At 44.4% G+C, this 72,089-nt stretch overlaps 1 protein-coding gene, 1 non-coding gene and 1 pseudogene across 2 annotated transcripts; all 3 read left to right on the top strand.

The window, feature by feature from the left end:
- Positions 1–16,486: 16,486 nt before the first annotated feature.
- On the top strand, positions 16,487–30,571 carry LOC109779360 (glutamate dehydrogenase 1, mitochondrial-like; annotated as a pseudogene).
- Positions 30,572–32,799: 2,228 nt separating this feature from the next.
- LOC109779359 (serine/threonine-protein phosphatase 7 long form homolog) lies at positions 32,800–34,817 on the top strand. Its single transcript, XM_073506480.1, has 4 exons — positions 32,800–32,877; positions 32,957–33,809; positions 33,889–34,016; positions 34,506–34,817. The coding sequence occupies exons 1-4, from the start codon at positions 32,800–32,802 to the stop codon at positions 34,815–34,817; spliced, it is 1,371 nt and encodes a 456-aa protein (XP_073362581.1).
- A 23,052-nt stretch (positions 34,818–57,869) lies between these two features.
- On the top strand, positions 57,870–57,942 carry TRNAR-ACG (transfer RNA arginine (anticodon ACG)). Its single transcript has one exon. It is a non-coding gene; the product is annotated as a tRNA-Arg (tRNA).
- Positions 57,943–72,089: the final 14,147 nt, after the last annotated feature.

Here is a 72,089-nt window from a genome sequence, read left to right as displayed (position 1 = left end):
GCTCCCCAAGAAGCCACTAGGGCCACCGTATTCTCCTCACGCCCTCACACAATGCGAGATGTCGTGATTCCACTATTGGTGCCCTTGAAGGCGGCAACCAGACCTTTACAAACAAGGTTGGGGTTCTCTCCACAACTTAATTGGAGGCTCCCAACGAAACCCTGGAGCTTCACCACAATGGAATGTGGCTCCGAAGTGACCTATTCCGTCTAGGGCGCCCAAGCACCCGAGAGTAACAAAATCCACACAAGAAAGTATGGGGGAATCAAATATCCTTTGGTGGAAGTGTAGATCTGGGTCTCCTCCTTCAATCCCTAGCAAATCAACGAGTTTGAGTGGCTAGAGAGAGAGAGAGATTGGGCAAGAGAGCTTTAATGGCAGTAATGGAGGAGAGAGAGAGGCAAGAGGTAGGTGGGAGGTAGGAGAAGCACCTCCTTAAATAGGCCCCCCCAAGATCCAACTGTTATGTGCGGAAACGCATAGGACCGGTACTTCCGGTGGCGCACCCGGTAGTACCGGTTTATCGGAACAGACCGGAACTACCACACAACCACCACTCAACTACTGGGCCACATACAGAAAGTAAACCCCTCAGGCCGGTAGTTGGAGCGGAGGTTGGACCGGAACTACCGCTGGGCCAGCAGCTCCTGGGCGGTGGGGTCCGAGGCGGTACTACCGCCCTGAACAGCGGTAGTACCGGTTAATCAAGACAAACCAGAACTACCGTTCCACCACCGATCTACCACCGTACCCGGTACAGAAGGGAGTCACCCCTGAGCGGTACTAGGAGCGGTGGTAGGACCGGAACTACCGGCCAGCGGTACAACCGCTCAAGGAAGCGGTACAACCGCCATGAGCAGAACTGCACTGAACAGAGGATGGGGAACCTCTCTCTCCTCGAACGGAGGGTATATGGTGGGTGCAGAGAATGTGTACGTGAAGGATTCACCCAATACCTTCCGATGTGGATTCCCTCTTAATAGTACGGATATCCTACGACCAAAGGAAATAAAAACGTCGGAAACTCCGTCTTCGATCTTTTCCGCATAGAGGGAAAACCTAACCGTCTTGCGCCACACAATGTGTACCTGAGAAAACTATGGCGCATGATTAGTCCACACGTGTGTTGTCATCATCACCAAAACCCTAAGGCAAAATATGCCCTTACAGTAATGTAATTTTTCAATCCTATAGGATTCAAGAGGACACAACATTACAACCCTATTATTTTCTTTCAGATCCCCTGTCTTATGAATCCCACAGATCAAAGTACCCATCCCCTAGGTCTAGTTGAAGGTATAAATGCCAAATTCCCATTCAATCCTTCCCTTAGAACTACTATATGACTTTATTGCTTCATTGATTGAAGTACAATCGACCTTTATTGTTTCTCTTCATTTCAATTGTTTTAAATCTGATGTTCTTATTGGTTTGATGAGTTGCATATTCAATACTCTTAACACAACAAAGATTGAGTTTAGTTTAGGACTGGTCTCATAGATTGGGAGAGCTATTACTTCATCGCTATAGGGCTCATTCCATGCCTTGGGAAAGTATTGTTTTGCTAATTGATATGTTGATATAATTGTAAGCAACAACATATGAACATGAGAACCATCCTTGAGTGAGCATTGCGCTAAACTGATGACATATATCGTACATAATAAACCCTGTCATTGCTTTTTCCCTCTCTCAACTTTGCACTATCATGACATGTGAAAACATCGCGGCCACTTTGTTTCATACTATTCTATAGTCCAGGGGCAAAACAAGATTAGGGCTAGGAAGGAGACCATACCCCCTTCCGCTCCATTAACTTTCCTTCGATGAATTAGCACATGATCTTCTTTTTCATTAATAATGGGGAAACAAAACATATATACATAGGTTAAAGAAAACAAAAAAGAAAAGGAAAACTACTAGGACGGACACAAATGTCCCTACTCTCACATAGCTAACTACTCTGTCGCCTCCAACATGATACATAATCCATCACTCTTTATTATACTCACTACTAGCTCATTGATTTCCTTCAATAGTTTTGCAGGTTTGTTCCCTCCATATGTTTTAGATAATGTATGTTGCCAGGGGAAACTTTCTTTTCTTGATGTCTTCTCTTAATCTGGCACATTTATCTTCTTCCACCTTGTCTTGACCAAATCCGAGTCGATCATTGATCACGACGCCTGCGGGTGCTATACCGCAAATCCGTGCCAAAGTTTCTTTGTGTAGGGGCATACTAAAAAATGTGAACCCCCTTCCAAGACCTTATCACATAGGAGGGGGGGGGTAAATTCCGGACAACTTCAATTAGGTTAAGAATGTGATAAATGATGCTTACTCCCAAAATAAGCCTCTTATGTTCCCCATATTTGATACTATGGGGGCCTTTGACTAAATTCAATGAGACTATTTTCTTGAGGTTCTTCAGGATTTTGGCTTTGGACAGAGCTCTTCCAAGATATGAACTTTGTTCATTGCTTCTTCCTCTTATAGGGTGCTCCTTAATGGAACTCTGAGGATGCCTTCTGTCCATAGAAGAGGGTTGCGACAAGGCTACCTTTATGGAAGGAGAAGCTGGACTAAGTGACGTGCGTATGCGAGTTAGGTGGAGGGCTAGTGGGTAGATGGAGGATTACCTTTTTCGGAACATTGTGAGATTGGATGGGCTATCTAGAAATAGATGATCGGATAGTTGATCGGGTGAGCATGCCATGTTATTGTAAAGCTATCCTTGTGACCTTTTCGATCGATCCAAGTAACTCAACGCCATTGGCGGAGCTTGAGAAAAATATAAGAGGGGGCAAGACTTGGAGGGGTACAAAATTGAAGGAAATATGCCCTAGAGGCAATAATAAAGTTATTATTTATTTCTTATATCATGATAAATGTTTATTATTCATGGCAGAATTTTATTAGCCGGAAACATAATACATGTGTGAATACATAGATAAACAGAGTGTCACTAGTATGCCTCTACTTGACTAGCTCGTTGATCAAAGATGGTTATGTTTCCTAACCATAGACAAAGAGTTGTCATTTGATTAATGGGATCACATCATTAGAGAATGATGTGATTGACTTGACCCATCCGTTAGCTTAGCACGATGATCGTTTAGTTTGTTGCTATTGCTTTCTTCATGACTTATACATGTTCCTATGACTATGAGATTATGCAACTCCCGTTTACCGGAGGAACACTTTGTGTGCTACCAAACGTCACAACGTAACTGGGTGAGTATAAAGGTGCCCTACAGGTGTCTCCGAAGGTACTTGTTGGGTTGGCGTATTTCGAGATCAGGATTTGTCACTCCGATTGTCGGAGAGGTATCTCTGGGCCCACTCGGTAATGCACATCACTATAAGCCTTGCAAGCATTGCAACTAATGATTTAGTTGCGGAATGATGTATTACGGAACGAGTAAAGAGACTTGCCGGTAACGAGATTGTACTAGGTATTGAGATAACGACGATCGAATCTCGGCAAGTAACATACCGATGAAAAAGGGAACAACGTATGTTGTTATGCGATTTGACCGATAAAGATCTTCATAGAATATGTGGGAGCCAATATGAGCATCCAGGTTCCGCTATTGGTTATTGACCGGAGACGTGTCTCGGTCATGTCTACATAGTTCTCGAACCCGTAGGGTCCGCACGCTTAAAGTTCGATGACGGTTATATTATGAGTTTATGTGTTTTGATGTACCGAAGGTAGTTCGGACTTCGGAGTCCCGGATGTGATCACGGACATGACGAGGAGTCTCGAAATGGTCGAGACATAAAGATCGATATATTGGACGACTATATTTGGACACCGGAATGGTTCCGAGTGAGATTGGGATAATAGCGGAGCACCGACAGGTTATCGGAACCCCCCGGGAGGTATATGGGCCTTAATGGGCTTTAGTGGAAAGGAGGGGAAAGGAGCAAGGGAGGGGGCGCCCCCCCAAGCCCAATTCTAATTGGGAGGGGGGCCGGCCCCCCTTTCCTTCCTCTTCCTTCCCTCTGCCTCTCCAAATAGGAAAAGGAGGAGTCCTACTCCCATGGGAGTAGGACTCCCCCCTTGGGCGTGCCTCCTCCCCTTGGCCGGCCCTCTCCTCCCCCCTTTATATACGGAGGAGGGGGGCACCCCATAGAGAACAACAATTGGTCTCTTGATCTCTTAGCCGTGTGCGGTGCCCCCTCCACCATATTCCACCTCGATAATATGGTAGCGCTGCTTAGGCGAAGCCCTGCATCGGTAGAACATCATCATCGTCACCACGTCGTCTTGCTGACGGAACTCTCCCTCAAAGCTCTGCTGGTTCGGAGTTCGAGGGAAGTCATCGAGTTGAACGTGTGCTGAACTCGGAGGTGCCATGAGTTCGGTACTTGATCGGTCGGATCGTGAAGACGTACGACTACATCAACCGCGCTGTGCTAACGCTTCCGCTTTCGGTCTACGAGGGTACGTAGACACACTCTCCCCTCTCGTTGCTATGCATCACCATGATCCTGTGTGTGCGTAGGAAATTTTTATAAATTACTATGCTCCCCAACAGTGGCATCCGAGCCTGGTTTAATGCGTAGATGTTATATGCACGAAAAGAACACAAGTGAGTTGTGGGCGATACAAGTCATACTGCTTACCAGCATGTCATACTTTGGTTCGGCGGTATTGTTGGATGAAGTGGCCTGGACCGTATTACGCGAGACTGGTTCTACCGACGTGCTTTGCACACAGGTGGCTGGCGGGTGTCAGTTTCTCCAACTTTAGTTGAACCGAGTGTGGCTACGCCCGGTCCTTGAGAAGGTTAAAACAGCACTAACCTGACGAACTATCGTTGTGGTTTTTGATGCGTAGGTAAGGACGGTTCTTGCTAAGCCCATAGTAGCCACGTAAAACTTGCAACAACAAAGTAGAGGACGTCTAACTTGTTTTTGCAGGGCATGTTGTGATGTGATATGGTCAAGGCATGATGCTAAATTTTATTGTATGAGATGATCATGTTTTGTAACCGAGTTATCGGCAACTGGTAGGAGCCATATGGTTGTCGCTTTATTGTATGCAATGCAATCGCCCTGTGATGCTTTACTTTATCACTAAGCGGTAGCGATAGTCATAGAAGCATAAGTTGGCGAGAAGACAACGATGCTACGATGGAGATCAAGGTGTCGCACCGGTGACGATGGTGATCATGATGGTGCTTCGGAGATGGAGATCACAAGCACAAGATGATGATGGCCATATCATATCACTTATATTGATTGCATGTGATGCTTATCTTTTATGCATCTTATCTTGCTTTGATTGACGGTAGCATTATAAGATGATCTCTCACTAAATTTCAAGATAAAAGTGTTCTCCCTAAGTATGCACCGTTGCGAAAATTCTTCGTGCTGAGACACCACGTGACGATCGGGTGTGATAGGCTCTACGTTCAAATACAACGGGTGCAAAATAGTTGCACACACGGAATGCTCAGGTTAAACTTGACGAGTCTCGCATATGCAGATATGGCCTCGGAACACTGAGACCGAAAGGTCGAGCGTGAATCATATAGTAGCTATGATCAACATAGTGATGTTCACCATTGAAACTACTCCATCTCACGTGATGATCAGACATGGTTTAGTTGATTTGGATCACGTGATCACTTAGATGATTAGAGGGATGTCTATCTAAGTGGGACTTCTTAAGTTATATGATTAATTGAACTTAAATTTATCATGAACTTAGTACCTGATAGTATTTTGCATGTCTATGTTTGTTGTAGATAGATGGCCCGTGCTGTTGTTCCATTGAATTTTAATGCGTTCCTTGAGAAAGCAAAGTTGAAAGATGATGGTAGAAATTACACGGACTGGGTCCGTAACTTGAGGATTATCCTCATTGCTGCACAAAAGAATTACGTCCTGGAAGCACCGCTAGGTGCCAAACCTGCTGCAGGAGCAACACTAGATGTTATGAACATCTGGCATAGCAAAGCTGATGACTACTCGATAGTTCAGTGTGCCATGCTTTACGGCTTAGAACTGGAACTTCAACGACGTTTTGAACGTCATAAAGCATATGAGATGTTCCAGGAGTTGAAGTTAATATTTCAAGAAAATGGCCGGATTGAGAGATATGAAGTCTCCAATAAGTTCTACAGCTGCAAGATGGAGGAGAATAGTTCTGTCAGTGAGCATATACTCAGAATGTCTGGGAATAACAATCACTTGATTCAACTGGGAGTTAATATTCCGGATGATAGCGTCATTGACAGAATTCTTCAATCACTGCCACCAAGCTACAAGAGCTTCGTGATGAACTATAACATGCAAGGGATGGATAAGACGATTCCCGAGCTCTTCGCAATGCTAAAGGCTGCGGAGGTAGAAATCAAGAAGGAGCATCAAGTGCTGATGGTCAATAAGACCACCAGTTTCAAGAAAAAGGGCAAAGGGAAGAAGATGGGGAACTTCAAGAAGAACAGCAAACAAGTTGCTGCTCAAGAGAAGAAACCCAAATCTGGACCTAAGCCTGAGACTGAGTGCTTCTACTGCAAGCAGACTGGTCACTGGAAGCGGAACTGCCCCAAGTATTTGGCGGATAAGAAGGATGGCAAGGTGAACAAAGGTATATGTGATATACATGTTATTGATGTGTACCTTACTAATGCTCGCAGTAGCACCTGGGTATTTGATACTGGTTCTGTTGCTAATATTTGCAACTCGAAACAGGGACTACGGATTAAGCGAAGATTAGCTAAGGACGAGGTGACGATGCGCGTGGGAAATTTTTCCAAAGTCGATGTGATCGCGGTCGGCACGCTACCTCTACATCTACCTTCAGGATTAGTTTTAGACCTAAATAATTGTTATTTGGTGCCAGCGTTGAGCATGAACATTATATTTGGATATTGTTTGATGCGAGACGGTTATTCATTTAAATCAGAGAATAATGGTTGTTCTATTTATATGAGTAATATCTTTTATGGTCATGCACCCTTGAGGAGTGGTCTATTTATATTAAATCTCGATAGTAGTGACACACATATTCATAATATTGAGGCCAAAAGATGCAGAGTTGATAATGATAGTGCAACTTATTTGTGGCACTGCCATTTAGGTCATATTGGTGTAAAGCGCATGAAGAAACTCCGTACTGATGGACTTTTGGAACCACTTGATTATGAATCACTTGGTACTTGCGAACCGTGCGTCATGGGCAAGATGACTAAAACACCGTTCTCCGGAACTATGGAGCGAGCAACAGATTTGTTGGAAATCATACATATAGATGTATGTGGTCCAATGAATGTTGAGGCTCGCGGTGGGTATCGTTATTTTCTCACCTTCACAGATGATTTAAGCAGATATGGGTATATCTATTTAGTGAAACATAAGTCTGAAACATTTGAAAAGTTCAAAGAATTTCAGAGTGAAGTGGAAAATCATCGTAACAAGAAAATAAAGTTTCTACGATCTGATCGTGGAGGAGAATATTTGAGTTACGAGTTTGGTCTACATTTGAAACAATGCGGAATAGTTTCGCAACTCACGCCACCCGGAACACCACAACGTAATGGTGTGTCCGAACATCGTAATCGTACTTTACTAGATATGGTGCGATCTATGATGTCTCTTACTAATTTACCGCTATCGTTTTGGGGTTATGCTTTAGAGACGGCTGCATTCACGTTAAATAGGGCACCATCGAAATCCGTTGAGACGACGCCTTATGAACTGTGGTTTGGCAAGAAACCAAAGTTCTCGTTTCTTAAAGTTTGGGGCTGTGATGCTTATGTAAAAAACTTCAACCTGATAAGCTCGAACCCAAATCGGAGAAATGTGTCTTCATAGGATACCCAAAGGAAACTGTTGGGTACACCTTCTATCACAGATCTGAAGGCAAGACTTTTGTTGCTAAATTTGGATCCTTTCTAGAGAAGAAGTTTCTCTCGAAAGAAGTGAGTGGGAGGAAAGTAGAACTTGATGAGGTAACAATACCTGCTCCCTTATGGGAAAACAGTTCATCACAGAAACCGGTTCCTGTGACGTCTACACCAATTAGTGAGGAAGTTAATGATGATGATCATGAAACTCCAGATCAAGTTGTTACTGAACCTCGTAGGTCAACCAGAGTAAGATCCGCACCAGAGTGGTATGGTAATCCTATTCTGGAGGTTATGTTACTAGACCATGACAAACCTACGAACTATGAAGAAGCGATGGTGAGCCCAGATTCCGCAAAATGGCTTGAAGCCATGAAATCCGAGATGGGATCCATGTATGAGAACAAAGTATGGACTTTGGTTGACTTGCCCGATGATCGGCAAGCCATCGAGAATAAATGGATCTTCAAGAAGAAGACTGACGCTGACGGTAATGTTACTGTCTATAAAGCTCGACTTGTTGCAAAAGGTTTTCGACAAGTTCATGGGATTGACTACGATGAGACCTTCTCACCCGTAGCGATGCTTAAGTCTATCCGAATCATGTTAGCAATTGCCGCATTTTATGATTATGAAATTTGGCAAATGGATGTCAAAATTGCATTCCTGAATGGATTTCCGGAAGAAGAATTGTATATGATGCAACCGGAAGGTTTTGTCGATCCAAAGGGAGCTAACAAAGTGTGCAAGCTCCAGCGATCCATTTATGGACTGGTGCAAGCCTCTCGGAGTTGGAATAAACGTTTTGATAGTGTGATCAAAGCATATGGTTTTATATAGACTTTTGGAGAAGCCTGTATTTACAAGAAAGTGAGTGGGAGCTCTGTAACATTTCTAATATTATATGTGGATGACATATTGTTGATTGGAAATGATATAGAATTTCTGGATAGCATAAACGGATATTTGAATAAGAGTTTTTCAATGAAGGACCTCGGTGAAGCTGCTTACATATTGGGCATCAAGATCTATAGAGATAGATCAAGACGCTTAATTGGACTTTCACAAAGCACATACCTTGACAAAGTTTTGAAGAAGTTCAAAATGGATCAAGCAAAGAAAGGGTTCTTGCCTGTGTTACAAGGTGTGAACTTGAGTAAGACTCAATGCCCGACCACTGCAGAAGATAGAGAGAAAATGAAAGATGTTCCCTATGCTTCAGCCATAGGCTCTATCATGTATGCAATGCTGTGTACCAGACCTGATGTGTGCCTTGCTATTAGTTTAGCAGGGAGGTACCAAAGTAATCCAGGAGTGGATCATTGGACAGCGGTCAAGAACATCCTGAGGATATGTTTCTCGTTTATGGAGGTGACAAAGAGCTCATCGTAAATGGTTACGTTGATGCAAGCTTTGACACTGATCCGGACGATTCTAAATCGCAAACCGGATACGTGTTTATATTGAACGGTGGAGCTGTCAGTTGGTGCAGTTCTAAACAAAGCATCGTGGCGGGATCTACGTGTGAAGCGGAGTACATTGCTGCTTCGGAAGTAGCAAATGAAGGATTCTAGATGAAGGAGTTCATATCCGATCTAGGTGTCATACCTAGTGCATCGGGTCCAATGAAAATCTTCTGTGACAATACTGGTGCAATTGCCTTGGCAAAGGAATCCAGAATTCACAAGAGGACCAAGCACATCAAGAGACGCTTCAATTCCATCAGGGACCAAGTCCAAGTGGGATACATAGAGATTTGCAAAATACATACGGATCTGAATGTAGCAGACCCGTTGACTAAGCCTCTTCCACGAGCAAAACATGATCAGCACCAAGACTCCATGGGTGTTAGAATCATTACTGTATAATCTAGATTATTGACTCTAGTGCAAGTGGGAGACTGAAGGAAATATGCCCTAGAGGCAATAATAAAGTTATTATTTATTTCCTTATATCATGATAAATGTTTATTATTCATGCTAGAATTGTATTAACCGGAAACATAATACATGTGTGAATACATAGACAAACAGAGTGTCACTAGTTGCCTCTACTTGACTAGCTCATTGATCAAAGATGGTTATGTTTCCTAACCATAGACAAAGAGTTTTCATTTGATTAACGGGATCACATCATTAGATAATGATGTGATTGACTTGACCCATCCGTTAGCTTAGCACGATGATCGTTTAGTTTGTTGCTATTGCTTTCTTCATGACTTATACATGTTCCTACGACTATGAGATTATGCAACTCCCGTTTACCGGAGGAACACTTTGTGTGCTACCAAACGTCACAACGTAACTGGGTGATTATAAAGGTGCTCTACAGGTGTCTCCGAAGGTACTTGTTGGGTTGGCGTATTTCGAGATTAGGATTTGTCACTCCGATTGTCGGAGAGGTATCTCTGGGCCCACTCGGTAATGCACATCACTATAAGCCTTGCAAGCATTGCAACTAATGAGTTAGTTGCAGGATGATGTATTACGGAACGAGTAAAGAGACTTGCCGGTAATGAGATTGAACTAGGTATTGAGATACCGACGATCGAATCTCGGGCAAGTAACATACCGATGAAAAAGAGAACAACGTATGTTGTTATGCGGTCTGACCGATAAAGATCTTCATATAATATGTGGGAGCCAATATGCGCATCCAGGTTCCGCTATTGGTTATTGACCAGAGACGTGTCTCGGTCATGTCTACATAGTTCTCGAACCCGTAGGGTCCGCACGCTTAAAGTTCGATGACGGTTATATTATGAGTTTATGTATTTTGATGTACCGAAGGTAGTTCGGAGTCCCGGATGTGATCACGGACATGACGAGGAGTCTCGAAATGGTCGAGACATAAAGATCGATATATTGGACGACTATATTTGGACACCGGAATGGTTCCGAGTGAGATTGGGATAATACCGGAGCACCGAGAGGTTATCGGAACCCCCCGGGAGGTATATGGGCCTTAATGGGCTTTAGTAGAAAGGAGGGGAAAGGAGCAAGGGAGGCCCCCCCCCAAGCCCAATCCGAATTGGGAGGGGGGCCGGCCCCCCTTCCTTCCTCCCTCCTTCCTCTTCCTTCCCTCTCCCTCTCCAAATAGGAAAAGGAGGAGTCCTACTCCCGGTGGGAGTAGGACTCCCCCCTTGGGCGCGCCTCCTCCCCTTGGCCGGCCCTCTCCTCCCCCCTTTATATACGGAGGAGGGGGGCATCCCATTAGCCGTGTGTGGTGCCCCCTCCACCATATTCCACCTCGATAATATCGTAGCGGTGCTTAGGCGAAGCCCTGCATCGGTAGAACATCATCATCGTCACCACGCCGTCGTGCTGACAGAACTCTCCCTCAAAGCTCGGCTGGATCGGAGTTCGAGGGACGTCATCGAGTTGAACGTGTGCTGAACTCGGAGGTGCCGTGCGTTCAGTACTTGATCGGCCGTATCGTGAAGACGTACGACTACATCAACCGCGTTGTGCTAACGCTTCCGCTTTCGGTCTACGAGGGTACGTAGACACACTCTCCCCTCTCGTTGCTATGCATCACCATGATCCTGTGTGTGCGTAGGAAATTTTTTGAAATTACTACGTTCCCCAACAAAAATTAGTTGGGAAGGAGGGGCTAATCCCTAGTTCAAACACTATTTAGGTCAAAAATCTAGCATGCTCTTCAATGAATGAAAAAGATTAAGGGGGATGGGCATGGCCCATGTTGGTCTAGACTAAGCTCCACCACTACTCAACGCAATCTGGAAACACAATTGTTTCATTATTCCAAATAGTTGCTAGGCATGCACACGTTTAAACTAGCGGGAACATCAACCTTCATGGATCTAAGAATTTTCCCATAAAATTTAAGCTAACAGAGTGTTGGTATATAGGAACAAATAGTCATCCACAATTTATTTCTTTTCATGCTATTTTGTGTTAACCTGGAAACATCAACCATTATTGGAACACTTAAAGGGTCCACCTGGAAACTTAACAAACTGTTAATGACTCATTCTAGTTACAAGAATTCAGATTAAAAAAACTTAGCTATTTCATGTGTTGCTTCATTCGCTTCCCCAAGACAATGCATGAACTCCACCTTCCAAGACAATCCAACTAACTCCACACAAACCGTTATTGCCTCATTCCAAATAGTTGCTTACACAATTTGTGTAAAACCGTTGTTGCTTCATAATAATTGCTTGGCCTCCACATGTCTCCACCACTTCAATGTCATCTAATTAAACTTGGATCGCCCTACACCCCATCATATTTGCCAGGGCCAACCCATCCTGCATGACTTGTAGTTTTGGCATCGCCACACTCACAACATGCGGTAGGAATGAACACAGAGCTGCCATGAATCTTGCCTTCATATGCCTAATAATTGCACCTGTTGCTTCCATTTCCTTCATCGGCATGACAAGAGGCATTACCATTCAACTTTACGTACCTTGGATTAGGTGGTTCCACTTCTATTTTCAAAGAAAAGAAAAAGGTGCTTCACTCTTCCTATGTTCGCTGTGGACGAAACCACCAGAGGTACCACAAGTTGCCTACCGTGATACATTAGTGGTGATAGATATCATAGTCGCATACTACCCCACAATCTAGTATAGAGGTAGCATTTAGTATATTTGTAAAAAAAACTTGCTTTGTTTGTTTATTTTCATTTTTTAGCATGCGCATATATACCCCAAATGCCATTCTTCTTAGGATTACTGATATTTTTACACAGTTTGTCGACAACACAATGCTGTAAGGCAGAGGTGGGAAGGATATTGTCTATCCAATGTCGACCTGCCCCGCCCCTTCCCTAGAATTCTACACACAATATTGTGCCTTGTCTATCCAATAGAAGGCATTGTCTCCCACAAAACATACACACCCACACATATTGTAAAAAAGGAGTGGACGGAAAGGTTCAATGAATTTGGAGTAGGGTAGTATGAGCTTATAATTGTACCATCCCTCAGATTCAATAACAATAAGGCTTTCTCAGAAACCATCAAGATATCTTCCGTCAATATCTAGAATATAACATACGAATCGAAGCATATTGTAGATCATGAAAATAGATAAGAAAATGAATCATGTACACAGAGGATATATTATACCACATGAAATCACTATGAATCAAATAAAACACTACAAATTCAAACCAGCAGGAACATCAACCTGCACACATGTAAGAACTTCTGAATAAAAATTAAGTGAGCGGAAGGTTTGTATAGTAAAAACCATAAAAACCATATTTATTCTATCTTCATATTATTTCTTAGGAAGGCATGATGATGCTCGATTGTTGTTAAATAATAGTTACACGGTCTGCCAGGGAACCTAACAAAAAGCTAGGATGCTCATCGACCTAATTACAATTTTTTTATTAGAAAATCAAAACCTAGCTATTTCATGTGCCGCTTCCTTCACTTCCCTCGGATAATGTACGTACTCTACATTCCCAATCGATCCGGCTAACTCCACACAATTTACATTATCTTCCCTCCAACAGTGCATGATTCTACCTTCCCAATTGATCTAGCTTGCTAATCTACAAAAACCATTGCGGTTACATTCCAAATAGTTCCTTAGACTGCACATGTCTCCGCCGCCATTTCAGTGACATCTAATTAAGTTTCGACCGCTACACTCTGTCACAGGCCAACCCATCCCTTATAACTTATGCTTCCGCCATCGTCACCCTTGAGACATATGGCAGGAATGAACACGGCGCTGCCATGAATATTCTCTTCGCATACCTTAATAATTGCACCAGTTGATCCCCTTCCATCATTAGCATACAATATAAGGCATCAATATTCCACTTGATGTATCTTGGATTTCTTGATTATTGGAATTAGCCTCTCATATTCATTGCCCAATGCGTTTGTTGCCGATGAATCCACTAGGGTTGCTCGCTGCCTACCTCAATTGAGTTCATGCTAGTCCACAATCTAACATGGGTGCGTCTAGCATCGTTGGTGTGGGTGTGTGGAGGTGTGTCTCCGGTGGATCTGTCATTGGTGGATTTGCTCGGATCTTGTCGTAGTTCATCTACGTTTGTGTGTCTTCAGGTTGGATCCTTATGATCTATCCTACTCTTCAACGGCGGCGGTTGTTGTTCTGGTGCGCTGGTCCTATGGGGTCTTAGCACGACGACTTCCCAACTGCCTACTACAACAAGGTTTGCCTGGCTCCAGCGAGAGAGGGCGATGACGGCGGCGCGACTTCGGCTCGCTTCGGTGCTTGTAGTCGTCGCTAGGTGGTCTAAGGATCTGTATGTAATTTTTATTATTTCTACTAGTGTTCGTTGTACTATCATGTTTGAAGATCAATAGATTGAAAGTTTTTAGGGGAGAAATCTAACATGGGAGCAAAAAGAATTTTGAGGGAGCAAAATTTAGATTTACTTGCTTGGTTCGGTTTATTTTGTTTCATTTCATTTTTTTAGCGTGCTCAAATACACCCTATAGTGTTCTCTGGTACCACTTTTTAGTGAATGCGTGAGGCCGGCCCATAGCCCAGGCAGCCCCACCCAGATGCACCCTCGGTCTCATGCTCCGACCGTGCTGTAGGGGTCGGTGCTCCCTTCCTCGCCGGAGCGCTTCCGGCGGCGCTGCTCTTCCTGCCCGCCGTCCTCGCCGCCAGTTCGACCCTCCCCAGGTATGCGCCCCCCACTCCGCTTTCCCCAAACGGATCTGGTCTGTGGTCCCTCACCATTCCTGGATCTTGTACCCATCCAAACCCTAGATGGGTTTTGATCCGATTCAGATCAAGCAACTCTATTAGCTGCTCCCTTTCCGATGCATGATGGCCGCTAACCAATAGATTTCAGTTGCTCATGACTTTGGAGTTAGCGTATGCATCTAGAGAGATCTGCGAGAGAGAAAAAAACAATATCGTTTTCCAGGAAAAGGTTCACTGTTATGAGCACTTCGTCTGATGTTTCTGACTAGCTCGCCCAACGTTTATGGATCATAACTCATAACATCAGTTCACGCAGTGGGAACTTGGTATTGAATATTGATAGGATGTTAATGGGAACTGATAGGTAATTTGAACAATTATTACTCGATGATTTGGTGCACATAGAATCTGCATCCTATTTTTAGTTGTTCTATAAAAATAGAACTACTAAGTTGGTGGCTCTCGGATACAGCGACCTGGGTTAATATGTAATGTATTACACATTACTTGAATTCTACATAGGCAATCATACTTGTTTTCCAACACGCGCAATTAAACTATATACACGTGGAGGCAGATTGCTTAGATCTCATGGTTTTGACCCGTTTCTTTCTTCAGTTAAACTGCAGCTTGGTTTTGCTAGCAACAGCATTGTTTCAAAGAAAATTTCAATTTATTGAATTCAATTTTAACTTATTTGTTACCATATTCAAATAATGGTTTATTTTTTATTTGACATTGCCAATTTTGCTTTTAAGGAATCTACCATAAAAGATGGACTCTAAGAAAATTCGGACAAAAATCAATACTATAGTGTCTTACTAGATTAGATAGGACCTGCACAAACAAGAGGAGATGCGGAGATTGTGATTCATTACCTTGAATTTGGATAAGTGGTTGGCTTGTCGCTCAACAGCTGGCGTCCGACAACCAATCGATGGCGGAACGCCGAACATGAGAGACGAGATTGTTGAGTTTTTTTATGAAGCGGTTCAGCGAAGCGAGAGGCGGCTGACGAGTAATCGTAGAGAATTGACACACAAACAAACCTAGGCACTAACCTTGTTGTGGGCTTTTGATTAGCTAGTACGTGGGATCCTTTTTTTTTTCTGTTCGCCGGATCCTGATTTGATGGGTTCAGCCATGACTTTCTGCTGGATTCATACCAAAGAAATACTTGTATGCATGTAGCGCCACTGAAAAATTGTTGGGTTCAGGCTCTGCCGCTGATTGCTTAGATCTCATGATTCCAAAGAAAAACCATTATTTGACCCGTTTCTTTCCTTAGTTAAACGGAAGCTTGGTTTTCCTAGCAGCTGTGTTATTCCAAAGAGATTTTTAATTAATTGAATTCAGTTATTACTTATCTGTTACCATATTCAAATAATGGTTTATTTTTATTTGACATTGCCAATTTTGTGTTTAAGGAATCTGCCATAGAAAGATGGACTCTAAGAAGGTGCTTACTGATGCTAGTCTAACCGATGACCTAGTGGTGAAAATCCTTTCTCGGGTGCCTTTCAAGTCCTTTTGCCGCTTCAAATGTGTTTGCAAGGCCTGGCTTGCCTTCTCCTCGGACCCACACTACCGTCATAAACTGCCAAAAATTCCCACCGGTCTTTTTCATGGATGCAAAGGTGGGTCTGTTGCCCAGCTTGTTAGTCTGTCACGAAATGATGAGGAAATTGATGGAGGTCTTACGTTCTTGCCGGACCATGAACATTTAAAATTTGTGGATTGCTGGCCTAGTTCTTTGTAAGTACAGGAGCAATTATATTCCTCCGAATATTTGCCGCTTCATCGTGTGCAACCCTGCAACACGAGAGTGGGGGACGCTTCCTGATACTCACCCTGACCCTTACACAATGGATTACACATATAAAGCTTTTTTTGGCCTTCGATCAATCATGGTCAGCACAGTTCTATGTCTTCAACTTTCAGGAGAAGTTTGACGAAATGCCAATTGGTATCAACAAACTTGAGGTGTTCTCGTCCGACCTATCCACGTGGATTGTGGATGCTGCATGGAGTTCGCGTATACAGATTTTTGAACCACGCCACTTTATAGGAGGAGTACTATGTGTGCACACAGCAGAGGGTGACATTCTAGTGTTGGAGGCAATGGGTTCTGCCATACCGCCCCGTCATTTTACCATCGAGTTGCCAGATGTCCATTGGAGTCTCACGTATGGTTGCTTTGGTCAATCATCAGGGTTATTGCAGTGTGCATTTCCAGGGGAGGATGGTGATACAGCTGAAGTTTTCAGTCTTGATGCTCACCATTCTTATGAGTGGTCTTTGAAGCGTCGTGTTAGTCTGAGAGATGCACTTGGAAGGGATGACTTCTTTCACAATGATGAATGGCCGCGTTGGCTTGGTTATCAGATTGTCTCTCTTGATTTGGAAAGAGGGGTCATCATCGTTGTTGACAAGGAAAAAAATAAAGCTTTTGTCATACAACATCAACACTGGGAAACTTGGAAAGATCCAGGATGATTGCCGTACTGACTACCTTTATTATGTGGCATGCTACTCAAAATTTCCAGGCTGAGCCATGTACGCGATGCGCTGAGCAGTAGCAGCGTCTCTTATGTGCAACTTTTATATTTTATTTTCGTCCATGCGAAGCTGCATGTGCATTTCTCTCCTTTCTAAGACATAGACAAGAAACTTGTTACTTGTTCAGGTTTCAAGTTTACAACCCTGTTAATGTTGTGGATATTTGTGTATGTACTTACGGTGATTGGCGAATTTAGGGGCCGTCCATTCGCTGCGATCAAATGGTGGAGAAATAGGAGTTACGAGACTAAAATTACATGAAATTACAACTAATTGTGGGACCATTACAAGATTATGGTGGGGCTAATCATTTTCTAAAAGGGTAGATCCGTCCAAATTTAGTGTGCATCGCTGGGAGAAAAGGAAAATGAAACCTAGCCCCGCACGCTTCTTCCCCACCCTCCTCTGTCGATCCCTCTCCACTCGCCTCCTCCTCTCCCGGGTCGCTGCGCCACCGGCTCAACCGCTTCTCGTGCACCTTCTCTTCCCGGCTCCTCTCCTCATAGCTGAGTCCTTGACCAGATCGGCGTCCATCTTCAGCGGCGGCGGCGGAATCTTCAGCGGAGGAGGCGGGTGGTCGTGGCAGCGGCGTCGCCGGACGAGCTCCACGCGCGGGGGAGATATCTCCACGGGCCCGCGCAACCAAACCCCCTCGCTGACCTGTGCCTCACACAGAAGAGGTCTAGTCCGCCCGTGCCTCCGAGGAGAGGGAGCAGCCACGCCTGGAGGAGGTCGTCCCCAACGCATGCATCTAGTCGTCTACCTTAACAACACTGCAGTCGCCGCTGCTGGTCGAGGTCTCCCAGGTTGACACCGTCCCCGCTGGACTGCAGCTCATCCTGCCCGAGGACATGGTACGTACGGTCTCTTGCTCCCCCCTTCATCCCCCTATGTATTGATTTGATTGGGAAGTTCAATTCGGTGGTTCCAAGCGAGGAAGTTGTTGGATGTGCGATGGCCCAGCGGCGTAGATACGTGATAGATTTGTGCTTTGCTGATTGATGCACATGGGGAGCTACGCAGTTACCCTGAAGAGGAATCAAATTACTTGTAGAATGATATTTGCAGTGTTATTGTTTGTCATGTACAAAGCGCAGGAACCATATTAATAAGTTATACATCATTTGTGATAATTTGCAATCTTGGATAAGGATTCATACAAGACAGAAGGACCAAAATCATCTACACTTGCTCACTAAGTAGAAATTTGCTACTGCAACTTTTCTGGTTTAGGAAAGTGACAGTTTTCAGAAATTGATTAGACGGAGGGAAGAACATACAACATATCCCTTTATTCTGCACATTCGTGTCTGATGGAGCAGTTGTAGAACGTTGTTTTTTCTCTTTGATGTTCTTTTCCAGGTGAAATCCATGGCTGCTTCCTAAAACTTAAAATTTGTAAGCAGATGTTTCAACTGCCAAAAGAGGTTGTTGTTCTGCCACTAGACTGACCATCCAGCTTTAAATTTTAGCGTAATATCAAGATATTGCAATTGAACTTTTCTTAAGGTAATTCTCTGATTTATCTGAACTCACTAAGATTATTTGCTTTTTTTTGGTATTTTGCGCATTTAAAATGCCAGAGAAAATTTTGCCAATCTCTTTAATTTTCACAGAAAGCTAAGTTGTTCACCATTTATAATTTAGAGACAAGCATCTTGTCAAAGCTTAGGCTTACAATGGAGACACCATCAATGGCAATTCCAAAGTTCTGTGCCTGATATGTTAGTATCTTTCTAATCTCCCACCTCACGCGCTAAAACTAAAGCGGAAAGGAGCAAACAATGAGCACCCACAAGTAATATATGCAGCCAAATATATACAAGCATGCCTACACAATGCTAGTAATCATCGTTGTGTAGAATGGCACCATACATTGTGGAGCAAGGCTAGAACTATGTTTCTTCACCTATATTTGCACAGATGAGCAATTATTGTCTTCTTGCCTTTTTCAGGTATTTGGCAACGTTGGCTCTTGGGCTGCCCAATTGATCACTGAACCTGGTGGCAAGGTGGTCTCCATCAGAGATGTCACAGGGGCTGTCAAGAACTCCAATGGCATTGACATAGCCATGCTGATGAAGCACTCGGCAGAGAACCACGGGATCAAGGGCTTCGACGGAGGCGACACCGTCGACCCGACCTCGCTGCTCACGGAAGAATGTGATGTGCTCATCCCGGCAGCTCTGGGAGGAGTCATAAACAAGTAATCTTCTTCTTCCTCGTCCCAGCTCACTTCTGTTGGGGAACGTAGTCATTTCAAAAAATTTCCTACGCACACACAGGATCATGGTGATGCATAGCAACGAGAGGGGAGAGTGTGTCCACGTACCCTCGTAGACCGAAAGCGGAAGCGTTAGCACAACGCGGTTGATGTAGTCGTACGTCTTCACGATCCGACCGATCAAGTACCGAACGCACGGCACCTCCGAGTTCAGCACACGTTCAGCTCGATGACGTCCCTCGAACTCCGATCCAGCCGAGCTTTGAGGGAGAGTTCAGTCAGCACGACGGCGTGGTGACGATGATGATGTTCTACCGACGCAGGGCTTCGTCTAAGCACCGCTACGATATTATCGAGGTGGATTATGGTGGAGGGGGGCACCGCACACGGCTAAGAGATCAAGAGATCAATTGTTGTGTCTATGGGGTGCCCCCTGGCCCCGTATGTAAAGGAGCAAGGGAGGGAGAGGCGGACGGTCAGGAGGAGGCGCGCCAGGAGGAGTCCTACTCCCACCGGGAGTAGGATTCCCCCTTCCAAGTAGTAGGAGTAGGAGTCAAGGAAAGGGGAGAGAGAAGAGATGGAAGGAGGGGGCGCAGCCCCTCCCCCTAGTCCAATTCGGACTAGGCCATGGGGGGCGCGCAGCCTCTCCTCTCTCTTTCCCCTAAAGCCCAATAAGGCCCATATACTCCCCGGCAAATTCTCGTAACTCTCCGGTACTCTGAAAAATACCCGAATCACTCGAAACCTTTCCGATGTCCGAATATAGTCGTCCAATATATCGATCTTTACGTCTCGACCATTTCGAGACTCCTCGTCATGTCCCCGATCTCATCCGGGACTCCGAACTACCTTCGGTACATCAAAACACATAAACTCATAATATAACTGTCATCGAAACGTTAAGCGTGCGGACCCTATATATGGGTTCGAGAACTATGTAGACAACTGAGACACGTCTCCGGTCAATAACCAATAGCGGAACCTGGATGCTCATATTGGCTCCCACATATTCTACGAAGATCTTTATCGGTCAGACCGCATAACAACATATGTTGTTCCCTTTGTCATCGGTATGTTACTTGCCCGAGATTCGATCGTCGGTATCTCAATACCTAGTTCAATCTTGTTATCGGCAAGTCTCTTTACTCATTCCGTAATACATCATCCCGCAACTAACTCATTAGTTGCAATGCTTGCAAGGCTTATAGTGATGTGCATTACCGAGTGGGCCCAGAGATACCTCTCCGACAATCGGAGTGACAAATCCTAATCTCGAAATATGCCAACCCAACAAGTACCTTCGGAGACACCTGTAGAGCACCTTTATAATCACCCAGTTACGTTGTGACATTTGGTAGCACACAAAGTGTTCCTCTGGTAAACGGGAGTTGCATAATCTCATAGTCATAGGAACATGTATAAGTCATGAAGAAAGCAATAGCAGAATACTAAACGATCGTGTGCTAAGCTAACGGAATGGGTCAAGTCAATCACATCATTCTCCTAATGATGTGACCCCATTAATCAAATGACAACTCATGTCTATGCCTAGGAAACATAACCATCTTTGATCAACGAGCTAGTCAAGTAGAGGCATACTAGTGACACTCTGTTTGTCTATGTATTCACACATGTATTATGTTTCCGGTTAATACAATTCTAGCATGAATAATAAACATTTATCATGATATAAGGAAATAAATAATAACTTTATTATTGCCTCTAGGGCATATTTCCATCAGTCTCCCACTTGCACTAGAGTCAATAATCTAGTTCACATCACCATGTGATTTAATACCAATAGTTCACATCACCATGTGATTAACACCCATAGTTCACATCGTCATGTGACCAACACCCAAAGGGTTTACTAGAGTCAATAATCTAGTTCACATCGCTATGTGATTAACACCCAAAGAGTACTAAGGTGTGATCATGTTTTGCTTGTGAGAGAAGTTTAGTCAACGGGTCTGCCACATTCAAATCCGTATGTATTTTGCAAATTTCTATGTCAACAATGCTCTGCACGGAGCTACTCTAGCTAATTGCTCCCACTTTCAATATGTATCAGTGTCAAAATTTGCATCGATGTAACCCTTTACGACGAACCTTTTTGTCACCTCCATAATCGAGAAACATATCCTTATTCCACTAAGGATAATTTTGACCGCTGTCCAGTGATCTACTCCTAGATCACTATTGTACTCCCTTGCCAAAATCAGTGTAGGGTATACAATAGATCTGGTACACAACATGGCATACTTTATAGAACCTATGGCCAAGGCATAGGGAATGACTTTCATTCTCTTTCTATCTTCTGCCTGAAGGAAATATGCCCTAGAGGCAATAATAAAGTTATTATTTATTTCCTTATATCATGATAAATGTTTATTATTCATGCTAGAATTGTATTAACCGGAAACATGATACATGTGTGAATACATAGACAAACAGAGTGTCACTATTATGCCTCTACTTGACTAGCTCGTTGATCAAAGATGGTTATGTTTCCTAGCCATAGACATGAGTTGTCATTTGATTAACGGGATCACATCATTAGGAGAATGATGTGATTGACTTGACCCATTCCGTTAGCTTAGCACTCGATCGTTTAGTCTGTTGCTATTGCTTTCTTCATGACTTATACATGTTCCTATGACTATGAGATTATGCAACTCCCGTTTACCGGAGGAACACTTTGTGTGCTACCAAACGTCACAACGTAACTGGGTGATTATAAAGGTGCTCTACAGGTGTCTCCGAAGGTACTTGTTGGGTTGGCGTATTTCGAGATTAGGATTTGTCACTCCGATTGTCGGAGAGGTATCTCTGGGCCCTCTCGGTAATGCACATCACTTAAGCCTTGCAAGCATTGCAACTAATGAGTTTGTTGCGAGATGATGTATTACGGAACGACTAAAGAGACTTGCCGGTAATGAGATTGAACTAGGTATTAAGATACCGACGATCGAATCTCGGGCAAGTAACATACCGATGACAAAGGGAACAACGTATGTTGTTATGCAGTTTGACCGATAAAGATCTTCGTAGAATATGTGGGAGCCAATATGGGCATCCAGGTCCCGCTATTGGTTATTGACCGGAGACGTGTCTCGGTCATGTCTACATAGTTCGCGAACCCGTAGGGTCCGCACGCTTAACGTTACGATGACAGTTTTATTATGAGTTTTGATGTACCGAAGGAGTTCGGAGTCCCGGATGAGATCGGGGACATGACGAGGAGTCTCGAAATGGTCGAGACGTAAAGATCGATATATTGGACAACTATATTTGGACATCGGAAAGGTTCCGAGTGATTCGGGTATTTTTCGGAGTACCGGAGAGTTACGGGAATTCGTATTGGGCCTTAATGGGCCATACGGGAAAGGAGAGAAAGGCCCCAAAGGGTGGCCGCACCCCTCCCCATGGACTAGTCCGAATTGGACTAGGGAGGGGGGGCGCCCCCTTCCTTCCTTCTCCTTCTCCATTCCCTTCTCCTACTCCAACAAGGAAAGGAGGAGTCCTACTCCCTTGGCGCGCCCTCCTCCTAGGCCGGCCGCCTCCCCCCTTGCTCCTTTATATACGGGGGCAGGGGGCACCCCATAGACACAACAATTGATCTATTGATTTCTTAGCCGTGTGCGGTGCCCCCCTCCACCATATTACACCTCGATAATATCGTAGCGGTGCTTAGGCGAAGCCCTGCGTCGGTAGAACATCATCATCGTCACCACGCCGTCGTGCTAACGAAACTCTCCCTCAACACTCGGCTGGATCGGAGTTCGAGGGACGTCATCAAGCTGAACGTGTGCTGAACTCGGAGGTGCCGTGCGTTCGGTACTTGATCGGTCGGATCGTGAAGACGTACGACTACATCAACCGCGTTGTGTTAACGCTTCCGCTTTCGGTCTACGAGGGTACGTAGATAACACTCTCCCCTCTCGTTGCTATGCATCACCATGATCTTGCGTGTGCGTAGGAAATTTTTGAAATTACTACGTTCCCCAACACTGCCGTGGTCGGGCTTTGAGTCTTACTCAATTTCATACCTTGTAACACATGCAAGAACTCTTTCTTTGACTGTTCCATTTTGAACTACTTCAAAATTTTGTCAAGGTATGTACTCATTGAAAAAACTTATCAAGCGTCTTGATCTATCTCTATGGATCTTGATGCTCAACATGTAAGTAGCTTCTCCGAGGTCTTTCTTTGAAAAACTCCTTTCAAACACTCGTTTATGCTTTGCAGAATAATTCTATATTATTTCTGATCAACAATATGTCATTCACATATACTTATCAGAAATGTTGTAGTGCTCCCACTCACTTTCTTGTAAATACAGGCTTCACCGCAAGTCTGTATAAAACTATATCCTTTGATCAACTTATCAAAGCGTATATTCCAACTCCGAGATGCTTGCACCAGTCCATAGGTGGATCGCTGGAGCTTGCATATTTTGTTAGCACCTTTAGGATTGACAAAACCTTCTGGTTGCATCATATACAACTCTTCTTTAATAAATCCATTAAGGAATGTAGTTTTGTTTATCCATTTGCCAGATTTCATAAAATGCGGCAATTGCTAACATGATTCGGACATACTTAAGCATAGATACGAGTGAGAAACTCTCATCGTAGTCAACACCTTGAACTTGTCGAAAACCTTTTGCGACAATTCTAGCTTTGTAGATAGTAACACTACTATCAGCGTCCGTCTTCCTCTTGAAGATCCATTTAATCTCAATGGCTCGCCGATCATTGGGCAAGTCAATCAAAGTCCATACTTTGTTCTCATACATGGATCTCATCTTAGATTTCATGGCCTCAAGCCATTTCGCGGAATCTGGGCTCATCATCGCTTCCTCATAGTTTGTAGGTTCGTCATGGTCAAGTAACATGACCTCCAGAACAGGATCACCGTATCACTCTGGTGCGGATCTCACTCTGGTTTACCTACGAGGTTCGGTAGTAACTTGATCTGAAGTTACATGATCATCATCATTAGCTTCCTCACTAATTGGTGTAGTAGTCACAGGAACAGATTTCTGTGATGAACTACTTTCCAATAAGGGAGTAGGTATAGTTACCTCATCAAGTTCTACTTTCCTCCCACTCACTTCTTTCCAGAGAAACTCCTTCTCTAGAAAGGATCCATTATAAGCAACGAATATCTTGCCTTCAGATCTGTGATAGAAGGTGTACCCAACTATCTCCTTTGGGTATCCAATGAAGACACATTTCTCCGATTTGGGTTTGAGCTTATCAGGATGAAAAAAAATTCACATAAGCATCACAACCCCAAATTTTAAGAAACGACAACTTTTGGTTTCTTGCCAAACCAAAGTTCATAAGGTGTCGTCTCAACGGATTTAGATGGTGCCCTATTTAATGGGAATGCAGCTGTCTCTAATGCATAACCCCAAAACGATAGTGGTAGATCGGTAAGAGACATCATAGATCGCACCGTATCTAATAAAGTACGGTTATGACGTTCGGACACACCATTACACTGTGGTGTTCGAGGTGGCGTGAGTAGTGAAACTATTTCACATTGTTTTAACTGAAGGCCAAACTCGTAATTCAAATATTTTACCTCTGCGATCATATCGTAGAAACTTTTATTTTCTTGTTACGATGATTCTCCACTTCACTATGAAATTCTTTGAACTTTTCAAATGTTTCAGACTTGTGTTTCATCAAGTAGATATACCCATATCTGCTCAAATCATCTGTGAAGGTCAGAAAATAACGATACTTGCCGTGAGCCTTAACACTCATCGGACTGCATACATCAGTATGTATTATTTCCAATAAGTCAGTTGCTCGCTCCATTGTTCCGGAGAATGGAGTCTTAGTCATATTGCCCATGAGGCATGGTTCGCAAGCATCAAGTGATTCATAATCAAGTGATTCCAAAAGTCCATCAGCATGGAGTTTCTTCATGCGCTTTACACCAATATGACCTAAACGGCAGTGCCACAAATAAGTTGCACTATCATTATTAACTTTGCATCTTTTGGCCTCAATATTATGAAAATGTGTATCATTACGATCGAGATCCAACGAACCATTTTCATTGGGTGTGTAATCATATAAGGTTTTATTCATGTAAACAGAACAACAATTATTCTACAACTTAAATGAATAACCGTATTGCAATAAACATGATCAAATCATATTCATGCTCAACGCAAACACCAAATAACACTTATTTAGGTTCCACACTAATCCCGAAAGTATAGGGAGTGTGCGATGATGATCATATCAATCTTGGAACCATTTCCAACTCACATCGTCACGTCATCCTTAACTAGTTTCTGTTCATTCTGCAACTCCCGTTTCAAGTTACTACTCTTAGCAACTGAACTAGCATCAAATACCGCGGGGTTGCTATAAACACTAGTAAAGTACACATCAATAACATGTATATCAAATACTCCCTCCGTTCCTAAATATAAGTCTTTCTAGAGATTTCAACAAGTGACTACATACGAAGAAAAATGAATGAATCTATACTCTAAAATATGTCTACGTACATCCGTATGTTGTAGTCCATTTGAAATGTCTAAAAAGACTTATATTTAGGAATGGAGGGAGTATATCTTTGTTCACTTTGCCATCCTTCATATCCGCCAAATACTTGGGGCAGTTTCGCTTCCAGTGACCAGTCCCTTTGCAGTAGAAGCACCCAGTTTCAGGCTTAGGTCCAGACTTGGGCTTTTTCACTTGAGCAGCAACTTGCTTGCCGTTCTTCTTGAAGTTCCCCTTCTTCCCTTTGCCCTTTTCCTTGAAACTAGTGGTCTTGTCAACCATCAACACTTGATGCTCTTTCTTGATTTCTACCTTCATCGATTTCATCATCATGAAAAGCTCGGGAGTCGTTTTCGTCATCCCTTGCATACTATAGTTCATTAGGAAGTTCTACTAACTTGGTGATGGTGACTAGAGAATTCTGTCAATCACTATTTTATCTGGAAGATTAACTCCCACTTGATTCAAGCGATTGTAGTACCCAGACAATCTGAGCACATGCTCACTGGTTGAGCTATTCTCCTCCATCTTTTAGATATAGAATTTGTTGGAGACTTCATATCTCTCAACTCGGGTATTTGCTTGAAATATTAACTTCAACTCCTGGAACATCTCATATGGTCCATGACGTTCAAAACGTCTTTGAAGTCCCGATTCTAAGCCATTAAGCATGATGCACTAAACTATCAAGTAGTCATCATATTGAGCTTTGTCAAAACGTTCATAACGTATGCATCTGCTCCTGCAATAGTTCTGTCACCTAGCGGTGCATCGAGGACACAATTCTTCTGTGCAGCATTGAGGTTAATCCTCGGATCACGTATCCAATCTGCATCATTGCTACTAACATCTTTCAACTTAGTTTTTCTCTAGGAACATATCAAAATAAACGGGGAGCAACATCGCGAGCTATTGATCTACAACATAGATATGATAATACTACCAGGACTAAGTTCATGATAAATTAAAGTTCAATTAATCAAATTATTAAAGAACTCCCACTTAGATAGACATCCCTCTAATCCTCTAAGTGATCACATGATCCATATCAACTAAACCATGTCCGATCATCACGTGAGATGGAGTAGTTTCAATGGTGAACATCATTTATGTTGATCATATCTACTATATGATTCACGCTCGTCCTTTCGGTCTCAGTGTTCCGAGGCCATATCTGTTATATGCTAGGCTCGTCAAGTTTAACCTGAGTATTCCGCGTGTGCAACTGTTTTGCACCCGTTGTATTTGAACGTAGAGCCTATCACACCCGATCATCACGTGGTGTCTCAGCACGAAGAACTTTCGCAACGGTGTATACTCAGGGAGAACACTTATACCTTGATAATTTAGTGAGAGATCATCTTATAATGCTACCGTCAATCAAAGCAAGATAAGATGTATAAAAGATAAACATCACATGCAATCATAATATGTGACATGATATGGCCATCATCATCTTGTGCCTTTGATCTCCATCTCCAAAGCATCGTCATGATCTCCATCGTCACCGGCATGACACCATGATCTCCATCATTTTGATCTATATCAATGTGTCGTCACATGGTCGTCTCGCCAACTATTGCTCTTGCAACTATTGCTATCGCATAGCGATAAAGTAAAGCAATTATTTGGCGCTTGCATCTTATGCAATAAAGAGACAACCATAAAACTTTTGCCAGTTGCCGATAACTTCAACAAAAACATGATCATCTCATACAACAACTTATATCTCATCACGTCTTGACCATATCACATCACAACATGCCCTGCAAAAACAAGTTAGACGTCCTCTACTTTGTTGTTGCAAGTTTTACGTGGCTGCTACGGGCTGAGCAAGAACCGTTCTTACCTACGCATCAAAACCACAACGATAGTTTGTCAAGTTGGTGCTGTTTTAACCTTCGCAAGGACCGGGCGTAGCCACACTCGGTTCAACTAAAGTTGGAGAAACTGACACCCGCTAGTCACCTGTGTGCATAGCACGGCGGTAAAACCAGTATCGCGTAAGCGTACGCGTAATGTCGGTCCGGGCCGCTTCATCCAACAATACCGCCGAACCAAAGTATGACATGCTGGTAAGCAGTATGACTTATATCGCCCACAACTCACTTGTGTTCTACTCGTGCATATAACATCTACGCATAAAACCAGGCTCGGATGCCACTGTTGGGGAACGTAGTAATTTCAAAAAATTTCCTACGCACACACAGGATCATGGTGATGCATAGCAACGAGAGGGGAGAGTGTGTCCACGTACCCTCGTAGACCAAAAGCGGAAGCGTTAGCACAACGCGGTTGATGTAGTCGTACGTCTTCACGATCCGACCGATCAAGTACCGAACGCACGACACCTCTGAGTTCAGCACACGTTCAGCTCGATGACGTCCCTCGAACTCCGATCCAGCCGAGCTTTGAGGGAGAGTTCCGTCAGCACGACGGCGTGGTGACGATGATGATGTTCTACCGACGCAGGGCTTCGCCTAAGCACCGCTACGACATTATCGAGGTGGATTATGGTGGAGGGGGGCACCGCACACGGCTAAGAGATCAAGAGATCAATTGTTGTGTCTATGGGGTGCCCCCTGCCCCCGTATATAAAGGAGCAAGGGAGGGAGAGGCGGCCGGCTAGGAGGAGGCGCGCCAGGAGGAGTCCTACTCCCACCGGGAGTAGGATTCCCCCCCCCCCCTTCCAAGTAGTAGGAGTAGGAGTCAAGGAAAGGGGAGAGAGAAGAGAAGGAAGGAGGGGGGTGCAGCCCCTCCCCCTAGTCCAATTCGGACTAGGCATTGGGGGGTGCGCAGCCTCTCCTCTCTCTTTCCCCTAAAGGCCAATAAGGCCCATATGCTCCCCGACGAATTCCCATAACTCTCCGGTACTCCGAAAAATACCCGAATCACTCGGAACCTTTCCGATGTCCGAATATATTCGTCCAATATATCGATCTTTATGCCTCGACCATTTTGAGACTCCTCGTCATGTCCCCGATCTCATCCGGGACTCCGAACTACCTTCGGTACATCAAAACACATAAACTCATAATATAACTGTCATCGAAACGTTAAGCGTGCGGACCCTACGGGTTCGAGAACTATGTAGACATGACCGAGACACATCTCCGGTCAATAACCAATAGCGGAACCTGGATGCTCATATTGGCTCCCACATATTCTACGAAGATCTTTATCGGTCAGACCGCATAACAACATACGTTGTTCCCTTTGTCATCGGTATGTTACTTGCCCGAGATTCGATCGTCGGTATCTCAATACCTAGTTCAATCTCGTTATCGGCAAGTCTCTTTACTCGTTCCGTAATACATCATCCCGCAACTAACTCATTAGTTGCAATGCTTGCAAGGCTTATAGTGATGTGCATTACCGAGTGGGCCCAGAGATACCTCTCCGACAATCGGAGTGACAAATCCTAATCTCGAAATACGCCAACCCAACAAGTACCTTCGGAGACACCTGTAGAGCACCTTTATAATCACCCAGTTACGTTGTGACGTTTTGTAGCACACAAAGTGTTCCTCTGGTAAACAGGAGTTGCATAATCTCATAGTCATAGGAACATGTATAAGTCATGAAGAAAGCAATAGCAGAATACTAAACGATCGTGTGCTAAGCTAACGGAATGGGTCAAGTCAATCACATCATTCTCCTAATGATTTGATCCCGTTAATCAAATGACAACTCATGTCTATGGCTAGGAAACATAACCATCTTTGATCAACGAGCTAGTCAAGTAGAGGCATACTAGTGACACTCTGTTTGTCTATGTATTCACACATGTATTATGTTTCCGGTTAATACAATTCTAGCATGAATAATAAACATTTATCATGATATAAGGAAATAAATAATAACTTTATTATTGCCTCTAGGGCATATTTCCTTCAACTTCATCCTATCTTCTACTCCCTCCGTCCCAAAATTCTTGTCTTAAATTTGTCTAAATACAGATGTATCAAGTCACATTTTAGTATTAGATATATCAGTATCTAGATGAATCTAAGACAAGACTTTGAGACGGAGGGAGTATTAGATTACTGCTCTGAAGCTCAGTTAAAGTATCTTCCTGGCTATTATTTTTTCTATATCTGCAGACATTTTTGTTAATAAAAATTCCGTTCGATTTTCTGCTTCTACTAGGGACAATGCTGATGCCATCAAAGCAAAGTACAACATCAAGGCTGCTAACCACCCAACAGACCCCGAGGCCGACGAGGAAAGAACACCAACATTTTGCCACAAAACTAAGCTGCATTTGTTGACACATTTCACACATTGACTGACAGTAGAGAAATGTACATGTTCATGGTGCAGATTCTAGCAAAGAAGCGTGTGCTGATCCTACCGGACATCCTGCCCAACTCCGGCGGAGTGGTGGTGAGCTACTTCGAGTGGGTGCAGAACATCTAGGGGTTCATGTGGGACAAGAAGGTGAATCGGGAGCTCAAGACGTACATGACCCGCGCCTCAAACATAGTTCTGATTATTTAGGCAGTGTATGGCGCCGTATAGTTCTGATGTGGGAGATAGTAGTGTAACCATGATATTTACATCATTGCTCATGTGATCTATATGATATGATTTCTCTTCCTTAATTACCCTGCCTCAGCCATAATCATCATCGACTTAAACCAGAACTGTATACTTATGCAGTGTATGGCGCCGTATAAAATGGGGAGCATGTGTTTGCAAGTACTCCCTCCGTCCGGGAATACTTGTCGGAGAAATGCATAATAATGAATGTATCTAGAACTAAAATACATCTAGATACATCCATTTCTCAAATACATCTAGATACATTCATTTCTCCGACAAGTATTTCCGGACGGAGGGAGTAGTCACTTATGGTAGTGTTTTAAATGTAAGGATACTCCGATGCAGATAGGTTTGGATCAGATGGTGCAAATGATAGAAGTGAACCATGCAGCTCATTAGCTGGTTTAAAAAAAAGAACCAATGAAAAGTCAAGCATTTGGATGGACATAAGCGTACAAATAATATGCAAAAAACATCAGATCATAAGTGTAGTCTTCAATTCAAAGAACATGCTATGAAGATCAATCATTTGAAACTGCCCTTGAAGTGCCTTTCCGTGTAGCCCATTCATGGTTGTACGAATGAGCTGGACACTGCGTTTGATGGTTTGCGCTTGCGTGTTTTGTAAGAATCTCACCACATTATGGATTGATGCAAATTTGCACAGGCGCATTTCATGAAACAAGCAAAGAATATTACTTAACCTTCTCTGATTTGTTCTAAAAGAACTCCGAATCTATAGGAGGGGGCTAATAGCTGGGCACAACAGACTAAAACAGAGAACCTAAAGGAGGGGGCTAATAGCGGCACACAAGCAGACACACACATGCATGTGTTCAATTACAACAACCGGATAAATGACTACATACTCATGAAAGCCAAGAACTCATCGAACATCATCTTCAACCTCCCACATGTCTTCAACGTATGATGATTTTACTACATGATCAGCTGCCATTAAATGTACGATGTTTTTTGTACGGACAAGCACACCCTGCCTACCATGAGTCTTCTCTACCTTGCCTGAGAATCTAGAACCACGAACTTTTTTCTCTGTTTGCTTGATCTTCTTAGCGCGCTTGATCTTCTCAGCACACCAGCACGTAGCTGTCTGCCGCTTCGGGTCACCTAAAGAATATGGAGAAATAGTTACAAAAGGCCGAATTTTTTATTAATAGTAATTAGTAATCACGGAATTATGAAACGAGGAAAGGATAATTACATTTTTTAGAAATAGTAAGGACGCTAGGCAATACAGCGTCCATGCACGGACGCTAGTATAAGCGACATCCTGGACTGGACGCTAGCATGAATCCCGTCCACGTTTAGGCTGGGCTCCATCCAGAATCCAGCAGCTTCGGCCCATCAGCCCATCGCCCCCTCGGCCACCTCTCCACGGCCACCGCCGCCGCCGCCGCCGCCCTCCACCTCTCATCCCTTCGACCACCTCTCCACGGTCGCCTCCGCCCTCCACCTCATCTCTCGCCCACCTCCTCAAGGCCGCCTCCCTGTCATCCCCTAGAACACCTCGTGGTAGCCTCCCACCTCTGCCTCATCTCCTCGTCCACCTCCTCAAGGTCAAACTAGGTTGCGCCACCACGGCGAGTTTGACGGAGTTGACGGCCCTTCTCTCTTCTCTCGACCGTGTTCAGCACAACAGTTCCGTTCCTCGTCCCAGCATTCCTCGTAGCCTCAATCATCACCCGCCGGAGCACAGGACGGTAGGCTCTGTAGTTTTCCCCTCAAGCTGTATGTTCTTCCTCTCCAATTGAATAGCACACTGCAGTAGATGCTAGAAAATATCTTCTATTTCTTGCATGGTATTTCTCTTCTTCTGATTAATAGATTGACATTGATACTGAGTGAAAAAAGTCTATTCCTGAACATAACAATGCACTATTGGCTCTTTTGGTGTCCAATAATTTTGCCGAGATTAAAAGCAATGTATTTAAGAAAGTTAGCAAAGAGAACCTTCAAAATCTGGTTTACTATGGTGAGTGTGCTTATGATTGCGTCATTTCCATGATTCTAAATTAGATGCTGATGGATGACTGTATTTGCTACGTTTCCACTGTGTGGATGATCCTTTTGAATTCATCGTTGCTGCATAGCTGCATTTGTCAGTATGTCATGTGTGGCTTATTGTTGTTGTCTACCTACTTAGTGTTCAGCACTTCCATCTCCTTATGTGGAATGAACCGTGCTGAGTATGTAGTTGACAGTAAATGATTGATATTGTTGATGCAGCAGCTTTAATGATTTCTCATTGGTTTCATAAGCATAGCTCATACTGAGAGAGAATATGATTTACTGAGGTTTATCTAGTGGAGTATCCTGAAGAATAAATGCAAATGATTGATGCAGTGCACTGGAAGGCTTACTTGTTCCTTCTACCTTGTGACAGGACCGAAATGAATACAAATGGGTGTTTTAGTGATTTATTATGGATGCCTCACAGTCAACACAAAATATCCAAAACTTGGGAAAAAGTGAGTCTTTGTTGAATTTGCATGTGGTATGTTACACTTAGTGTTTGGCTTAAACTGATTTCTTTATGTATTAATGCAGCCTAATATTTCCTTGAACGTACGGTGTCACCGTGTTGGCATCCCATTTGATCCTCTATGTAGCCCAGCTTTAGAGAAACTTGGTTTTTATCAGATTGCAAAGATGAGGAAAATCAATGTCGACAAATACTTGATATCAGCATTGGTGGAACGTTGGCGGCCCGAGACAAATACTTTTCACTTACCTGTAGGAGAAATGACTATTACACTGCAAGACATCAGTTGTTTGTGGGGGCTGCCTATCCATGGTAAACCACTTGTTGGCATAGCTGATGCACCATGGTCGGAATTAGTTGAGAGGTTGCTTGGGATTCCCGTGGATGAACAACACATGAAACAAAAGAAAAGGCGAAAAGGTGATGATAATATTATTGTTAGGGATTCACAATACTCTCTAAATTTGGGCAAACTACGAGAACGCTTCCATGTGTTGCCGGATAATCCGATGGATAGGGAGATTAATTGGCATGCTCGAGCACTTGTTCTAGAAATCCTTGGCTCCATAGTCTTTACGGATACATCTGGAGATGGAGTGCCAGCTATGTATCTCCAATTTATGCAAAATTTAGGACAGCCAACAGAGTATACTTGGGGAGCAGCTGCTCTGGCTCTGTTGTACAGACAATTGAGCATGTGTGCTGAGAAGGAGAGACTGGAAATTTCAGGGCCTTTATTGCTGCTGCAATTATGGTCTTGGTCCCGTTTGCCACTTGGTCGTCCTAAAGTTATTTTTGAGAAGCCGAAAGGAGAGGAACCTGATGAAGAGGTAGATGAAGAAGTGCATTTGGATTATAATCCTGTTTTTGGAGCAAAGTGGTGTGCTGCACATGCGTTTGATGTCCCTCATAATGCTGGTATTGTATTCTAATAACTAAATTTATTACACATCATTTCCACAAATAATTTTCTTAACTTGCAATGAAATATATATAGGTACTGAATATTATCGGAATCAGATTGATTTGATTCGAGAAGGTGCAGTTCATTGGCAACCATATGATGATCTTCTGGAGCAGATGCCCATCCAAGTTCATGATGATTCTGATTGGTGGTTTTCTAGAGTACCACTCATGCATTTTTGGATTGTGGAGTTTCACTATCCAGATAGGGTTATGCGGCAATTTGGATTAAGACAGTGCATTCCACCTTCTGTTCCACGTGGTGAGGCAGAGGTTCGGAGACTGCGAAAAATTAAGCATTCTGCAGGAAAATCACATAACTGGGAGGAATTCCATACCAATTATGTTCAAGAATATGATCGCATTCAAGCAAGTGTGTTGCCAGAGGAAATTCCCTTCGATGTAGCTAGTTTACCTGATTACAGACATTGGTTCCAACAAAATGGTATGTACATAGTATTCTTCGATTCTCAGTGCTTGGGCGGCCTAGATAAACCTATTCCATATCCTCGAGATAGCATTGAATGGACTGGCTACATGCCTAGTGGTCCGCCACTAGCTCGAATTGTACGTGTGTGCAACACTTTCATTGTATTATTTGCATTATATAGTAATAAATGTGTAATGCAATATGTGTTTTGTCACTTGCAGGGGTTACGTGAGTTAAAGAATGCCGCATGGGGGATCAAATGTGCTACTACTAGGGGATGCAAGAAGATAGGGAAATCTGTATTGAGGTCCTGTGTAGGAAATTTGTTAGATCTGAACTTGGAGCCTAGGCTGCAAAGCATGCTCACTGAGGCTAGGTTACCACTGAAGATTGAAGGTATTCCATCTGACGATGATGTTTTTTATATTGCTCACCCACCAAGCCCCCCAAAAGAGAGCAACTCTGATGTGTTTAATGAATGGATATACTCCGGCAAAGGTTTTACAACATACTTGAAGGCTGGTGAGCAGTGAGCGATGGAGAACCTACAACACAAGATGTAGGTCAAGTTACGCAACAGACCAACTCTAATGAGCTGGTTAGAACTAGTAGGCATCAATTTAGGACTATGCTAATTCCTTCAGTTTTAGGTTGTTGCTCTAGTTCCTGTTAAATGAACATCTTTTGGTCGTAAACTACAGAGGGCATGTAAAATAGTGGCAGCTGGAGACATGGCACAGAAACTGTAAAACCTTTTTGGCTTTGTTCTGCCACGCATTCATGTGAAAATTCCGGATTGCTATGGTGAAAGGAGAAAATTCACTCAAACTTATTTTTGTTGGTTCGTGTCTCACATCCAGAAAATAATCTCAAACTCGTATTCGGAGTATAATTTTGTTTATTACATCTTAAGGCAAATGTGCAACCGTAAATGCAAATCAGTAAGCACGTCCATCATTGGTTGCATGATGTGCTTTTCTTATTACTCGACCTCTTCTCTCTGGATGATATGCTCGTCCCCTGACATGTCCTCTTTCCATTGGATGATGTGCTCTTCCCTTGACTCGGCCTCTTTCCTTTGGATGATGTGCTCTTCCCTTGACTCGACCTCTGTCCGGTCTGTCCTCGACAAGTGGTCTGTCCTTGGCTACACGATGTACCTACAGAATAGTAAATACACAAAATTAAAATCAGGTGAAAACAAGTTTGCATCTCAACCACCACTACAAAACTAGTTTATATACCTGTTTGGTTATTGTCTGTTGTTGAACGTCGGGCTTGGTGTCCCATTCTCCTTCCCTGCATCTCATCCATGTACATTGGAATCCTTTTGTGTTGACGCCGCCCACGATTTATTAAGTTCTCATCGGGAACAATAATCGGGCCATTATATGTTGGCCACTCATTTTGGTTCCCGTAAGGATGAAATTGTCCAGCCCAAGTGTTTGCAAGTACTTCAGAAGAATAATATGAATGAACTATTTGATTTTCATTTAGATCCCTGTACTTGCAAACAGCAAGCAAATGAGCACATGGCACACCGATCAGGTTTGGCTTTAGGCAGTCACAAGATGGAGCAGTATTTGGTTGCAGAGTGACCTTGTACTTAAAGTCTTTATGAATAAAAAGAACATGATCTCCATTATGTAATGCAACCCTCTCATTATCAACCTTGACCTCAAATATTCCAACTTCATAACCATATGAAATAACATGCATATGTACTTTTTGGTATTAACTTATTATTAGCATCATATCCGCAAGCCATTATCAACCGGCCCTTGTATCTTCCTGATAGAAATGATGCATCCACACTTATTACAGGTCGAAGGTGAGGAACTGCTGCAATGCAAGGTCCAAATGCCCAAGCAACACATCGAAATTCTCTATGCCCTTCTAATGTCATGGGTTTTGATAGAAGAACATACTTTGTACCTGGATTTTTTACTCTAATGACCTCGAGGAAGGGGATGAGAAGATTGTATGATCCTTCCCAGCTACCAAAAAGTTGTGCTATGGCCTTCTCCCTTCCACGCCACAACTTATTGTATGATGGTCTCACATTTCTGTAACGTTGTTTGACCAATGCCCGCACATTTTTTATACTCAACTCTAGGTCATCCTTGAGTGCTTCACGAATCACATCTGCAATTATAGAGGCCGATAACTAAGAATGGTCAGTTCTATTAGCCGGTGCACGACAAGTGTGAGAATAAGGACATTTCCTTATTTGCCAACATGAACCAATTTTTGTTGGTATTGCATACAACCTCCACATGCAACTGTCATCAATACACTCTGCTACAAGTTTAGATTGACTGCTTGTGCTGTACTTCACTTCCAGGTTCATGTTTATGTGAAATTCACCAATCGCAATTTTGAGGTGCTCTTTTGAATCAAAAATTTGCTGCTCTGACAATGGGCTTTGAAAGTGCTTCTTGCATCCAAAAAAACTTTCATCTGCTGTCGTCTCCGTTAGTATAGATATGTCACCAAAGGCTCTCACGCCATTCTGTCCACATGTACGCATGAATGGAAATGCATTAACATGATGCATAACTCTTGGTTCTAGATCTTCGTCTGAACTCTGGCTAGGTGCGGCATCAGAATCATGCTCATCATCATCATGTCCCATAAAATCCTCCTCTGTCTCTGTATCCTCCTGATCATATGGGTCATTGACAGTACTTATTGGAAAATCATTTGTCACAGTACCATGAGTAGATGATGGAGCATGTGCCATGTCGAAATCAAGACCCCATGAACTAGAATTTGGAAAACCACTGACAGATGTTTGATGCAATGACGAGTGCACTGCACTTCCATACCTTTGTGAGTGCCTTTCAATTATTGGTATGTTGCTTCCACCGCTGACTTGGCTCAACATGTCTTGATTTGGCGTGATGTTAACATATAACTCGATCACTTGCCATGTTATCCGGGACTTGGTCTTCTCAAAAATCATGTTCCACCCTCTTTCCTCATATATTGGAATTAACTGAAAATAATGTGGTCCAGGAACTCCAATATCAAACCGAGCTTGGATATTCAGGTTCGTTTGAGCACTGACATTAACATGTGCAAGTCCTCGACATGTCTCACTCTTGATATCTTCAAAAGTGGTATTCTCGGATGCTGGAAATGTTAACTTGGGAGGAATAGTATACTCCACACCCATGGACCCATGTTGCACTTCACCATCCACATAAACCAGAACGATTAACATATTCTTATATGCACCTACAAACATGAACGTGCAACAAGTGAATATCACAATTTTAAATTGATCTACCATAGACTCACGACTGAAAATTTGGCTTCTCACAAACCACCCAATTAAGGATTGTAATTCAGGAATACCAATCCAATCATTTATAAAGTGTCTGCTTGTAAATCATTGAATCAATTGCATAGAGATTAAAACAAAGGAGATTCAATAGGACAGTACAACAGCTAACATGAATCAAGCACAAAATCAATTGGAGGATCCTAATGGCGAGCGGCTGATGAGACCTTGCCGCTCCTGTGATGATCGGCGTTGCCGGCTGCCAGAGATTGCTTACCATACCGCGAGCTCCAGGAGCGCAGACTGCATGCGTACTAGGGTTTTAAACCTCGCGTAACTTCTGTCTGTCATTAGGAAAGACCCGGTTTAGTCCAATCTGACGGTTAGGCGAATCACTTGACTGGACGCAGTTACTAATAGCGTCCAGACCTGGACGCTATCCTCGATAGCATCCAGCTGTGGATGCCAATGTACTTAGCGTCCTTACTATTTTTAAAATTTCCACTTCCCTGTCACTAGTTTCCAAATTACTGGGTTATTAATTATTAATAATAAAAAAGTTTAAGAAATTGCATAGCGTCGGCAGAAAGTGTGATGTCGCAGTTACAACCCCTGATCTCAACTACATATGGCAATCTCATTTTCGGAAAGAAGTATCATCATAGACATACATGGAATGCAACCTCCAAATATGTGCATATTTGAACTGCAGAAATTTTATAATTTTGTGAACATATACTGTACATCTCAAAACGGTGGTCCGATTCAAGTAATTAATAAGTACCATTCAATAATAAGACACATTCAGTGGGGTTGGAACATGTTTACGATAAATTACCTTTAAAACAAGCTCAAAGTATCCGATATCAGAATCCAGTGTAGTCGGAGTACAAGGCTTGACTAATTCCTCACCAGTAGCATCCTTCCCTCTACAGTAGGTTAACAAATTACAGAAAGTGGAATCAGAATATTCGACTCACTCCATGTACCAAAAAAAAGGGATAGGTACATTTTTCATCCCTCAATTCTAGCCAAAATTCAGAAATCGTCCCTCAACTCCAAAACCACCAAAGCTCAGTCTCTCAACTTGGTAACGCTTAAGGTGGTTTTAGTATGACGTGGACCCTGGTTTTGACTAAAATGGGCCATGTAGCCTGGTTTTGACTACTAGCGGGCACCCTGCCGGCTCTCTCTCTCTCTCTCATTTTCTCAATCCCCTTTCTCACTCACAAAACAGAGCGGGCGGCGGCGGTGATTTAGGCAGCAGCGGTCTGGCCCGGTAGTGACCCAGGCGGGGCGGTGGCTGTCTGCTGACTGCTGCATTCCTGGGCACGGCAGGATGCGCTCTTGACCCATGAGACCAAGTGACGGCGACTTGTGGAGCCAGTTCAAGCGGATGGCATCCTCGGCAAGTTCAAGCCGCCGTTGTATGAATTGTTTGTGCAGAAGGATGAGCTGCTGCTGGAGAAGACTGTTGACTTACAAGTGCAGAAGAAGAGGAATGTTATGTAGTTTGTTGTATTGATGTTTTTCATCACAGCAGTTGTGTATGCTTTCATGACGTATATGTAGGTGGTATGTAATCTGACTATGCTAATTTTTCATGGAAAATTCGGTTTGCTGCCACATTGCATGGCAATTGAATGTCCAGCAATTGAGCAATCTGACTATGTGTTGACAGTAATGGTACGCATTGGAAGTGGCTGTGGAAGGAGTGCTCTGCATAGAGCTTGACCATGTGTGTGTGCGTGCGTTTCTTTCTTCATCCTGGGCAACTCCAACATATGTTCAGCATTTCATTGATAATATATTTTGTCCCAAAACTGGACAGCCCAACAAGGTCTGAACAAAGAAAGTGTATACCATAGTTTGAATTGAATAAATTTAGTGAAGATAGCTTAACAAAATCTGAATATAACTGAACATAGTCTAGACATTTCGGAGCGTTGTACTGAATTTAGTTGGACATAGTCCCTGGAATGCAGCAAATATTTTTGTCTACAGGATACTAAATGTGAAAATGAATCACACAAACAGTTTACAAATCACCTAGAATCTGCAGGTGCAGAACCATGCAAACTAAATCATGTTGCAACTTTGGACTCAAGTTCAAATTTCATAATCTGCTATGGATCAAGAATTCCCATATGCACTACGTAAGGTGGCCAGCTGCTCAAATACAGATTTGCGTCAGTTTAATTCCGCATACAGCCAGAGATTTTCTGACTTGCCACGCGCGGGGGGGGGGGGGGGGGGGGGGGGGGGGGAGGGAAAGGTACCTGTCCGCGGATTGCTCGCCGGTTGCTTGACGGAGGGAGGTGCTGCAGTGGGCCGGGGGGGGGGGGGGGGGGGGGGCAGGGGAGACTTCGGCTGGCCGGCGCACCGCAGCGGATCCCCGAAACCCTGGTGGCAGAAGCAGGTCGAAACCATGGAGGCGCACCGCTGGTGCTTGCCCTCGATCGGGGCCGCCGGGGGATTTCTCGATCGGAACGACGAAAAGGGCGGCGGCGGCTATGCGATGAGAAACACAACGATGTGCGTGGGGGACGGGGGAGCTAATTCTCCTGCAGAATGGATCGGAGGAACTTGACTATTCTACCCTTTTGACCAAAAAATAATTCTTTAACTAATTTCCCAGATCTGACGGTCAGGAAAAATTGGAGGTGGAGTTACATGAAATTACGAGTTGTAACTCGCCAATCACCCTAAAAGAGCTCTCGTGTATGTTGGTTACTGGAGCGGAGACACAGTTATAGAGAAAAATGGCATTGCAAATGAGCTTAACTGTCTAAAGAGTAACCAAGCAAACTGCTTGGCTAAGCACACGTCATGCATGTTCTTACCAGGATGTTACAGCGTGAGGAATGACTTCTTTATTAATTCAACATATCTTGTGCTTGCATGCCTTGTTTTGTGGATGAAAAGAAGATAAGCAAAGGAGATGGGCAATGTGGAGAATTCACTTGCACTCTTAATTCTAGTTGCTTCCACACTTGCATTACATGCAGTTGTTTCCTACATATATGTACAACTTCTTGGGCAATTATTTTTCCGTTAATGAACATATGTGTTGGAGTACTCTTGCCTTTTTGTTTTCGTCCCTTGCTTATCATCGTCAGAACAACGTATTGAGATTTGTGTAGTTATCAACAATGATCCCGTGGCCCAATGGATAGATGGCCAACGGAAAGGTACCTGTCCGCGGATTGCTCGCCGGTTGCTTGACGGAGGGAGGTGCTGCAGTGGGCCGGAGGGGCAGGGGAGACTTCGGCTGGCCGGCGCGCCGCAGCGGATCCCCGGAACCCTGGTGGCAGGAGCAGGTCGAAACCATGGAGGCGCACCGCTGGTGCTTGTCCTCGATCGGGGCCGCCGCGGGATCTCTCGATCGGAACGGCGAAAAGGGCGGCGGCGGCTATGCGATGAGAAACACAACGATGTGCGTGGGGGACGGGGAGCTAATTCTCCTGCAGAACGGATCGGAGGAACTTGACTATTCTACCCTTTTGACCAAAAAATAATTCTTTAACTAATTTCCCAGATCTGACGGTCAGGAAAAATTGGAGGTGGAGTTACATGAAATTACGAGTTGTAACTCGCCAATCACCCTAAAAGAGCTCTTGTGTATGTTGGTTACTGGAGCGGAGACACAGTTATAGAGAAAAATGGCATTGCAAATGAGCTTAACTGTCTAAAGAGTAACCAAGCAAACTGCTTGGCTAAGCACACGTCATGCATGTTCTTACCAGGATGTTACAGCGTGAGGAATGACTTCTTTATTAATTCAACATATCTTGTGCTTGCATGCCTTGTTTTGTGGAGGAAAAGAAGATAAGCAAAGGAGATGGGCAATGTGGAGAATTCACTTGCACTCCTAATTCTAGTTGCTTCCACACTTGCATTACATGCAGTTGTTTCCTACATATATGTACAACTTCTTGGGCAATTATTTTTCCGTTAATGAACATATGTGTTGGAGTACTCTTGCCTTTTTGTTTTCGTCCCTTGCTTATCATCGTCAGAACAACGTATTGAGATTTGTGTAGTTATCAACAATGATCCCGTGGCCCAATGGATAGATGGCCAATGGAAAGGTACCTGTCCGCGGATTGCTCGCCGGTTGCTTGACGGAGGGAGGTGCTGCAGTGGGCCGGAGGGGCAGGGGAGACTTCGGCTGGCTGGCGCGCCACAGCGGATCCTCGGAACCCTGGTGGCAGGAGCAGGTCGAAACCATGGAGGCGCACCGCTGGTGCTTGCCCTCGATCGGGGCCGCCGCGGGATCTCTCGATCGGAACGGCGAAAAGGGCGGCGGCGGCTATACGATGAGAAACACAACGATGTGCGTGGGGACGGGGAGCTAATTCTCCTGCAGAACGGATCGGAGGAACTTGACTATTCTACCCTTTTGACCAAAAAATAATTCTTTAACTAATTTCCCAGATCTGACGGTCAGGAAAAATTGGAGGTGGAGTTACATGAAATTACGAGTTGTAACTCGCCAATCACCCTAAAAGAGCTCTTGTGTATGTTGGTTACTGGAGCGGAGACACAGTTATAGAGAAAAATGGCATTGCAAATGAGCTTAACTGTCTAAAGAGTAACCAAGCAAACTGCTTGGCTAAGCACACGTCATGCATGTTCTTACCAGGATGTTACAGCGTGAGGAATGACTTCTTTATTAATTCAACATATCTTGTGCTTGCATGCCTTGTTTTGTGGAGGAAAAGAAGATAAGCAAAGGAGATGGGCAATGTGGAGAATCCACTTGCACTCTTAATTCTAGTTGCTTCCACACTTGCATTACATGCAGTTGTTTCCTACATATATGTACAACTTCTTGGGCAATTATTTTTCCGTTAATAACCATATGTGTTGGAGTACTCTTGCCTTTTTGTTTTCGTCCCTTGCTTATCATCGTCAGAACAACGTATTGAGATTTGTGTAGTTATCAACAATGATCCCGTGGCCCAATGGATAGATGGCCAACGAAAAGTCGCACCATCTTGCACCCCCTTGAACTTTAGGGAAAAAACACATCATTAGAATACCATTTTTTTTCAAATAGGTTCGAGTGGGTGCAGATTTCCTATGTAATGTGCAAATGATTTCTTAGAAAATTTGCTACGAAATCTAATCCTTCAAAATATCCTTTCAGTCAAAGAGGTCCTAAGAGTATATGTGGTTCCTTTGTTCGTAAGTTTTAAATGTAATCGCTTTTAACTGAAACGACAGGTGACCACTAAAATGCAGCAATAGTCAACACAACTTCTTTGTCACATTAAAGCTGGACAGCATCAGTAAACCTCATTTCTAAGCTGTACAACATAGTCACCCATGATGATCTCGGTGTTTCCTCCAGGAACCATTACAGTTCTCCATTTGTGCTGATTGTGAGATATGATGTAGCTTCCTGATCCACTGCTTAACAGTTAAAATGCTTCAAGATCCCATAAAAAAACATTCTTATTCGATATCCCTAACAACCTAATTGTCTTTTTTCCAGGGTGCGCACGACACAGCAAAGACAACGATACCCAACATTACATTTTTTTTCTTATTATAATTACCGAGAACCTCACATCTGATGAAGTTCATAAAGAACAAACCCACTGTATTCAGGTTCAGTTCATTTCATTAGTACCCTGCAGGCGCAAACCGTTACTTTCAGCGGGAAACACCAGAGTCCTCTAGCAAGTGGCAACGGCAAGGGGACAGAGAGGTGGTGGCTAGGGTATGGGTCCTTGCACGAGTTGCCCTCGGGAGAGGGACACGGAGGGCTCCCTACAAAGAAAAAACTCTTCAACTAGTGGAAACCAAGTTATATTAGAGATCGACGCAAACCCTGTAAAAAACTTCTTTATAAGTTCTCAAAGAATCTTCAAAAGATCCATTATATTGGAAAAGTGACGTTCTATAAACATGTTAATTCCAAATTCAAATTCAAATCATACCATCAAGGGGAAATGCACTATTGTTATGCTTGGGCTAGGTTAGCTGATCAAGGAAATATTCCTATCGGAAGAACAATCAGAAAATAAGGAGATAGTCAGTTGGGATTTTTCACACAAGAACCTCTTTTCGTATTAAGCACTGGAGTCGGAAGGCAAGACCTCTGCGTAGCTATTAGAACAAATTGTTTTTTCCTCTCGTCCCTGGCGGCTGGAACCCTAGCCGCCGTCAGGGGAGGCCAATCTTCCAACGCCGCTCTCCTGCGGCTCCCCTCCACCGGCGACCTCGGTCGTTGGTGGTGAGGGGCGTCGCCGGGTCCACGTGTGTGGATCGTTTTTACTCCCTCGTAGTCTAGGTTTTTAGGTTGTTCATCGTCTTTGCTTCGGCGACGGCGATGATAGTGCTGAATAAAGATTCATTGGATCCTTCCCTAACGAGGCTTTCGATCCTATGGTTGGGAATGGATTTGGAAACCAGTCTGTTCAAGCAAAGATGGCGTGGCGGCCGCGGCATCCTCGTGGTGGAACAGTGTCCTCGAGCTCCGTCGTTGCGACGGCGTTTGCTCTAGCGTCGGCGCGGAGCTTGGGAGGTAGTCCAGGAGCCGATGCAGATTGTGGTATGCATTGACGACATTTAGAAGACGGAGCATGTGCTGGGCTTGTGGTTCGTGGATGGCAGGTATGGTTTCCTCCTTCGGCGTTTTAGTCGTGGTGGGGTGCCAGATCTGGAGTTTGATGGCGTGTCCGGGGTGTTGGCCCGGTCTGATTCGTTGAACGGCAAGGGCTTCACTTTCGGTGAGCACTAGTGCAGAACCGGGCTTTAGCGCCGGTTCGTAAGGGCCTTTAGTGCCGGTTCTGCAACCGACACTAAAGAGTGGAGACTAAAGCCCCCCCCCCTTTACTACCAGTTCGGCACGAACCGGCGCTAAAGTGCCACCACGTGGCATGAGCCATGCCCGGGTGCTGGTAGACCATTAGTACCGGTTGGTAGCACCAACCAGTACTAAATGTTTGGAGGGGGGGTTGGTTTTAATTTTTATTTTTCCATTAATTTTGTGTTTTCCATTTAATTCTTTTTTGTTTGCTGGTATATATATATATATATATATATGTCTGACAACCACCATTAATTATTCACACATACACATGTATATATATACAATTTCTCCTACATGTTGCCTTGGTGCCTTCGGAGCACGATGACAAGTGGTTCATGGGGGCGGTAGCGGGTAATAGTATTCTCCTTTGGGATCTATGACCTGGTCGAGCAAAAATCCCGCTATTTTCTCTTGAAGTGCTCGTATGTGCTCTGTTGGTAGGAGTTGGTCCCGCACCTCTTTGAACTTTTAAGAAGGAGATCAATATGCATGTGTATTAGTTGTGTGACTAGATATCGACAATCATGTAAGATTTGTGAATAGTGTTCTGGCAAACGTACCCAGTCCTGTCTATCAGATCTGCTCCTTTCGGACGCCATCATGCGAATGTTCTCGCAAACGTAGTATGCACACACTTCAGTCCCCGGCGTCTGCTTCAGGGCCTTTACGAGAATAGAATTTAATCAGATAATAATTAATCAAGCATGTTAATTAATTAATGGTATTGAAACAAGAATTAAAGAGATGGTAGCTAGCTAGCTAGTACTACTTAATTACTTACCTTGGGTCGATACCAACATAGATTTTGTCGCCATTTTCCTGGAGTCACCTTGATGTACTTTGCCCAAGCCCTGCCCACCGGCAAAGAAAATTAATAAAGGGGTTATTAAAAATAGTTCATATCAGGAAATGACGAACTAAATAGGCCGAGATATAGTTAATACTGATTGAAATAACCTGTCGACTATCCCCTTCACGATGCTGTAATCACTATCTTTTTTAAGTAGTGAGTCCAGTACTTCAACTTTTCCTTCGTCAACTTTAATGTCTAACAAGATTCAGTGGAAGCTGCATGCGCATACGTTTGCATGTATAAATTAAGCGGGCATGTGCATAACACTAATCAACTATAACCCTAAATCCTATACACTTATTAACATCTAGCTAGTAAGCAAAAACAGAATTTGTAGTACAAGACAGTGTGACTCACTCGAAGTTGTAAGGAAGTAGTATATCTTCATTTCTATTGAGGCTCTTCAAGAACTCTACCATGTTTTTCTCTACATCTTGTCTACACCATTCCAATTTCCATGTGTATTCATTAACGTTATTTGGGTCAATGAACCCAATGCCATAGCGTCCAGCTTTTTTCATTTCATACATCTTCATCCTGCATAATACCACAGAAAAGAATATATAGCGAGGATATATAATTACAGGTAATTAATGATTAATCAATGAGCACTAGAGCTAGCTTGAGACTTAAATTACAGAAAGAAATCACTTACAGACAATAGCAACTGACGATAGATTTGTCGAGTGCATCTTGATTGAATAACTGAAATAGTTTTGAATACTCAACGGATAGAGCTTTCTTATTGAAGTAATGATCTTCCTCGACTTGCACCATGAGGGACTCTCGATTGGAAATCTTGGTAATTTTCATGTACCAATCATGCAATTCATACATTCTCGTTGGGAGGTTCTTGACCTCCTCGGGCTCGACCAAAGGTTGGCCCCGGACATATTTCCGTTTTATTTCCTCCTCTCTAAGCGGAGACATGGGCTCGATATCGAGGAGTTGTCCAACAGTGATCTTGAGCATTTCAGCCTGCATTATATGCTCCTCGGTTATTACCACATCGCCCAGCTCGGGAACGTAAACGGTTTGCCCACAATAATATTGGGCGCGCGTACTCTCATGTGTTGTTGGCACAACAAGCGGGGGGGTCGATTGCGCCGCCTGTTCTCCCAGCTGGGGAACGGTTTTCCCGCATTTTTTGACAGCTGCTTGTTGGCTCGAGCTCGAGCTCGCTTCTTTCTGTAGTCGTGCTCGATGTGCCTTCCTGATTTGGCGCTCATAGTCTGAGTCAACGGGCTTGGGAGCTGGTGGTCTAGCCATACGAATGAAGTGGTCAATCTTTTCCTCAGGCACTTTCTCCCTCGGCGGCATTGTCGGTTTCGGTCCAAAATGAGCGTCCACTTCGGCCCGCACTATTGCATCGTTTTGCTCCTCGGTCATGTCGTAAGGCCTCTGAGGAAGAGGAGCGAGGCTGCTTGGACCATATTTATATCGCTTGTCTCCGCCTGTACTTCTTGTACTACCTCGACTCGTACCGCTACGCACCATAGCTGCGGCGTGTCTCTTCTGCGATTGCTTAGGCGGCGGAGACGGCTGACGTGGCTTAGTTGGAGCAGGAGGAGTGGCCTGACGCTGTGCCGGACTTGAAGCAGGAGGTGTGGCCTGACACGGTGTCGGACTTGAAGCAGGAGGTGTGGCCTGACGCTGTGCCGGACTTGAAGCAGGAGGTGTGGCCTGACACGGTGTCGGACTTGAAATAGGAGGAGTGGCCTGACGCTGTGCCGGACTTGAAGCAAGAGTCTGCTCACGCGTTCGTGGACTTGGAGGAGCGGGAGTCTGCTGACACGGTGGCGGACTTCAAGGAGGAGTCGGCAGACGCGGTGTCGGTGTACTTCGAAAGATGATGCAATCCTTTCTCCATAGGATGATACGATGTATGGCATCTCCCAGTTTGTGCTCGTCGTCACCTCCAGGAATGTCAAGCTCTAGCCCCGAATATTTGTCCACCACCTCATCCACCAAGACATGAGCATAGCCCGCTGGAATCGGGGCACAATGGAAGGTTGCTTCGGGGGTAATTGTAAAAGCAACGGCGTCCGCCACCTTCATGGATATGTTCTTCATTTTGAAGTGTAGCTCACAGTTAGTGTTCTCTATGATGTCATCCACAGGGTATGTATCCAGTAGTGCGTCGCCCGGGGCGGGACCAACGCTGCTTCTCGGCATGGATGGGACGGTGCTATCCAATGCTAGATGATCATCCGCTTGCTGCTGCCGCTGCTGAGACCCCCTTTCCTGGCTAAGTCAGTCGATCTGTTGTTGCTGCTGCTGGAATTTGAGTGCCAAGTCCGCGTGCCTTGCTTCTAGGCCTTGAAGGCGTTCCGCGTCCTGCTTCCTCTGCTCCTCCTCCAGCTTCCTCTTCTTCTCCTCCTCCATCTTCTTTCTTGCATGGGTCCTGTAGTCGTCGTTCCATTCCGAAAAGCCCTCATACCAGGGAATAACGCCCTTGCCTCGTGTTCTTCCCGGGTGTTCAGGATTTCCCAGGGCGCGCATAAGCTCGTCGTTCTCTCTGTTGGGCGTGAACACCCCCTTTCGAGCAGCTTCTATTGCGTCAAGTAACTTTTGTTCTGCTCCTTTTAGACTTGCCTTCTTCGAAACTAGGCCTGTCTTTGGGTCCAACGCCCCCCCATGCGCATAGAACCAAGTTCTGCACCTGGGGGGCCAACTCCTAGTAACTGGAGTGACCCCTGCATCCTCCGTCTCTTGCTCAGACTTATCCCACTTAGGCATTCCCACCACATAGCCACCTGGACCCAGCCTATGGAACTGCGTCTTTTTTGCGGCATTGGCCTTGTTTTTTCTCGACCGTTCCTTAGATAATTCTGATTCCTTGAATTTCACGAACGCGGGCCAGTGTTCTCTTTGCTTCTCCAGTGTTCCCTTGAATTCTGGAGTCTTCCTTTCTGCAGCGAGGTAGTTGGCCCATACAGTTTTCTTGTGGGTGTTGAATGCAATTACCATCTTCTTAAGAGCAGTGTCCTTGACTTTCTGCACATCTGCATTAGTGAAATAATCTGGTAGGTGAAATGTTCCATCAGAGATTCCCAAAGCTTTTGTTTTGCTCTGTCGTCGACCGAAGTAACATCTGGCGTTTAGTTTTTGGCTCTTTCCATTCTTAAATGGAGATCGGGAGTTGGTCCTTCACAAGAGCTCCGCACTGACGAACGAACTTGTTCGCAATGTTCTTAGGCGTGAGGGGTTCGCCACTAGCTTTGATGGAATCGATGTTGTACTTTACACCCTCCTTCAACTTTTTGCCCGGGCCGCGCTTTGTCCTGCTGTCTGTAGAAGCAGATTTGCTCGATCCGGAGGGCTGAAAGAAGAAAGATCGATTCATTAATATATCTTCAAATAAAAAACATGTGATGATCACTAGATGCCTGCTTATATAAATATACCTCGCCGGTAGTCTTTGTTATTTCAAGGTCAATATTGTATTCATCATCATAATCATTGTCTGCGTCATCATAATCATAATCATAGTTCATGACTTCATCAGCTCGGTCGTCGAGATTGAATATCTTATCATCACCCTCCCCGGTATTGTTCAGATATTGGGAGCCGTCATTTGCTTCATTCAGATCATCTGGCCTGTTAGGGTTGCGTATGATCTCGAACAGGGCCTCTTCTCCCTCTCTATCGGTATTGTCTGCCATAGCTTTTATTTAACTAATACAGAAGAAATATAAAACAATTTAGTATTCAAATTACAATGCATGGATGCAATCAATAAGGAAAAACTGAATCATATAGTACATAATATGCATCGTCTCGAATAATATATAATCTCGAATACATCGTCTCGAATAATATATAATCTCGAATACATCACTGGCTAGGTAGCTAATAAAGATCGAATACTATAGAAGAATCTAGGCCACTCGCGGTTCCTGGGGCGCGGGCGGTGGACACCCAAAGACAAGGAACCATCACAGGATCATATCTCCGGTCATCTGCCCAAAGAACCTGCCAGGTATTGGAGAACCTGACGTCCATAGCAGCCATGTAGCGATGGACGTGCTCGTCCTCCTCCCTGACACGACGACGCACCACCTCCGGCGGGGCCGGCTCCCTCTGCACCGAATGTGGCCCACGCGAACGCCACCAAAGGAGATCAGGGTCGACGACGGGACCCGAGGCCGGGTTCCTCACCAAGCGGCGCGCCCCTCCAGGTAGCACCTCCCAGTGCCAGCCCGGCGGAGCCCAATCCCGGACATGGGTCAGCCGGACGTCGTCGCGAACGGGTCGACGGCGAGGATGCGGGCCGGGCATCGTCGAGAACAAATACTATATGCCCGCAAAAAGTAACATTTTTTAAATGATTGGATTGTGATAACTAAAATTCTATATGCAAATTCTAACAATTTGACATTAATCTAATTCATCTAACTAAAACTAATTCTAAAATTTCTAACATTTCTATATATATAACTAACATTTCGATAACATTTCTAATATTTCTATAACTAAAAAACAGAAAAATTGCTAACATTTCTATAAATATTTCTATAACTTAAAACAGAAAAATTTATAACATTTCTATATAACTAACATTTCTAATATTTGTATAACTAAAAAACAGAAAAATTTCTATAACTAAAAAACTAAAAAACAATGTGTGTGTGTGTGTGGACATGGCGGCCGGGCCAGGAGCTCACCGGCGAGGCGAGGCGACGGGGGACGGCGACGGGCGGTGACGACGGGGATGGGGACGGGGCGGTGACGACGGGGACGGGGACGGGCTGGGCGGGGACGACGGGACGACGGGGCGGGGTGCGGCGACGACGGGGGCGGGGACGGGGCGGCGACGGGGACGGCCGAGGCGGCGACGACGGGGACGGGGCGGCGACGGGGGCGTCGACGAGGGGTGGCGACGGGCGGTGCCCTGTGGGCCTCTCCAAAGCAGGCCTACTGGGCCTAATTGTTGTGTGCTGCCCTGTGGGCCTACTGGGCCTTTGCGGGCCTACATCCTGGCCCAACAACAGGTTGGGTTTCTAGTCGTATGCAGGCCGCTGTGGCACAATAGGCGGGCTTTTTTATTTTCTTATTTTTTTTGCTTTATTTATTTTTTTGTTTTATTTTTTTTTTGAGTTGTTTTTTGCTGTATTTAGAGTTTCTTTGTGAATATTTTTGCTTTAGGTACAAAAAATTACAAACTTTCTATTAGTGCCGGTAGTTTACAAATTTGAATAGTTTATATTTTGAATTATTTGAAATTTGTGTGAATCACTAGTTTGTGAATAACTTAACTTTGAAAATAGATTTTTCAGTGATTCTTTTTTCTTATGTTTAATATTAGTGTGTTTTATCATTATATTCAATTTGGTAATGCTTAGGTTATTTAAAAAGTGAGATGCCTTTGTAACGGATGATTTTTCGTCCGGAACCCTGATACTTCGAAAGAGATTGTCCATTTTGTACACGAAGTGCATCCAGTTTTTGCGGTAACCCTCTCTACTTTTTTGCACATGCTATGTGGGTGAAATTATGATACCATGCCAACTTTTAACCTTTTCTGAGTTCATTTGAAATGCTTTTCAATTTCAGGGTCATTTAGCTGAAAAAATCAGTAAATGCATGAAAGAATTTGTTTGCACATAAAATTTCTTTGCGTTTCAAATGCCAAAACACATAACTACCCTAACTATTATAGAGATTCCCTCCTGGGTGTGAAACACAGAAGAAAGTGATGATAGTGAAGCCGATCACATCCCAGATCTTTGGGTGTGAAACTTTTTCTTCGCGTGTGTCCCTTTGCGTCGTAGCCATGGAAAATCTTCATCATTTAACTGGATGCTCGGGTCAATATTCACTGTGAATGGAGCAATTTCATCAAACTTTTCATAATCTTCTGACATGTCTGTCTTGTCATCCACTCCCACGATGTTTCTCTTCCCAGAAAGAACTACGTGGCGCTTTGGCTCATCGTATGATGCATTCGCTTCCTTATCTTTTCTTTTTCTTGGCTTGGTAGACATATCCTTCACATAGAAAACCTGTGCCACATCATTAGCTCGGACGAATGGTTCGTCTGCATATGCAAATTGTTGAGATCCACTGTTGTCATTCCATACTGCGGGTCTTCCGTTACCCCGCCTCGTGTCATATTGACCCATTTGCACCGAAACAAAGGGACCTTCAAACCACGTCCATAGTCAAGTTCCCATATCTCCTCTATGTAACCATAATATGTTTCCTTTCCCGTCTTGGTTGTTGCATCAAAGCGGACACCACTGTTTTGGTTGGTGCTCTTCTTATCTTGGGCGATCGTGTAAAATGTATTACCATTTATCTCGTACCCTTTGAAAGTCATTATATTCGAAGATGGTAACTGGGACAGCGAGTACAGGTCATCTTCAATAGAGGCGTCATGCATGGTACGTGTCTGCAACCAGCCGTCAAAACTCCTGGTTTGTTCACGTGTAATCCAGTCATCAGACCGCTTCGGGTGTTTGGAGCGTAGAAAATTCTTGTGTTCGTCCATATACGGAGCCACCAAGGCGGAATTCTGTAGAACTGTGTAGTGTGCTTCAGTGAGAGAATGTCCGTCCATACATATTTTTTGATTCCCTCCTAGCGTGCCTTTTCCATCCAGTCTGCCCTTATGCCGTGATTCAGGAACATCAATCGGCTTAAGGTCAGGAATAAAGTCAATACAAAACTCAATGACCTCCTCATTTTCATGGCCCTTGGAGATGCTTCCTTCTGGCCTAGCACGGTTATGAACATATTTCTTTAAGACTCCCATGAACCTCTCAAAGGGGAACATATTATGTAGAAATACAGGACCCAAAACGTTAATCTCTTCGCATAGGTGAACTAGGACGTGCGTCATGATGTTGAAGAAGGATGGTGGGAACACCAACTCGAAACTGATAAGACATTGCACCAAATCATTCTCTAACCTTGGTATGATTTCTGGATTGATTACCTTCTGAGAGATTGCATTGAGGAATGCACATAGCTTCACAATGGCTAATCGAACGTTATCCGGTAGAAGCCCCCTCAATGCAACCGGAAGCAGTTGCGTCATAATCACGTGGCAGTCATGAGACTTTAGGTTCTGGAACTTTTTCTCTGCCATGTTTATTATTCCCTTTATATTCGACGAGAAGCTAGACGGTACCTTAATACTGAGCAGGCATTCAAAGAAGATTTCCTTCTCTTCTTTGGTAAGAGCGTAGCTGGCATGACCCTGATGTATGCGTCTTTTCCATGCATACGTTGCTGGTCCTCCCGTGCCTCAGGTGTATCTTTTGTCTTCCCATACACGCCCAAGAAGCCAAGTAGGGCCACACAAAGATTCTTCGTCACGTGCATCACGTCGATTGCAGAGCGGGCCTCTAGGTCTTTCCAATAGGGCAGGTCCCAAAATATAGATTTCTTCTTCCACATGGGTGCGCGTCCGTCAGCGTCATTCGGAACAGGTTGTCCGCCAGGACCCTTTCCAAAGACTACCTTCAAATCCTTGACCATATCATGTACATCAGCACCAGTACGGTGGCGAGGCTTCGTCCGGTGATCCGCCTCACCTTTGAAATGCTTGCCTTTCTTTCTTACGGGATGGCTACTCGGAAGAAATCGACGATGTCCCAGGTACACATTCTTCCTACAATTGTCCAAATATATACTGTCGGTATCATCCAAATAGTGCGTGCATGCGCGGTATCCCTTGTTTGTCTGTCCTGAAAGGTTACTGAGAGCAGGCCAATCATTGATGGTCACGAACAGCAAGGCCTTTAGGTCAAATTCTTCCCCCATGTGCTCATCCCATGCACGTACACCTGTTCCATTCCACAGCTGTAAGAGTTCTTCAACTAATGGCCTTAGGTACACATCAATGTCGTTGCCGGGTTGCTTAGGGCCTTGGATGAGCACTGGCATCATAATGAACTTCCGCTTCATGCACAACCAAGGAGGAAGGTTATACAAACATAGAGTCACATGCCAGGTGCTATGGTTGCTGCTCTGCTCCCCAAAAGGATTAATGCCATCTGTGCTTAGACCAAACCATACGTTCCTTGCGTCATCTGCAAACTCCTTCCCGTACTTTCTCTCGATTTTTCTCCACTGCGACCCGTCAGCGGGTACTCTCAACTTTCCGTCTTCCTTACAGTCTTCTCTGTGCCATCGCATCGCCTTGGCATGCTCTTTGTTTTGGAACAAACATTTCAACCGTGGTATTATAGAAGCATACCACATCACCTTGGCAAGAATCTTCTTCCTGGGGCGCTCGCCCTCGACATCACCAGGGTCATCGCGCCTGATCTTATAGCGCAATGCACCGCATATCGGGCAAGCGTTCAAATCCTCGTACTCACCGCGGTAGAGGATGCAGTCATTAGGGCATGCATGTATCTTCTGCACCTCTAACCCTAGAGGGCAGATAGCCTTCTTTGCTTCGTACGTACTCTCGGGCAATTCGTTGTCCTTTGGAAGCATATTCTTTATCATTACCAGCAACTTTCCAAATCCCTTGTCAGATACACCATTCTCTGTCTTCCATTGCAGCAATTCCAGTGTGGTGCCCAACTTTTTCTTGTCAGCTTCGCAATTCGGGTACAACAATTTCTTGTGATCCTCTAACATGCGATACAACTTCTTCTTCTCAGAATCACTTGCGCGGTTTCTCTTTGCATCGACAATGGCCCGACCTATATCATCAGCGGGCTCATCTGATGCCTCTTCTTCAGCTTCTTCCCGCATTGCCGGCTCAGCTTCTTCCCCCATTGTTGTATCATCGTATTCAGGGAACCCATGGCCAGGATAGCTGTCGTCGTCCTCTTCTTCTTCATTGTCTTCCATCATAACCCCTCTTTCTCCGTGCTTGGTCCAAACATTATAGTGGGGCATGAAACCGACTTAAACAGGTGGACGTGAATGGTTCTTGACGTAGAGTAATTGTGATCATTCTTACAGACTAAACATGGACAAGGCATAAAACCATCCGCCCGCTTGTTTGCCTCAGCCGCAAGCAAAAAAGTTTGCACGCCATTAATGAACTCGGGAGAGCATCGGTCATCATACATCCATTGTCGGCTCATCTTCATTACACAACACCGAAAAGACCAAATTAATACAAGTTCATACATAAAGTTCATAAAAGACTTAAATGCAACAAACAAATAACTCTCTATCTAAAGAATTTAAATGCAACAACAAATGCGATCAAGATCGCAACTAAGGTAACAATTGATCCAACAGCATAATGATACCAAGCCTCACTATCAATGGCATATTTTCAAATCTTTCTAATCTTCAAGCGCATTTTCTCCATCTTGATCTTGTGATCATCGACGACATCGGCAACATGCAACTCCAATTCCATCTTCTCCCCCTCAATTCTTTTCAATTTTTCTTTCAAATACTCGTTTTCTCTTTCAACTACCTCTCGACAATAGGGTCGGTTGGAATTTCCGGTTCACAAACCTCCTAGACAAAAATATCTATGTCAACTTGATGGGCATAATTTGTCATAAACACGAAATGCAACAACTAGTTTTAAAAGAGAATATACCACATCCGAATCATAACAAGGACGTGGGCCGACGGGGACGGATATCAAAACCATGGCACTATGTATAACAAACAATGTATGGGTAAGATAATTATACGAGTAACTATATATCCAAATCACACAAACATCAATTTGGTAATGTAAAACATTCATGAACAAGAGGCTCACCACAAGGTGGTGCCCGCAACGGAACGGTGCGGGCGATCGACTGTGGTTACGACGGAGATTTAGAAGGCACTAAGTAAACCACACCTACATATGCAAACTAAGTGTTATTTTTGACCTCAAATTGCATATAAATCAAATACTAGCACATATATTTCCTCCCAAATTACTAAACTCATAAATTAATCACTATACAAAGCATTGCAAGAGCTAATCTAGCAATGAGAGATGAAAGGACAAAGTTGCTAACCTTTGTGATCATTTGAATGGATGGGGACCTTCAAATCTTGACAAATTTTGGGCAAAATGTGTGATGAGCTCGAGAGGAAGAGGGGAAGAACAGAGAGGAGAGGGGAAAGGGGAAGAACAGAGCGAGCTCGGGTGGACGAAGGGTTTATGTAGGACGACCTTTAGCACCGGTTCGTGCCACGAACCGGTACTAAAGGTGCTGGAGGGGCCCTGAACTGACAACATCCTGCCACCACTCACTTTAGTACCGGTCCGTGGCACGAACCGGTGCTAAAGGTCGGCCACGAACCGGTACTAATGAAAGCGTCCGGCTAGCCGTTGGAACCGGCACTAATGCACACATTAGTGCCGGCTCAAAAGCAAACTGGCACTAATGTGCTTGACATTTGACCCTTTTTCTACTAGTGGAGCCACCTTGGAGGTCCGCAAAGCTGCATATCAGCGATGGAGCCGTGTCGAGCTCGGGTGAGGAAGTGATTCGTCATTCTTTTCTTCGGTGGCTGTTGTGGTGGTGCCGGAGGCAGGTGACGGGCGTTGGTGTCAAGCTCAGAGATGTTCTGCTATCTTTTCAATTTTGTCATGTCGGTCTTTACGTGACTTGTACTTTTTTCTTTTTGTGGAACATGATCTGGACAAGGCTCGAAACCTGAAACGCTTGCTTTCAGCGTTTGAGCAAATGTTGGGTCTCAAAATAAACTTCCATAAAAGTGAATTGTTCTGCTTTGGAGAAGCCGTTGAGGCGGCGACCGATTATGCTGACCTTTTTGGTTGCGCACATGGCCAATTCCCGATTAAATATCTGGGAATACCGATTCATTATCGACGCCTCACCATTGCGGAGTGGAAGCATGTAGAGGAGCGTCTAGAGAAAGGGTTGAGCAGTTGGAAAGGCAAACTGCTCTCAGTTGGGGGACGGTTGGTTTTGATTAACTCTGTCCTCAAAAATATGGTTCTCTATATACTTTCTTTCTTCCAACTCCCAAAAGGGGTCCTACAAAGACTGGACTATTTTAGATCCAGATTCTTTTGGCAAGGAGACGGTGAAAAAATACAGGCTGGCCAAATGGAGCGTGGTTTGCAGGCCGAAAGACCAAGGTGGCCTTGGAATTCATGACCTGCAGGTCAAGAATGAGGCTCTACTCAGTAAATGTTTATTCAAACTTCTTACTAACGATGGTGTTTGGCAAACCATGCTGCGCAACAAGTATCTAGGCCAAAAGGCGATGTCCCAGGCATTTTGAAAACCCAGCGACTCGCACTTTTGGGCTGGCGTAATGGCGACAAAGAAACATCTCTTTCGCTTTGGGTTTTTCGCGATAAAGGACGGGTCGGAGATTCGGTTTTGGGAAGACATATGGTTAGGCAATGTCAGTCTCCGAGAACAATATCCAGTCTTATACAACATTACTCATGATAAAAATAATACTATTGCGCAGGTGCTCAATTCATCCCCGCTGAATATTTCGTTCAGGCGGGATTTGATTGGCCCCCGACTTGTGTCGTGGCATAATCTTTTATCCAGGTTGGATTCGATTAACCTGACAGAAGGCCGGGATGTGTTTCGCTGGAACCTTACTACATCTGGGTCTTTCACTGTAGACTATGTACCGTGCGCTCACACATTCTGAGGTACCAGACGGTAATAACAAGAAAATTTGGAAGTCCAAGATTCCACTAAAAGTGGAAACTTTTATGTGGTATCTTCGTATGGGAGTTGTGTTAACTAAAGACAACCTCGCACGACGCAACTGGCAAGGGAGTAAGAGGTGTTGTTTTTGTACACATGACGAGACAATCAAACACCTCTTTTTTCAATGCAAGTTTGCACGTTCTACGTGGTCGGTCATCCAAATAGTGTCAAATTTGCATCCGCCCACAAGTGTTGCCAATATTTTGGTCATTGGTTGGACGGTATTCCAAATAGTTTCAAAACGCTAATAAGGGTGAGAGCGTAGGCCTTAATTTGGTCGCTTTGGCTATGTAGAAATGATTTAATTTTCAATGGAAAAAATGCTTCTTCTTTGCAGGTTATTTTCCGGCGTACGCACTCGCTTACGTGGTCTATTCTACAATGCTGGAGTACCAACCGCTGTTCAAGGCGGTGTGTACGCGATTGGAGCATGTGGCTATGGAGGTTTTTTCCCGACATGGGTGGCAGCATAACCTTCGGATCGACCCACCACCTCCTTCGACATAGGCATAGTGTCGGTCTATATGACTCTACTATTGCCGATTTGTCGATTTTTATTTGATAATTTTTTGTCGGACTTTCGAATTTGGTTGTGTGCATCCTAATTATGCAGAGGCCGGGTGTTACTCATAATGCTTTGTATACACTTGATGCTACATTTTAAGATAATAAAATCGTCCTTTATCAAAAAACGTATTACCATGCAAAAAAATAGCTATTAGAACAAATTAATGAACGAATTAAATAAACGAATTCCAATGAAACCAAAGCGAATTTACGAGCCATTTCCTTGAATAACTGCACGTGTTGGAGCACTCTCACCTTTTCTTTCTTGCTCACGGCTTGCAGTCCACAGAACTACTCCCTCTGTCCCATAATGTAAAATGCTTTTTGGCATTAGTGTAGTGTCAAAAAACGTCTTACATTATGGGACAGAGGGAGTAGTAAATAATTACTGTGCTGTTATTAGCGTGCCATTAGGAATGAAACAATGACTCCGTGGCCCAATGGATAAGGCGCTGGTCTACGAAACCAGAGATTCTGGGTTCGATCCCCAGCGGAGTTGGCTCATTTTGTAATACAGTTTTCTAAGCGTTTCTTTTTTGGCAGGGAGTTGCAAGGCTGCTGATGTTGTGTTTGTTTTCCAAAACAAAAGGATCATGCTGGTAAAATAGCGCAGATAAATGTGTCACAAATAAGTTAATATCCATGTAAATACCATTCTAAATAAGCAATGGCTGTTTTTTTTTGCGAGAAAACTTTCAATCTATTCATCTTCAGTCATGGCAGTACAACGAACACCAGAAATAAAAATTACATCCAGATCTGTAGACCATCTAGCGACGACTACAAGTACTGAAGTGAGCCGAAGGCGCGCCACCGTCATCGCGCCTCGATCGTTGGAGTCGGGCACAATTTGTTGTAGTAGACAGTCGGGAAGTCGTCGTGCTAAGGCCCCATAGGACCAACACCCCAGAACAGCAACCGCCGCCGATGAAAAATAACGTAGATCGGAAGGATCCAAACTGAAGACACACGAACGTAGACGAACAACGACGAGATCCGAGCAAATCCACCAAAGATAGATTTGCCGGAGACACACCTCCACAGGCCCACCAACAATGCTAGACGCACCATCGGAACAGGGGCTAGGCGGGGAGACCTTTATTCCATCTTCAGGGAGCCGCCGCTGTCTCGCCTTCCTGAGCAGGACACAAACCATAGCAAGATTGAAAAAAAGACTAAAACCGGAGCCCTCCCACCGGCCCTTACCAGGGTCCACCGCGCCTCCATGTCCCTAGGGCCACCGGAGTCGGCTCATTTTGTAATACAGTTTTCTAAGCGTTTCTTTTTTGGCAGGGAGTTGCAAGGCTGCTGATGTTGTGTTTGTTTTCCAAAACAAAAGGATCATGCTGGTAAAATAGCGCAGATAAATGTGTCACAAATAAGTTAATATCCATGTAAATACCATTCTAAATAAGCAATGGCTGTTTTTTTTTGCGGGAAAACTTTCAATCTATTCATCTTCAGTCATGGCAGTACGACGAACACCAGAAATAAAAATTACATCCAGATCTGTAGACCATCTAGCGACGACTACAAGTACTGAAGCGAGCCGAAGGCGCGCCACCGTCATCGCGCCTCGATCGTTGGAGTCGGGCACAATTTGTTGTAGTAGACAGTCGGGAAGTCGTCGTGCCAAGGCCCCATAGGACCAACACCCCAGAACAGCAACCGCCGCCGATGAAAAATAACGTAGATCGGAAGGATCCAAACTGAAGACACACGAACGTAGACGAACAACGACGAGATCCGAGCAAATCCACCAAAGATAGATTTGCCGGAGACACACCTCCACAGGCCCACCAACAATGCTAGACGCACCATCGGAACAGGGGCTAGGCGGGGAGACCTTTATTCCATCTTCAGGGAGCCGCCGCTGTCTCGCCTTCCTGAGCAGGACACAAACCATAGCAAGATTGAAAAAAAGACTAAAACCGGAGCCCTCCCACCGGCCCTTACCAGGGTCCACCGCGCCTCCATGTCCCTAGGGCCACCGGAGTCGGCTCATTTTGTAATACAGTTTTCTAAGCGTTTCTTTTTTGGCAGGGAGTTGCAAGGCTGCTGATGTTGTGTTTGTTTTCCAAAACAAAAGGATCATGCTGGTAAAATAGCGCAGATAAATGTGTCACAAATAAGTTAATATCCATGTAAATACCATTCTAAATAAGCAATGGCTGTTTTTTTTTGCGGGAAAACTTTCAATCTATTCATCTTCAGTCATGGCAGTACGACGAACACCAGAAATAAAAATTACATCCAGATCAGTAGACCATCTAGCGACGACTACAAGTACTGAAGCGAGCCGAAGGCGCGCCACCGTCATCGCGCCTCGATCGTTGGAGTCGGGCACAATTTGTTGTAGTAGACAGTCGGGAAGTCGTCGTGCCAAGGCCCCATAGGACCAACACCCCAGAACAGCAACCGCCGCCGATGAAAAATAACGTAGATCGGAAGGATCCAAACTGAAGACACACGAACGTAGACGAACAACGACGAGATCCAAGCAAATCCACCAAAGATAGATTTGCCGGAGACACACCTCCACAGGCCCACCAACAATGCTAGACGCACCATCGGAACAGGGGCTAGGCGGGGAGACCTTTATTCCATCTTCAGGGAGCCGCCGCTGTCTCGCCTTCCTGAGCAGGACACAAACCATAGCAAGATTGAAAAAAAGACTAAAACCGGAGCCCTCCCACCGGCCCTTACCAGGGTCCACCGCGCCTCCATGTCCCTAGGGCCACCGGAGATGAGACGGACCTACGTCGGCGCCGGCGAGAGGCACGAACCCTAATTTTTTTTCATGGAGGAGGAGGACGCCTAATTCTGTGGATGTTTCCTACATATATGTACAAATTTCATGGATGGGTATTCTTATCCTTGGGCTACCCAATACACTCACATTCGTTTCCCTTAAAAATAACTCTGAAGTGTTGGAGCACTGGTGTTGAGGCGAAGATTGAGATTGGAAAGTAGCATTCCTTTTATGTCATGCCATCCAAAAAAATCGCCTAACCCGAGAGGACCCCGCGTGGCCTAACCTAGGCCACACGGGCGGCGACCGATCTACCTCACCTTCGACCCCGTCGCCTGCTCCTCCCCCTCGCCGCCGCCGGAGGCCAGCGCCGGGCAAAGCCTGTGCGGTGGCGGCGGCGGCGAGGCCTCACTCTGCTCTGGCGATGTGACGGCCGTTTGTTGCTCCCTTCACAGATTGGATCGGCCCGAGACGAAGCCCCGGCGGCGACCGTCAGATCTGCGGATGGCGGCACGTGCAGCGGTGGGAGACGGTGCGCCAGCGGCGGCCATCGGATCTGTGGATGGCGGCGGTTGCGGCGTGCCCTACCTTGGTCAAAAGACCCGGGGACAACAGCCATCGCAGATTGAATCCCAGTTGGCTTGTTTGCATGTCCAACGTGAGCTTGGATGGATGCGATCCAGTGTACTGGTTGCGTTGTACATGGACGTGATCCAGCCGCCAGCTCCCGGGTATTGCGTCTGCCGGCGCCTCGAGCAAGGATGCACTAAGCTGCCACAGAGCCCGCACTAGGACGCGCTGGCCTATCGCCTGGATCCGGCCTAATTAACCATGCGGGCATCAGCTGATCTCTCGTCGAGCTGCAGTTCAGGCTATGCAGGGCTCTCTTGGGCGAGGTGGTAGACGGTGCCACGGTGGTGGTGAGCCCTACCGTCGATGGTTGTCCTTGTGGTGACCACCCCGACATGCAACAACAGACTTGCTGTAGAGTGCGGTGGCCATCAAAAGGTCTTTGTGAGGGTTCCATTCTCCAGATCCGGTGGTTAACTTCGGCGGCGAGCTGCGAACTATAGACGGTGGCTTGACGCAAAGGGATGGTTGTGCGGTGGTTGCGGTCCCACATCACATGCAGCTGCTGGGATCGTGAAAAAGTGGTGGCGACAACACATAACTGACATCGATGGTGGTGCTTCTCGAGCACCTAGTCTCGAGCTCCGGGGTGAAAGCCTAGGTCTGACCCCAGTTGGTTATACCTGGCAATGGCGATGCTTTTACATCGTTACCTTCTTGAAGGCATTGCTCGGATATACTCGGTCTAATTCTTCAGGTTGAAAACATAGATTCTGACCTTGAGTGATTGAATCCGGTGACAACGAAGCTTGAGCTCGTTCCTTCTTGAAGGCGTTGTTGTTGAAGAATCTCGTCATTCCTGTGATGTCATGAGATGGACGGTGCGGATATGGTCATTGATGTAGTTTGCTAATGGCGGATCTGATCCTTTGTGTTTCTTTTTTCCTCGCCTACGCATAGCTTTGGTCTTATTTGACTTTGCTATTTGTCGGCGTGTTTTTGTGTGTGTGCATTGGTGTTGGCTGTGTGCATCCTAACTATGCAGAGGTCGGGTGTGTGCTCATTATGTTTGTATTATCTTAATGCTCCATTTTGAGCTAATAAAGTCCACCCTTCATCGAAAAAAATCCAATTATCTTCCGAGCAGGTAAAATATTCAGCTTGTTTCATTTAAAATTGACAACTGTGCTAATGCTTTTTTTTAGATAAAAGGAGTCGGCCCAACTTTATATTAATAAACTCACGAAGCTTCACTCAAAGGTTCCACAACCAACACATCAGCCAACTATCTCAAAAAAAGAAAAAAAACAGCCAACCAGGCAAAGTAAACATAAACTGCACAGACAGCCACAATAGGCAGCATAAGTTCGCGGCACGTAGGCAACCTAAAAACCACAACAACAAAAGACTAAGGAGAGGAACGCTAGAGCCCATCCAAGGATGCTGAGCTTGATCTGCATTCAGAATATAATTCACAGTAGCCCTTACGCGAGAGATCAGAAGCTCCACTGCATCATTGTCGCCCTTCTTAGTCAATGATTTCCACTCCAACAAAAGAATGGGCAGTTTGAAAATACTGTCAAGAGCCTTGTTAGGGAAGTAATGCTTAATTATAAGTTTGTTCCTGGTGGTCCACGGGATCTAGCACATAGCTGAAAAGCCAAACCAAAATAGGGGCAAGCCAAGGGCCTAAGATCTTCGAAAGTAGACGGTGCCCAAGACACACCCAACCTTTCTCTGAAGCAGCACCAAGAAAATTAAGCTAGAGGACAATGAAAAATGATATGACCAGAGTTTTCAATCAATTCGCACAAGGCAAAAGATTCAGAGCCAGGACCATTACCCTTCCGGATTTGATCGGATGCCTACAATCTGCCACACATGGCTTGCCACATGAAAATGTTAACCTTTAGGGCAATGTGAGCCTTCCAAACTCCGTTAAACCTATTGACGACAACACCTCCATCAACTTGTTATAAAGAGACTTGACTAAAAACACCCAGAATGAGAATGGGGCCAAGTCACTGAATCCACAATCTCTGAGAGCTCAAGGAAGATAGCAGCAAGCCGGTGTCAATCTTCCAACCCTTCAGGCGGAGACAGCATCCTGCGGAAACCTAGGTCCAAATTCCTAATATAGAGCTCCACCATGGAGATCTCAAGCGAAGAACAGTAAGAGAAAAGGGCAGGGAAAGATGAAGAGAGAGGTTCGTTCCCGGTCCACCTGTCCAACCAAAAAAGAATAGAAACACCATCCCCAATAGTGAACTTCACAAGCGATCTGAAATCATCTCGAACATTAACAATCTGGCGCCAAAACTGGAAACACCATCCGCCGAAGCAAACATAGGGCTACTATTTGAGAAATATTTAGCTTTGAGAATATCCAACCACAGAACCCCAGGTTCAGTATTGAAGATACGCCACCACCACTTAATGATGAGAAACATTCATAACAGAGGTTTTAATGATACCCATCCCCCAAGGTTTTTTAGCCGACACATAACTTTCCATTTCACCATCCTATACTTATTTTGATATCCACAATATTCTTGTAAAAGCCACTTCGGTGTTTATACCTGCATGAGTGCCTTCTAGGAGCCGATGAAACCCATCACAAACATGGGTAGGGAGAAGAGGCATGCATTAATAAGGTAGACTTGCCAGCGGTAGAATTGTAGTGGGGCCCCAAGGCATAACCGTGTTCCCAACCTTGAGAACAGAGGGAACAAAATCCCTGGCACACAGTTTGAAAGGAGAAATAGGAAGGCTAAGGTATTTGAAGGGAAAGGAGGCCAGATTGCAGTTAAGCAAATTAGCCACTCTACATGCTTCCTCGTCCGAGGCGCCGGTCAAAATAACATTGCTCTTTAAGAAATTAATCTTTAAAGACGGCCCCAAAGCAGAGCAGAAGAAACTTATGATTGGTAATGCACAAGTCATTGTGTTCAACCAAGATGAATGTGCTAGTGCTTGATCTACTTACTGATGCAAACTTTGAATTCAAATACCTATACAAAGTGAATTACGCTCTCTTTTTTACTGATGCAGTGTCATGATGACTTCCATTTGTTGGCTAACAGGCTGTGCTACTATCTACTCATCTTGCCTGCTGTAGTGAGTATATCTCTAGTCTGTTTGTGCATTCTGCATTCTGGCCAGTAACACTTCTCATACTAAATGCCGAGTTCTAAGAGCATCTACAGCCGGGTCTCTCATACTCGTCTCAAATGTCCGGACTGGCCGTCCGGTTACTGACCGGTCACAAAAATTCGACCCAACCAGACCTCTCAAACGAGCCTCAAACACCTGGGCTGACTAGCACCCCTCATATCCAGCCCAAATATAGGGCGGATATGGGGCGGCCCGGGCACGCCTGGACGCGTCCGCCTGACAGATCCGGCCCGCCACGGTCCCCACGAAAAACCCCAATCCGAGCGGCAAGCTCAAACCCTAGCTCACTCTCTCCCTCTCTCGCTCCGTACGTCCACTCCTCTCCCTCTCCGGTTCCGATCCCATCCACCACCATGAGCAGCTCCGACAGCGACTCTGGCTCGGAGCTCGACTACGAGGAGGAGATGGCCCTCCGCATTGCGTTGGGGCGGTCCAAGGTGGAGACCGGCGGCAGCTCAGGATCTGGAGCGTCGCCGCACCTCCCGCATCGGCGCAGCGCGGACGCCGGAGCTGGACCCTCCCGGCCCACGTGCAACGACCTCCGATCAGCACAGTCTACGCCGGCCCCGCGTCGTCTCCTTCCCTCAACAGCCGCTCCTGCACGCGGCCAACGCTGGATGCTTGTGCTGGCGCCTCCGGCCCACACGCGCACTCCGGAGTCGGAGGCGCGTGCCGCGCGCCGCAGGAGGTGATACGTCTCCAACGTATCTATAATTTTTGATTGTTCCATGCTATTATATCATCCATCTAGGATGTTTTATATGCATTTATATGCTATTTTATATGTTTTTTGGGACTAACCTATTAACCTAGAGCCCAGTGCCAGTTTCTGTTTTTTCCTTGTTTTTGAGTTTCGCAGAAAAGGAAAACCAAACGGAGTCCAATTGACCTGAAATTTGACGGAGATTATTTTTGGACCAGAAGAAGCCCACGGAGCAACGGAGATGGACCAGAGGAGTCCCGAGGCAGCCACAAGGGTGGGGGCGTGCCCTACCCCCTGGGCGCACCCCCTACCTCGTGGCCGCCTCGGAGACCACCTGACTTGTTCCCAACACCAAAACCTCTTATATATACAGAAACCCCCAGAACATAACCTAGATCGGGAGTTCCGCCACCGCAAGCCTCTGTAGCCACCAAAAACCAATCTAGACCCGTTCCGGCACCCTGCCGAAGGGGGATCCCTCTCTGGTGGCCATCTTCATCATCCCGGCGCTCTCCATGATGAGGAGGGAGTAGTTCACCCTCGGGGCTGAGGGTATGTACCAGTAGCTATGTGTTTGATCTCTCTCTCTCTCTCGTGTTCTTGAGGTGGTACGATCTTGATGTATCGCGAGCTTTGCTATTATAGTTGGATCTTATGATGTTTCTCCCCCTCTACTCTCTTGTAATGGATTGAGTTTTCCCTTTGAAGTTATCTTATCGGATTGAGTCTTTAAGGATTTGAGAACACTTGATGTATGTCTTGCATGTGCTTATCTGTGGTGACAATGGGATATCACGTGATCTACTTGATGTATGTTTTGGTGATCAACTTGCGGGTTCCGTGACCTCATGAACTTATGCATAGTGGTTGGCACACGTTTTCGTCTTGACTCTCTGGTAGAAACTTTGGGGCACTCTTTGAAGTACTTTGTGTTGGTTTGAATAGATGAATCTGAGATTGTGTGGTGCATATCGTATAATCATACCCATGGATACTTGACGTGACATTGGAGTATCTAGGTGACATTAGGGTTTTGGTTGATTTGTGTCTTAAGGTGTTATTCTAGTATGAACTCTAGGATAGATCGAACGGAAAGAATAGCCTCGTGTTATTTTACTATGGACTCTTGAATAGATCAATCAGAAATAATAACTTTGAGGTGGTTTCGTACCCTACCATAATCTCTTCGTTTGTTCTCCGCTATTAGTGACTTTGGAGTGACTCTTTGTTGCATGTTGAGGGATAGTTATATGATCCAATTATGTTATTATTGTTGAGAGAACTTGCACTAGTGAAAGTATGAACCCTATGCCTTGTTTTCAACGCATTGCACTACCGTTTACGCTCACTTTTATCATTAGTTACCTTGCTGTTTTTATATTTTCAGATTAAAAAAACCTATATCTACCATCCATATTGCACTTGTATCACCATCTCTTCACCGAACTAGTGCACCTATACAATTTACCATTGTATTGGGTGTGTTGGGGACACAAGAGACTCTTTGTTATTTGGTTGCAGGGTTGTTTGAGAGAGACCATCTTCAATCTACGCCTCCCACGGATTGATAAACCTTAGGTCATCCACTTGAGGGAAATTTGCTACTGTCCTACAAACCTCTGCACTTGGAGGCCCAACAACGTTTACAAGAAGAAGATTGCGTAGTAGACATCAAGCAGTTTCTGGCGTCGTTGCCGGGGAGGTGAGTGCCTGAAGGTATATCTTTAGATCTTGCAATCGAATCTTTTAGTTTCTTGTTTTATCACTAGTTTAGTTTATAAAAGAAAACTACAAAAAAATGGAATTGAGGATCCCTCATATGCTTCATCTTTTTAATGTCTTTCGTGAAAATAAGGATTCCGATAATTGTGCTCAAGTTCTAGAAGAAGAATGCATTAGAATGTTTGGCACTAAATCTTTGAATGATGAGCATGATTGCAATGTTGTTAGTACGAACTCCTTGAATATCCATGGTACTAATGATGTTTGCACTAGTCATGATGAAAATGTCTCTTATAAGCATGTCAATTTTTGTGGAGTGCATAGAGTTTGCAAGTACACACCAAATAGGGAAGATAGATTTTGCAAGAGGCATAAGTATTTAGAGACTAAATGGTTACAAGAAAGGCTAGATGTTTGTGCTGAAAATTTAAATTTTCTTAGCCATCCTTGTGAACTTTGCAATGAACGTGGTCATCTAAATATCCAATGCAAATTGTTTCATGATCGTATCGTGTCCAAAAAATTTGATGACTTGATTTCCCTTGAACATCATAATGAACTTATTTTGCTTTTGGGTTATGAAGAAATGAAACGTATAACTAAGGATATGCCAGAATTTGTCCTTGATAAAGTTCTTGATTTTGATTTGGAAGAATTTTTTATGTATTGTGCAGTGAATTGCATTGAAAATCCTTATATTGCCAATTACATAAAGAAAAGAAAACAAATAGAAGATGAAGAGAACACTAATGAAAGGGAAGAGTGAAGGAAATATGCCCTAGAGGCAATAATAAAGTTATTATTTATTTCCTTATTTCATGATAAATGTTTATTATTCATGCTAGAATTGTATTAACCGGAAACTTAGTACATGTGTGAATACATAGACAAAACTAAGTGTCACTAGTATGCCTCTACTTGACTAGCTCGTTGAATCAACGATGATTAAGTTTCCTAGCCATAGACATGAGTTGTCATTTGATTAACGGGATCACATCATTAGAGAATGATGTGATTGACTTGACCCATTCCGTTAGCTTAGCACTTGATCGTTTAGTATGTTGCTATTGCTTTCTTCATGACTTATACATATTCCTATGACTATGAGCTTATGCAACTCCCGAATACCGGAGGAACACTTTGTGTGCTACCAAACGTCACAACGTAACTGGGTGATTATAAAGGTGCTATACAGTTGTCTCCGATGGTACTTGTTGAGTTGGCATAGATCAAGATTAGGATTTGTCACTCCGATTGTTGGAGAGGTATCTCTGGGCCCTCTCGGTAATGCACGTCACTATAAGCCTTGCAAGCAATGTGACTAATGAGTTAGTTGCGAGATGATGCATTACGGAACGAGTAAAGAGACTTGCCGGTAACGAGATTGAACTAGGTATTGAGATACCAACGATCGAATCTCGGGCAAGTAACATACCGATGACTAAGGGAACAACGTATGTTGTTATGCGGTTTGACCGATAAAGATCTTCGTAGAATATGTAGGAGCCAATATGAGCATCCAGGTTCCGCTATTGGTTATTGACCGGAGACGTGTCTCGGTCATGTCTACATAGTTCTCGAACCCGTAGGGTCCGCAAGCTTAACGTTCGGTGACGATTTGTATTATGAGTTTATGTGTTTTGATGTACCGAAGGTAGTTCGGAGTCCCGGATGAGACCGGGGACATGATGAGGAGTCTCTAAATGGTCGAGACGTAAAGATCGATATATTGGACGACTATATTCGGACATCGGAAAGGTTCCGAGTGATTCGGGTATTTTTCGGAGTACCGGGGAGTTACGCGAATTCGTATTGGGCCTTAATGGGCCATACGGGAAAGGAGAGAAAGGCCTCAAAGGGTGGCCGCACCCCTCCCCATGGACTGGTCCGAATTGGACTAGGGAGGGGGGCGCCCCCTTCCTTCCTTCTCCTTCTCCCTTCCCTTTTTCCTATTCCATGTGGGAGGTGGAATCCTACTAGGACTAGGGAGTCCTAGTAGGACTCCACACTTGGGCGCGCCCTATGAGGGCCGGCCTCCTCCTCCCTCCATCCTTTATATACGGGGGCAGGGGGGCACCCTAGAACACACAAGTTGATCATTGATCTTTCTTAGCCGTGTGCGGTGCCCCCCTCCACCATAATCCACCTCGGTCATATCGTAGCGGTGCTTAGGCGAAGCCCTACGTCGGTAGCATCATCATCACTGTCATCACGCCATCGTGCTGACGGAACTCTCCCGCGAAGCTCTGCTGGATCGGAGTTCGTGGGACGTCATCGAGTTGAACGTGTGTTGAACTCGGAGGTGCCGTACGTTCGGTACTTGGATCGGTCGGATCGTGAAGACGTACGACTACATCAACCGCATTGTTCTAACGCTTCCGCTTTCGGTCTACGAGGGTACGTGGACACACTCTCCCCTCTCGTTGCTATGCATCACCATGATCTTGCATGTGCGTAGGAATTTTTTTAAATTACTACGTTACCCAACAGTGGCATCCGAGCCAGGTTTATGCGTAGATGTTATATGCACGAGTAGAACACAAGTGAGTTGTGGGCGATACAAGTCATACTGCTTACCAGCATGTCATACTTTGATCCGGCGGTATTGTTGGATGAAGCGGCCCGGACCGACATTACGCGTACACTTACGCGAGACTGGTTCTACCGACGTGCTTCGCACACAGGTGGCTGGCGGGTGTCAGTTTCTCCAACTTTAGTTCAACCGAGTATGGCTACGCCCGGTCCTTGTTGAAGGTTAAAACAGCACATACTTGATGAAATATCGTTGTGGTTTTGATGCGTAGGTAAGAACGGTTCTTGCTAAGCCCGTAGCAGCCACGTAAAACTTGCAACAACAAAGTAGAGGACGTCTAGCTTGTTTTTGCAAGGCATGTTGTGATGTGATATGGTCAAGACGTGATGAGATATAAATTGTTGTATGAGATGATCATGTTTTGTTAAAGTTATCGGCAACTGGCAAGAGCCTTATGGTTGTCTCTTTATTGCATAAGATGCAAGTGCCATGTAATTGCTTTACTTTATCGCTATGCGATAGCAATAGTTGCAAAAGCAATAGCTGGTGAGACGACCATGTGACGGCACGTTGATAAAAGATCAAGATGATGGAGATCATGGTGTCATGCCGGTAACAATGAAGATCATGACAGTACTTTGGAGATGGAGATCAAAAGCACAAGATGATGATGGCCATATCATGTCACATATTTTGATTGCATGTGATGTTTATCTTTTAGACATCTTATTTTGCTTAGTTCAACGGTAGCTTTATAAGATGATCCCTTACTAAAATTTGAAGGTATAAGTGTTCTCCCTGAGTATGCACCATTGCGACAGTTCTTCGTGCCGAGACACCACGTGATGATCGGGTGTGATAATCTCTACGTTCACATAAAACGGGTGAAAGCCAGTTTTGCACATGCAGAATACTTGGGTTAAACTTGACAAGCCTAGCATATGCAAATATGGCCTCGGAACACTGGAGACCGAAAGGTCGAGCGTGAATCATATAGTAGATATGATCAACATAGTGATGTTCACCATTGAAAACTACTCCATCTCATGTGATAATCGGACACGGTTTAGTTGATTTGGATCACGTGATCATTTAGATGACTAGAGGGATGTCTATCTAAGTGGGAGTTCTTAAGTAATATGATTAATTGAACTTTAATTTATCATGAACTTAGTCCTGGTAGTATTAGCATACATATGTTGTAGATCAATAGCTCGCGTTTAGCTCCCCTATTTTATTTTTGATATGTTCCTAGAGAAAACTAAGTTGAAATATGTTAGTAGCAATGATGCGGATTGGATCCGTGATCTGAGGATTATCCTCATTGCTGCACAGAAGAATTATGCCCTTCATGCACCGCTAGGTGAAAGACCGATTGCAGGAGCAAATGCAGACGTTATGAACGTTTGGCAAGCTCGATATGATGACTACTTGATAGTTTAGTGGACCATGCTTTACGGCTTAGAATCGGGGCTTCAAAGACGTCTTTGAAATGCCACGGAACATATGAGATGTTCCCAGAGTTGAAATTAGTATTTCAGACTCATGCCTATGTCGAAAGGTATGAGACCTTTGACAAGTACTTTGCCTACAGGATGGAGGAGAATAGCTCAATCAGTGAGCATGTGCTCAGATTGTCTGAGTACTACAATTGCTTGAATCAAGTGGGAGTTAATCTTCCAGATAAGATAGTGATTGACAGAGTTGTCTAGTCACTATCACCAAGTTAATAGAACTTCGTGATGAACTATAATATGCAAGGGATAACGGAAACGATTCCCAAGCTCTTCGTGATGCTGAAATCGACGAAGGTAGAAATCAAGAAAAGCATCAAGTGTTGATGGTTGACAAGACCGCTAGTTTCAAGAAAAGGGTAAAGGGAAGAAGGGGAACTTCAAGAAGGACGGCAAGCAAGTTGCTGCTCAAGTGAAGAAGCCCAAGTCTGTACCTAAGCCTGAGACTAAGTGCTTCTACTGCAAAGGGACTGGTCACTGGAAGCAAAACTACCCCAAGTATTTGGCGGATAAGAAGGATGGCAAAGTGAACAAAGGTATATTTGATATACATGTTATTGATGTGTACTTTACTGGTGTTTATAGAAACCCCTCAGTATTTGATACTAGTTCAGTTGCTAAGATTAGTAACTCGAAATGGGAGTTGCAGAATGAACAGAGACTAGTTAAGGGTGAAGTGACGATGTGTGTTGGACGTGGTTCCAAGATTGATATGATCATCATCGCACACTCCCTATACTTTTGGGATTAGTGTTGAACCTAAATAAGTGTTATTTGGTGTTTGCGTTGAGCATGAATATGATTTGATCATGTTTATTGCAGTACGGTTATTCATTTAAGTTAGAGAATAATTGTCGTTCTGTTTACATGAATAAAACCTTCTATGGTCATACACCCAATGAAAATGGTTTGTTAGATCTCGATCATAGTGATACACATATTCATAATATTGAAGCCAAAAGATGCGAAGTTAATAATGATAGTGCAACTTATTTGTGGCACTGCCATCTAGGTCATATTGGTGTAAAGCGCATGAAGAAACTCCATGCTGATGGAATTTTGGAATCACTTGATTATGAATCAGTTGATGCTTGCGAACCATGCCTTATGGGCAAGATGACTAAAGACTCCGTTCTCCGGAACAATGGAGCGAGCAATTGACTTATTGGAAATAATACATACTGATGTATGCGATCCGATGAGTGTTGCGGCTCGCGGCGGGTATCGTTGTTTTCTGACCTTCACAGATGATTTGAGCAGATATGGGTATATCTACTTGATGAAACATAAGTCTGAAACATTTGAAAAAGTTCATATAATTTCAGAGTGAAGTGGAAAATCATCGTAACAAGAAAATAAAGTTTCTACGATCTGATCGTGGAGAAGAATATTTCAGTTACGAGTTCGGTCTTCATTTGAAACAATGCGGAATAGTTTCACAACTCACGCCACCTGGAACACCACAGCGTAATGGTGCGTCCGAACATCGTAACCGTACTTTATTAGATATGGTGCAATCTATGATGTCTCTTACCGATTTACCACTATCGTTTTGGGGTTATGCATTAGAGACAGCTGCATTCATGTTAAATAGGGCACCATCTAAATCCGTTGAGACGACACCATATGAACTGTGGTTTGGCAAGAAACCAATGTTGTCGTTTCTTAAAGTTTGGGG

This window comes from Aegilops tauschii, chromosome 1, assembly GCF_002575655.3.
Source record: "Aegilops tauschii subsp. strangulata cultivar AL8/78 chromosome 1, Aet v6.0, whole genome shotgun sequence".
Taxonomy (NCBI): domain Eukaryota; kingdom Viridiplantae; phylum Streptophyta; class Magnoliopsida; order Poales; family Poaceae; genus Aegilops; species Aegilops tauschii.
Note: the sequence above shows the minus strand (reverse complement) of the source record. Positions and strands in the feature narration are given on the sequence as shown.

Excerpts from the sequence above, each read along its gene's own strand:
- LOC109779359 (XM_073506480.1), top strand. The coding sequence starts at position 32,800 with ATGAATACAAATGGGTGTTTTAGTGATTTATTATGGATGCCTCACAGT. Across the intron at positions 32,878-32,956 it reads TATCCAAAACTTGGGAAAAA|CCTAATATTTCCTTGAACGT; the intron begins GTGAGTCTTTGT and ends GTATTAATGCAG. Across the intron at positions 33,810-33,888 it reads TGATGTCCCTCATAATGCTG|GTACTGAATATTATCGGAAT; the intron begins GTATTGTATTCT and ends AAATATATATAG.